Source organism: Mytilus trossulus, chromosome 8 (genome assembly GCF_036588685.1).
Source record: "Mytilus trossulus isolate FHL-02 chromosome 8, PNRI_Mtr1.1.1.hap1, whole genome shotgun sequence".
Taxonomy (NCBI): domain Eukaryota; kingdom Metazoa; phylum Mollusca; class Bivalvia; order Mytilida; family Mytilidae; genus Mytilus; species Mytilus trossulus.
The window spans coordinates 24,304,721-24,369,117 of record NC_086380.1 but is presented as its reverse complement, the minus strand read 5'-3'; the positions used below and the strand labels follow the sequence as shown (position 1 = coordinate 24,369,117).

At 31.5% G+C, this 64,397-nt stretch overlaps 1 protein-coding gene across 4 annotated transcripts; it reads right to left on the bottom strand.

The window, feature by feature from the left end:
• Positions 1 to 26,782: 26,782 nt before the first annotated feature.
• Positions 26,783 to 61,838, bottom strand: LOC134680731 (vacuole membrane protein 1-like). 4 transcript variants are annotated; one of them, XR_010100488.1, is made up of 13 exons: positions 61,621 to 61,817; positions 58,563 to 58,819; positions 57,831 to 57,921; positions 56,879 to 56,989; positions 56,291 to 56,370; positions 55,512 to 55,599; positions 55,177 to 55,317; positions 53,492 to 53,572; positions 52,652 to 52,768; positions 52,166 to 52,227; positions 51,607 to 51,709; positions 45,528 to 50,328; positions 26,783 to 26,925 (listed from the first exon to the last, which is right to left on the bottom strand). XR_010100488.1 is itself a non-coding variant. In XM_063539939.1 (13 exons), the coding sequence occupies exons 2-13, from the start codon at positions 61,028 to 61,030 to the stop codon at positions 50,188 to 50,190; spliced, it is 1,302 nt and encodes a 433-aa protein (XP_063396009.1). In that variant the 5' UTR covers positions 61,031 to 61,053; positions 61,742 to 61,838; the 3' UTR covers positions 45,784 to 50,187. The 4 variants fall into 4 exon arrangements, 3 of the variants coding, with proteins under 3 accessions (XP_063396009.1, XP_063396010.1, XP_063396008.1); XM_063539939.1 differs by lacking the exon at positions 26,783 to 26,925 and adding an exon at positions 61,001 to 61,053 and having other exon boundaries at positions 45,784 to 50,328; positions 61,742 to 61,838; XM_063539940.1 differs by lacking the exon at positions 26,783 to 26,925 and having other exon boundaries at positions 45,784 to 50,328; positions 61,742 to 61,838.
• Between the last annotated feature and the right edge of the window lie 2,559 nt (positions 61,839 to 64,397).

Below are 64,397 nucleotides of genomic sequence, written 5' to 3'. Positions count from 1 at the left end.
AGAATGAACATCTCTACATGCTTTTTTTTGTTTAGAAGAAGTGTCTGTTAGTAAAGCAGAATTCCATGAAGATTTAACAAAACTTTTAAAATGTTGATGATACTAGAGCAAAGCAGTGGCGGATTCAACCATTTTAAAAAGGGGAAGTTCCAAACCCAGAGTAAAGGGGGGGGGGGGGGGGTCCAACTATATGCTCCTATTCAAATGCATTGATCGGCCAAAAAAAGGGGGGGTTCCAACCCCCAGCCCCCCCCTGGATTCACCACTGCAAAGGATTGCTATATATAAAGGTATGTCTAGCTCTGGCAGATCTAGTTGCAGGCTAGACAAATAGTTAATTAAACGGGATATGTATTAAGAATGTCAGGTTTTTTTAATCAACCTTTTAAATTTTCAAAACTCATGGCTGATAATTTTAAACGTCATTTTTAGATTACGCAATTGGTGAAGAATAATTGCATTCAATATCTTTTAAGTTTCATTCCAGCTTTTGAAAATGGGATAATTCTTTTAAAAAACATCAGTCATTTCTTATTTCTATCCATTTTACTTATAATCTTATATTTAGTGATATTTGTTCATATAAATAAAACACTATAACCACAAATACTAAACTATTTCCTTGTATCAAGACTATTAATTAAAAAAGTCTAAAGGCAGAGATTACCACTGATTCTGTTAACAATCTATTTATTTATATTTAACAGTATTTTGCAATCTATAGTAGAGTCATAGCCCACAGCTGGTCATTTCTGGTCAGTCTTCTACAATATTGTGGTAATTAGACAATTTCCTGCTGTGAAGACAAACAAGTGTGTTTGAATAAATGATGTATCAATTATCTGTTAATTGGTAAATGTTCTGGCTTTTTAGCTGAAGTGACCTAAAATCTTGTACTAGTTAGTCAATAATGTAATACATGTAGCACAATGACAAACCCTAAATTTCATCATAAATTTTCGATATCAATTTAAATTGCACAATTTATTGGTGTTAATTAAATTCCGCATATTTAAAAGGGTGAAAAATACAGATTTTGATATATAACTTGGTTGAAATTATAAATTCTCCTTGATTACATCAGAAGTGTCTGAAGCTACATTCAATAATATGTCAAGATTTTCTTTTTTTGCTAACAAAGGTCATTAAGGCTTCAACTATAAATTTATCAAACAATTGAAGTATGTATTCAATATAATACTTCCATAATCAGACCAAATTTTCTCTTTTTCTCTTTTCTGTATGAGTGACATTTGCACCTGATTAAAATTCAACAGTTTTACATACATGAAACAAGTCAAGATACAAATTATACTATTTATATACATATATTTATTCCCAAAAGAGGCAGGCATAGTCTGTAAAAAAGTTGTATTTACAAAGTGCAACATATTAAATGAATAAAACAATATGTTGAATGCTCTTTCTCTTTAAAAACTACATGTATACTACATTTTGTACATGTACAGTACTATCACTGTATACATTTTTGTACGCTCCCCCATCATTTTGAAGTCTTTGACGAAATGTACATACATAGGGAATTGATCAGAACTCTTTGTGTTTTATACCTGGAAATAATAGATTGCAAAGTATTTCTCTTCTGGAAATTCTTAACGACTACCAGTAAATAATATATGGAAATTACTCTACCCTTTGCAAAATTCATGGAATTTCTTGTGCACCAATAGACAAGAAGTTTGGAAATTTTTTGTAAAGTTTGGAAATTTGTCTGGAATTTTAGAAAAAATCGAGGAAAAAAAATCTGGAATTCCAATGTCTTCCATAGGGGGGGGATGGATTATTTCTGGAATAGCCCATTCAACAAAAGTAATTTCCATGATTTCCGTGCAAATGTTTACACACATATTTATATCAGTTTCACAGATTCAGTGTGTATAAATGAAATTTGTATATCCAATCAAACAATTTATATTACAAGAGAACATTATGAATATCTTTGTTGGAGAAATATAGAATACAATTACACCAAAAGTGTTCAGAATAGTAATCCATGGATATCAAATGAAAACAGCATGTATCATGTGTATGTACAGTTAAGAAAAAATAAGTATGCAATCCCGCACTGTGATATTTATAATTATCGTTATTTATTTACAATATGTGTGTATACCAAATTAATATAATATGTGTATGGAGAAAATACAAGATTTATTCAATGTTGTGGATAGAACTGTAAACTTTTTAATATGTTATTTGATAACACAGTTAAATTGTGCAGCCTTAATGTAAATGGCATGCACTCAAGAGAGAAACGTAACAGGGTTTTGACATGGTTAAAATCTCAAAAAATATCAATAGCTTTAATACAAGAAACTCATATAGACTTAGATATTGAAAATGAAATAAAAAATCAAACTAACTTTGATGTTTTTTGCAGTAATGGTACATCAGCAAGCAGGGGGGTCTCGATATTTATAAACAATTTATTGAAGTATGAGATTATAAATCAATTTACAGATAAAGATGGAAGGATTGTTTTATTAAATATCCAAATTAATGACACAATTTTTTCAATAGTTTGTTTATATGGACCAAACAACACAACTGCAAGAAAGTCATTTTTTAAAAAGGTAGATCTCTTTGTGAAAGAAAATGGTATTGGAATCCCAATAATTGGGGGAGACTTTAATGAAACATTAAAAAATATTGATAGAATAAGTGCAAGTAACAATCATAAAAACAATAAACCAGTATCAAGCTTGAAATCGTTGTTAAAAGATAACAATCTTATTGATATTTGGCGAGTTATGAATGAAAATATACAACAGTTTACTTGGAGGAGAAAAGATAAATCTCAGGCGAGTAGAATAGATCTAATACTGATTGATAGCAATTTAAGACCTCAGATAGATACATGTAAAATTAAACCGGCAACAATTCAGTATACTGATCATCTGAGCGTTTGTTTAACATTTAAAACGGGGGCGTCAGAAAAAGGACGTGGGTTCTGGAAACTAAATAACTCTGTCTTAGAAAATAAAGATTATCAAAGCTTAATTAACAATTTGATATCTAACTGTTTTAATCAATACCAAAATAGCGATACAGACTGTCGTATTTTTTGGGATATATTAAAACTTGAAATTAAAGAAGCTACTGTAAAATATTGTAAATCAAAAGCTAAAGCCAAAAGAGAAGTCACACACACGTTAGAAAAAGAATTACAGGAAAAGATGGTTGAGAGAGACCAATTAGATTTATTAAACTCTAATTTGGATGATCGTATTAAAAATTTGGAATCAGAACTGAATAAGATTTATGATGAGAAAGCCATTGGTGCACAAATCAGAGCCAGAGAAAAATGGATTGAATTAGGAGAAAAAAATAATGCATATTTTTTGGGACTTGAAAAACAAAGGCAAATTAAAAAATCGATAAATAAGTTATTAGATGAAAAAAACAATGTCTTAAAAGATCAAAGTAAGATTTTACTTGAGATTAAAAACTACTATGAAAAATTATTTTCATCACAAAATCCTAATGATACATTATCCCAAGAATACATTAAAAATACAAAATTAGAATATAAATTAAATGATGAAGAAAAACTATTGTGTGATGGTTCAGTAACGCTTGAGGAATGTTCTGAAGCGATAAACAATATGAAATTAAACAAGTCTCCTGGACTTGACGGTCTAACCGTAGAATTTTACAAAACGTTTTGGGAGAAGCTTAAATATCTACTTGTTAAAGTTTATAATAAGGGTCATGAAGATAATTTATTGACTTACTCTCAGCGTTCTAGTGTTTTGTCGTTAATATTCAAAAAGGGGGACCCATTAAAATTAGAAAATTATAGACCAATTTCATTATTAAACGTCGATCTTAAAATATTGTCCCATGTTCTAGCTCAACGACTAAAAAAAGTTTTACCAAAACTCATAAACACTGATCAGTCTGGATACATAAAAAATAGATTTATTGGGTTTAATTTAAGGCAAATACAGGACATTATAGATTATGCAGATATATATAATATAGAAGGGGCTATTGTTTTTGTCGATTTTAAAAAAGCATTTGACACGCTTGAATGGAAATTTATGTTAGACACTTTAGATCACTTTGGATTCAATGAATCATTCAAAAATTGGGTTAAAACTTTGTATACTGATATTCAAACATGTATAATTAATAATGGGTGGATTTCAGAGATGTTTAAGAATTCAAGAGGGATTAGACAGGGGTGTCCTTTATCTGCTTTACTTTTTGTCATATCCGTTGAAATATTGGCACTAAGACTTCGAAATAACGAAGATATAAAAGGATTTCAGATAAAATTTGATAGAAAAACACATTGTATTAAAATAAGCCAATTAGCTGATGACACAACTTTATTTTTTAATGATAAAAATGATATCGAACTAGCATTGAATGAAATTGAAATCTTCGGATCTTATTCCGGATTAATTATAAATAAAAATAAAACAGAAGGGATATGGATAGGAAAACTCAAAAATAGTAAAGACAAAATAGCAAATATTAACTGGACAGATAAACCTGTAAAAGCTTTAGGGATTTATTTTGGACATAATAATGAAGAATGTGAGAAATTAAATTTTGAAACTAAAATAGATAAAATGGATGAACTATTTATTCTTTGGAAAAAGAGAAATCTGACTATTTTAGGTAAAATCTTAATAATTAAATCATTAATTATTCCACTCTTTACCTTTTTAGCTAGCTCATGCGTATGTCCAGAAAAATATAAAAAAGAAATAGAAAGAAAATGTTTCAAATTTATCTGGAATGACAAACCAGATAAAGTTAAAAGAAATACGATGATAGGTAGTTATGAAATCGGGGGTTTAAATATGATTGACATTGAAAGTCACTTTGAATCACTAAAAGCATCATGGATAGGAAGAATCTTACATACAGATATGGCCAGATGGCAACTTATACCTTTAAATTATTTACAATGCTCAGGAAAAAATTGCCTAGCAGTTTATTTGAATATGGATTATAATAAAGTTGATCAATATCTACCTAATATTCCAATATTTTATAAAAATGTGTTAAAAAGCTGGCTGAAATTAGGAGGAGGACAGACAGATATACCAAAAACCTTTTACGAAATCAGAAAACAAATTATTTGGGGGAATAAATACATTAAATTTAATAACAAATGTCTTTTTTTCAAAAATTGGATAAAAGGTAATTTAATTTATATAAATGATATTTTAAATGAAGATGGCGAAATTTCACGAGATGTAATTTTGCAAAAAATTGAAAATAAATCCAACTGGATAGCTGAGTTAACATCCCTAAAAAAAGCAATTCCAAAAGATTGGCTACAATGTCTTAGATCAGAGAATTCAACAAGAAGTATAGTCAATGTAAAAAGACAATGTTTGTCAATAAATGGTAAATATACTGACATTTCTTTTTTGACAAATAAGTTATTATATAACAGATTAGTAAAGAAAAAAATTGTGAAACCTATTGGTATAAATGTATGGTTAAATGTATTACCATTACAGACAGAATTTCATTTGAAACCATTGTACAACTTTATTTTTTACTATTTAGAAGAAAATAAATTAAAGATGTATCGATGGAAACTTTTACAAAGCATTTTACCAACCAAAAAGTTATTATTTAGATGGAAGGTAACAGACAATGATTTATGTAATAAATGCTTTACTGAAGAAGATTATCAACATTACTTTATGTCATGTTCTTTTTTGCACGATTTTTGGAGAAAAATTCATAATTTATTGCAAAAAGTAAATATAGAAAAAGATGTCACATTGAAAGATATTGTTTTTGGCTATAAAATATCTGATAAATATTACTTTGGCTTTAACTTTCTTATAACTATTATTGGGTTTTCAATTTATAAATCCTACTATGGATCTGATCAGAAAATGAAAAGACTTGATGTTTTTAGTCTATTCATTAGAGAATTTACAAAACGAATGTATTATTCAAAGAAGTTAAAAGAAGATAATTTTTTAGTTAATGTTAAGAAACATTTATTAGATTGATGTTTTATTTATTAATATATAATAGAATTGAAATTTATATGTATTCTTCACAAGGTGCTTGGACTTGTTGAAGACAATGTAACAAGCAACTGATGGAAATAAAGGAATTTTAAAAATAAAAAAAATAAAAAAGCCAGTGGTTTTGACTCAATTTTAAATGAAATGTTAAAGTCCAGTCAAATATATTTAGTTTCTTGTTTTCAAAAATTGTTTAATAGTATCTTAAACTCAGGAAATTTTCCCAAAATTTGGGCAAAAGGATATATAGTTCCTTTATTTAAAAGTGGTTCAAAAGATGATCCTTCAAATTATAGAGGAACTACCGTTGGAAATTGTTGAGGCAAGTTATTTGTGAAAATTTTAAATATTCGTTTAGAGAAATTTTTGGCAAGTAGAAATATTATTAAACCGGAACAAATTGGTTTCTGTAAAGGCAAGCGCACCAGTGTTCATCATTTAGTTTTGAGAACTCTTATAGAAAAGTATACTCAACAAGGCAATAAAAAAAATCTTTACGTGCTTTTTTGACCTACGAAGAGCCTTAATTTGATACTGTTAATCATGATGGACTTTTTGATAAACTGAGAAATATTGGAGTCAGTGATTTATTTTATAACACTCTAAAAGATATGTATAATAATACTGAACTGTGCGTAAAGGTAGACAAATATTCTATAACTGAAAACTTTACATCTAACATAGGAGTCAAACAAGGGGATAATTTAAGCCCCACTTTATTTAAAATTTTTATAACTGATATTCTTGACTCTTTTGATGAGACATGTACACCTTCTATTTTAAATTCCTTACACCTTAATTGCGTATTGTATGCAGATTACTTAGTATTGATGTCAGAAACAGCTGATGGTCTACAGAGGTGTATTGATAAACTATATAATTACTGTGATAAATCGGGCTCCAAATAAATATAAAGAAAACTAAATCAGTAGTATTTAATAAAACAGGAAAACTAGACGAAAAAAAATTTAATATTAATAATATACCTATTGAAAGGGCTAGGGGCTATTAATATTTAGGAATTTATGTGAGCGCAAGTGGAAGCTTTACAGAGGCTATAGATGATTTATATAAAAGGGGACTGAAAGCTTTATTTAAATATAAAAAAAGTTTTAACTTATATAAACCTAAAATTAACACACTTTCACATATATTTGATCATACTGTGAAACCTGTGTTGTGATATGGGAGTGAAATATGGGGATCTTCAGTAATAAATATACTAAATAAAAATGAACATAATCTTTTTAAACTATGCAAGGACATGAAACAAGAAAGTATTCATATCAAATTCTGTAAATTTTCTTTGGGTTTAGGTAAAAAATCTACAAATATAGCTGTATTGGGTGAAATGGGAAGATTTCCCTTATTTCTTGAAGTAATTTTAAATATGTTAAGATATTATAAATATATATTAAAGTCTGATGATATCCTTCACTCTGAAGCCCTGAATGTCTCTAGATCACTTAATAGTTTAAACAAAAATAGTTGGTATAGTTGTATTGCTATTCTTATGAAATATCTTGATATACATCTTAAACTTATTAAAAATTCAAAGATGGATTTAAAATCACTAATTTACCGGAAATTAAAACAGAAATATTCTTGTATTTTGAAATCTGAACTTTACAATGATAGACAAAATAAACAGCATGGAAATAACCTAAGAACTTACAGATTATTTAAAGAAAATATTTATATGGAAAAATATTTATTAATTTTAAATGAGTATGAAAGGCGACTGCTCACTAAGTTTAGAGTCAGTGCACATAAATTAGAAATTGAAAGAGGCAGATATGTGGGGCTTCGAGTGGAGGATAGAATATGTAAATTATGTTACACTGAAGTTGAAGATGAAATTCATTTTCTTCTTCAGTGTCCTGTTTTAGAAAATAAAAGATCTGAATATATAGATTACTTGATTAAGGTTAACAAAAACTTTAAAAGCCTCCCAAATAAATCAAAATTAATATGGTCAATGTCATCTGAGGATAATGTTATAATTAAAAAAGTAAGTTTATTATTGTGTACTTTATTCAAAGAGAGAAAATCATTCTAGATACAGTTTAGTCACCGGTAGTTTGTCCATCTATATTATATTGTAAAACTATATATATATATTCATCTTTTTTGCAGAAAGTATTTGGGTGAAAAAGACATGACTTTGTTTAATTGTTAAATAATCAATGTAATCAATATGTAATCACTTGTATGAAATTGAACTTAATTGTACTGCTCAAATTATTGGGCGTCATAAGTGACAATAAAAAACTTTGTATTTGTATTTTTTGACTTCCGGTATCATGGCGACCCCCATGTCCCAAATGTGGCAGAAGACTTCCGGTATCATGGCGACCCCCATGTCCCACATGTGGCAGAAGACTAAAAAGGCTTAAAAACGAGAAATATGGCTGAAAACACACAAAAAGTAAATTTTATGAACCAACCCAAAACACGTGTTTTATATTTTATATACATATTCAACCCTAGGAGGGTGTGACGTCACAATGGCATCAAATTCACCTGAAGCTCCGAGGTCCAGCAAAAGCCCCATACATCAAATTGTAAGGGGGAAATCACAAGCAACTTTTAAGCTTAACAAGGACACTTTACTACTCTGGCGACAAGCACTGCTTATCCGATACTTTAAAATATTGGGTGACAATCCAAATTACGATGTAAAATGGAAAGATTTTGACATTAAATCAAAATCAATTAACATTAACGATGAACAAAAGCCCTTCCAATGGAAATCATCAACAGATTTGCTGTACAAATCAGCTGTTGAAATATCATTCAATAATAAAAAGTTGTTAGTAGTTACTCTCTTTTACACCACGACAAATGCAATGATTCAGGGTAAAACTATTGACACATGGTTAGAAAATGAGTACAAAGAGATATGGTTGGTAATTGACAATTTGGTTAGCCAACGGACAAAGGGAGATAATCCGAATGTGGATGAGCTTTTAGCAAAGGTAACACTTTATGAACCTTTCAAGGACGAAGAACAAAATAATTCCTCAAACAAGGTGACAGTAAATGTTGATCTTAGCATGCAATTTAATGAACAACACGAAGAAACTAGTTATTCAAAAAGTAAACAGTGTCTGAAAACCTAGAAAAAGACAAAAAAAACTTCAGAAACAATGTCAGATAAAGAACAAATAAATATCCAAGCTCGAGATGAATCTAAAGAAAAAGAGATAAGTGATATAAAACAAGTTTTGCACTCGATCGCACGTAAATTAATTGAGAACGATTCTTAAACAAATGAGGTCCTTAAAGTATGTAATGAAATGAATGAAAAATTCTCAGAAATTACAAAACTTAAATCTGACGTAGAAAAGTTAGAAAAAGTTGTTCAGAATTTAAATACCAACATAAATAGTGAAACTATGTCAACAGTAGCCAGGCAGTTAGCATGGTTAGGAGAAAATATTAAGATGGATTTAGACAGATGTGAAAATTCACAGAAAATATATCAAGATTCATTGGTTGTTCTCAACAGAATAGAAGTAACGCACAAACTCTTAGCACAGACTGCAAATGCCGTGAACATGAACCGGGTTGTTGAAGAGTTAAGAGTAAATCAGGCAGAAACAAGAGAAACTAACAAAAATATAGACAAAATTGATTCAGATTTAAGGAAAAACCAAATGTTGAAGTCACATGACACACCAGTATCTCACAAAGATCAATCGCAAGATTTTAGAAATGATGAAAGTGAAATTGATCATAACAAGCTTGAAAATTCTCAAGAAAAAAGAAAAAGTGTTAGAAGTACACAAAATTCAACAAATGAAAATACTCCCAAAGCTAATCTTTGGATAATAGGTTCATCAATAGTTAAAGACTTGAATGGCAGAAGGATATATAGAAATAAAAATACACGAATTAATACACTGAGAGACAAAACAGTATTTGGCGCTACACAATTTATCAAATTAGAAAAAATCTTGTGTTCAATGTTGATTTTAAAACGCAGCTGAGAAATAAACACATGGCTTTATGACTGATTAAGATGTAGTTTTTTTATGAATAATCTTTTGTTTAATAGAAGTATACCATAAAAAGAATGTGGTGCTTGATAGATTATTATAAGCTAGAATTTATTTTTGCAATACTGTAAAACAGTTAAATCTTGATATAGTCTGACATTATAACAAGATATAGTGATATGTTATGACAGTAAAACAAAGAACGAGAAATAATGCTTTATTGTTTTTTATATAAATTTTGTTTCTTAAAGATTCATGGTTCTCTATATATATACATTTTACTTTAATAATAATAAGAATATACATGTATATTAAATACTATAGTAGAACTTTATTGTCAAGAAACTTTCTTTATATTTATCTTAAAGTTTTCCCCCATTTAACATGTAAAGTGGTACTAAATTTGTATTATATTAGTTATATTCTTCATCATTGTATATTATATTCATGCATCCATAAATTCTTTTTCTAAAATGCAATAACAACCAGTAAAGATAATGCTTTATACACAATTAGAAATAGAGATTTTTATTTTTATTTCTGAAATACAATAAAAAACCTGAAGGAAAAGAAATACAAAGGGTTATTCTGTAACACAGTATAATCTCTCTCAAAGATCTGGAATAAAGAAAATTTAGATAGAGTTATCCCTCTTTTTATGGTACTTAGCTTAAATAAGTTGAATGCTTTTTTTTATTTTTAATGCATACTTTCAAACAGATGTATGATACTACTATGTGTTTTTAAATGTAGACTTACACATGATTATAATAATGTTTTAGATATATCACTATGCTTTAAAGCTGGTTTTCAGCCATATATTTCAATTTTGGATTTATAATGAATCAGAACTCATTAATTAAGCAACTAACTATATCTGCATGGAATATACATAGTCTTGGTGACAAATCAAATGATGATTTTTTTCTTAACAGTATAAAAAGTGACATAAATATCTTATTAGAAACCTGGAAAGGAGAATGTAAAGAATATAATATCCCGGGCTTTAATACCTTTTCTTAAATAAGAACAAAGAAGAAGAAAGCAAAAAGACATAGTGGTGGGATACTAGTATACTATAAAAAAAAATATATACTCCAAAGGGATTTCCCATATTCAAGAAGGTACAAATTCACAACACAGGCTATGGCTTAAATTAGACAAAAATTTCTTTGGCCTTTCACATGACTTATACTTGTGTGCTGTTTGTATCCCCCCTGTAAATTCCACTCATTATGAAAATGACTATACCCAGTTAGAAAAAGAAATAAGTACATATTCAAACAAAGGACAAACTGCCTTAATAGGAGATTTTAACTCCCGCACTAGCAGTCATCCAGATATTATAGAAAATGATGACCCAGATCTATTTAATATACATTCTCAAAATATATAACCTCAAAATTATGATGTGGATCAATTTTTAAAAAGAAATAACCAAGATAAAATACTAAATGCACAGGGTAACAATCTTTTAGAATTATGCTTGTCATCAAGACTACGTATACTTAACGGCAGATACATGGTGATTCTTTGGGATATTTTACATGGTTCGTGCCCAATGGCTTGAGTACAGTAGATTATGCTATTGTAAGTAAGAGTCTCCTGACCTCAGTAATATACTTTAAAACTAATGAAATCAACTACCTTTCAGATCATGCACAAATTGAAATATTTCTTAAATGTAACATAAGTGAAAAACAGTATCTGTTTCCTGGAACAAATGGAAAACAATGAAATCTTATAAGTGGAAAGATAACTCCAAAAATATATTAATTCAAACTATATCTTCTGAAAATTTCATAAATGAAATTATAAACTTTGAAACAAAGAAATATAGTGAAAATCAAAATGGGATAGATCAGGCAGCTAGTGAGCTTGATATAATTTTATGCAACTTAACAGAAAAATCTTGCACATTAAGACATGTAAGAGGTATACCAAACTCTAAAAGAAACAAAAAAAGACACAAAAATGGTCAGATAATAAAGTATATGAATATAAAAAGTCAATAAATGCAGTCGAAAAAGAATTAATACAAAATCCCTTTAACTGTTCACTGAAACATAAATATTTTTGTTTACTCAAATCATTTAGAAAGTTAGAAAGAATATAAAAAGAAAATCTTTGATAAACTTTCAGATTCGATGAATAAAAATCCTCAGGAATACTGGAAAATACTAAAATCACTAGAAAACAAAAATATAGATGGAGATGATGATTTAAAAGAAATGTTAAAGGACAGTGAAAGCACAATTAAACATTTACAAAATCAAGGAAAGTTTTCAAACCAAAATTGAGCAAAAGCTGAAAAAATTTGAAGATACTATTTCTTATAACCCTGAAACAGACAGGCCTATCACTTGCTCTGAAATAAATTGTATTTTAAAAAACTTAAAAAATGGAAAAGCAAGTGGTCCAGATAGTGTGTTAAACGAGGTAATTAAATTTAGTAGTCCAGTAACTACCAAAGCATATGCTAAATTATTTAATCTTATGTAAAAAACAGGACACTATCCAACTTCATGGAATACTGCATACATAACATTAGTACATAAATCTGGTGACAAATGTGACCCAAGCAACTACAGAGGAATTTCTTTAATCAACTGTATATCCAAATTATTTAGTAGTATCTTAAATCAAAGAATGATTAAAACTATGGAAAAAAAATTAACTAATGCCCAATTTGAATTTAGAGTTAATCATAGAACTGCAGACAGTGTATTTATCCTTAAAACTTTGATTAATAAATATATTCATAAAAATAAAAGAAAACTTTTTCTCTGTTTTGTAGATCTTAAAAAGGCTTTTGATTCCCTTTGGAGAATTGGAATGCTTTATAAATTAGCTACAATGGGTTTAGGGAAACATATGTTTGAAATAATAAAACAACAGTTTATTCATACTGAAGCATCTTTTAATGATAAACATTCTAGATTCTTTCCCATTGACCGAGGAGTAAAACAAGGGGAGAGTATTAGTCCCACACTCTTCAATTTATTTATTAATGATATAGTTGAAAATATTGACCATAAAGGTTCAACACCCTTGAGAATGTTAAATTCTAATATAGGAAGTCTTTTGTTTGCCGATGACCTTATAATTTTATCGTAAAGTAAAGAAGGTTTTCAAAATAGCTTAAATAACTTATCAAATTACTGTGAAAAATGGCAATTATGTCTAAATAATAAAAAAAACAAAAAAACAATGATCATTGAACAAAGAACTACAAAACTGGAACCATACATTGTAATGTTCAATAATGAAAAAAATGATAACGTTACTGCATATAAATTTCTGGGCACTCTGATAAAAAATAATGGAAATTTAAATGCAAGTTTAACAGATTTAGCCAAAAAAGCTAGGAAAGCTCTGTTTTCATTAAAAACACATGCAGCCTTTTGGGGAAATTTCCCTGTTAATGTATCCTGTAATCTTTTTGATTCTCTTATAAAACCAATTTTAACATATAATGCTGAAATATCATACATGGATACATATCAATCTTATTATAGAGCAAAAGGCAGATTAAAATCTCAAAACAAAGATATAGATAATTTCCAATATTTGGATAAGACTCCCTTCGAAAAGGTTCATGTTAATTTCTGTAAATATATTCTAGGTACTAAAAAAACATCTGCTAATTTAGGTGTTAAAGCTGAACTTGGTAGACAACCAATAGAAAAATATATAAAAACACAAGCAATTCTTTATTGGGCTAGATTAAATACTGAAAACATAAACCCGTTACTAAAAGAAAGTTATACATTAAGTAAACACCTTGATTCACAAGGAGTTTATACTTGGTCCACTTTTATAAAAGATTCAACACAAGAAATGAATATTGATATACAAAAAGTAATGTCCTGTCAAAACATGGAACAAGTTAACAAATTAAAGACTTGGATTAAGAATATTACAAGTAAATTTTATTCAGAACTACTGGAAAATAAAATAAATAGTTTGAACGAAAATAACAATCTTTTTCTTTACAAAAATATTAAAGTCAAACAAGACCAAGAATTTTATCTTAAATATCACAATTTTGAAACTAGACGTTTATTTACAAAAATTAGAATTAGTGACCATAATTTGCTCATTGAAAAGGGCAGATATCTAAAAAAATACCTCGAGACAATAGAACATGTCCAACTTGTAAAACCTTAGAAGATGAAAATCACTTTCTCCTCCACGTTTAAAATGTGACATACAGTCTGTCCAATTTAAAGATCTGAGCAGTGATTGCGAAACTGGTTGCAACGAAGAGCAAATACTTCATGCTGCTGCTACTATTTTACGGAAGCAGATTAGTGAATTTGTTATCCAATGTGATGAGTATCCGTTATCTAAAGAAACTTCACTGGATCATTCAATTGCAATTATGCCGCCTGCATTAAAAACATTTATGTATTGTCTTTTGGATGATGGCGCAGACGCGGCAGTTAATATAGAGTACGAAATACCTATTGACAAGGTTCGTAAATGTATGGCTTTAGCAGAATGTATAGTATCTATAAACAGACATTCTTTTACTCCTTTTCATTTAGGTTTAGCATTACAAATGCATCATATCTATGGATCAAAAACTCTTGTAGATACATTAAACAGTCATGGGTTTGCGCATCATACAACGAAGTAAGACGATATTTAATAAGTTTGGCAGACCATGAGATGAGAAAAATTGAAGATGGGACACGTTCCGCATGGTATTGTATCTTCTTCTGGGGGGGGGTCAAACTTTATCCAAGAAGGTGCAAACAATGTCGACCTGAACACAGAAACAATAGATGGGAAAGATACATTCCATTCAATGGCTAGGGCTGTGTTTCAAGTAGTGACATTACCCACAGATCCCCCAGTTGCGGATATAAGGATAGCACGTGGCCCCGGACTTTCACTGCCTGTTACGGAGGAAATAGCTTCCCTTATTCGTTGTCTTCCTTTCAGTAAACCAAAAGATTGGGTAGAACATACTCGGCGTGAAAATGCGTATAAGCAAATTACTTCCTGCAATGTTTTAAACGCAGAAATATCCAACCTTTCGTGGGTATTTCTAAGACTTTTATCTAGAAACCCTTTTGAGTTCCCAAAAGTATTCCCTAATTCCACCGATCAACAAACTATACCATTTTGGACCGGATATCACAAAGCAATTTCAAAACACTGTCCATTTGTCAGTACTGTAGCATACGCACCTATAGTTGAAGCAAAACCAAGTGACATGGCAACTGTCTATACTACGATGAAAAGATGTGTTGACATGTGTAAAAAAGCCGATCAAAAGTTCTCTGTCCAAACCTTTGACCAACAGCTATATGCCATCTCTCAGCAAATAAAGTGGGCAAACCCTTTGAAATTTCCTGATCATATTATACGCCTAGGTGGCTTCCATGCTTTATCTTGCTTTATAGCATCTGTTGGAAAACTCTGGGGTGACGGAGGTCCCACAGATCTGTTTGATGATTCTGGTGTGTATGCAGCAGGTACGGTTGATCAAATGTTATCTGGGAAACAGTTTAATAGGTCGGTTCGAGGTCTCACTTTAGTGTATGAGGCTACTATGTCTCTTTGTCTCTCATCTTTTTTTGATTGGTGTGGATCTAATGGCCATCTAAGGAACATACCAGATGAGTTTTGGAATAGCCTCTAAACATGCTATAGTAGCTTTTCAGATGACCAGCCTTCGTTTAATCTGAATATCACCAAATTTGGATCTATTTGAGACATATCTGTCACCTCTACTTGAAGATTTTAAAAACTGGGGTTGTTCCGTTTCTGCAACATTCCAATACTCGGATATGTTTCTTCAAGCTATGGCAATCATGCTATAAAATATTCGAGCGAAAAGAGATGGCTTGTGGTCACTCCATTTAAGTTCAGCTCGTTCAATGCTTCCTTTTCTTTTTGTGACTAACAGAAACAACTATTCTCGATGGCTGCAAGTATATATACTTGATCTCCCTCTAGTCCTATAATATAAGACTCTGGAGGTTCATATCATTTACATTCAACGTTTTTTATCGGATATTTTTTTTTTACTATCAATGTTGAACCCCAGAGTCTTATAACAAGTATCCATTTTCTCGTAGTGGATTCCCAACGAATTTTTGTGGGAACTTTGAACGACAATTTGACAATGTTTACGAAAGTTTTAAGTTTACTGATGTCATTATCCTTTCAAGTGAACATCTCAAATAATAAATAAAATGTCTTACCTTATCATATGTTGGATTTATATCCTTTTTTTTAGCCACTTTTCAAACTGTCCCCCCTTATTTCAAATTGTCAAGCGGATCAAGTACGAGAAGTTCCGCAGGTCTTTCCGAATGTTAATCAGTTGTACATATTTCAGAATATTCATTGGAAAACGAATTTTGTTATGACTTTAAGATGATTATAAATGTTGAAATGATTAAATTCATTTTGATTTCGTCATCAATAGAAAAGGAAGCTTACCATCAAATCTTTCTAAACCCTTAAGAGGCGACCATTTAGTATTCATAAAAAGGTAAAAGGATGGTTGTATAAATGAATGCTATGTCCCGATGATAACATGAATTACACGGTGATAATTTCTACAAAGACTTATGAGGGAGGGTAGGAGGGGTCCCAATCCCGAAATCCCGAGCTTAAAAACACGAAATCCCGAAATCCCGGCCTTAAAAACAACATAATCCCGAGGTCCCGAAATTCGAATAAAGAATTCCCGGATCCCGAAAGGGTCAATCCCGAAATCCCGAGCTTAAAAACACCTGGAGTCCCGATCAAGATCCTATCCCCCCTCAGTTATTGAAAGAAAGAAAAACTGTGTGAAAATAATGGTCAAAGCTGGAAATGGTGACTATTATTACATACACGAATAAGGTAGTTGGCTTTCTCGATTTACTTTCTTTAGAGATTTTTTTTCATGTTGGAGATTTGCCATTACAGCGGTTTTTTTCCTCTCGCGGAACTCACGGGCCATGTGGTATAAACTGCTTACATCAACTTCATTTAAACTCTTGTTAATGTAACATTATTTTGTCTCATCGGCTTCAATACCACATCACCTTGCAATTTTGATTAGGGCTAATTGCATAATGCTTGTAGAGTAAAGCTTTGGTCGACTTGCTACCTAAGCTTTGTAAAAAAGATTCACATATCAATACAATATATATGTATACCTAGTTATACATTTAATACATAGCTCACTGGTAATAAGCAGTCTGGGGTCAAATGTAAATAAATAAACTGTAAAATGTGATTCTATAAGTATTTTGTAACATGTTAAAAAGTGATTCAAATAATATGAATATTACACAAATTACGCAAACCAATAATTTTATTAATTTGAATTTATGCATTACAATATCTTTCATGTTTCTTGTGCTGTTCATCTGAAGGCCACTTTTCAATTTCTTTTTCTTATTTATGATTTTAAACGACTTCATGTACTATTTCAAAAAAACTTATTTTCTTCTTGTCATATTCAAACAATAATAATACTTCAATGAGACATCACACAAAAAAAAAACGTAAAATTGCGGGATCAAAATACATGGATAAAAAGTTTAAATATCAAATGTCCAAAATCAGTGTTGTCCTATTACCGTATATTGGCAATAAGCTGACAGATGCGCTAGGGATGGATTTAGTTTGATTTTATCATGATAACTTTACTTTGTCGCTTAAAGCCACCGGCAATATATAAGCGATATCATAAACTGCACCAGCACTTGTATCAGATGTTAAATTGTAAATGCATTGACCGTAGACAACTTCATAGAAGATAAATCAGATACAAAGAAAGACGAACGATGCGATTTTCAGCACTGTCGGTGTCCTTCTTGTAAATGTTGTGCAAAGTGTTTAAAAAAATGTACTTGTCGAGAAAGGAGCAAATTTAGTGGACGAGTTTCTAAAAACACCCAGAGATTTAAATTGCATTCTTTCAAGAACTTCCTTCTCTAACAACTTGCTATTATTCTTTGTAACAACTCGATTTTTGCCTCGCCAGCTATTATTAATTTCTATTTATACATACAAGAAAACGTTTGATGAATGAGAATTGGCTCGCTCACCCCCGTTGTTGGAACTCGTATTTTGAAAGATATTTATCTACTCATCCGCCCTCACAACTAGAAATTAACTTCTACTGATGCTTTATAACAACTTGGACAAGAGAACTTTTGGTGAATGAGAATTGGCTCGCTCACTGTTGTATGAACTCGTATTTCAAAGGATCATCGCCTCGCCCGCTCTCACGACTCGCAATTGATTTATGTTCATTCTTAACAGCTTGGACAAGATAACTGGCTTGCTCACTCCGTTGTATAAACTCATATTTTGAAGGACATGTATGGCCCGCTCTCATAACTTAAAATTAATATCTTGTGATGCTTAACAACTTACTAAAGAACATTTGGTGAATGTGAATAGCTCACCTCTGTTTTATGAAGCTGTACTTGGAAAATCATGTATTGCACGCTCTCACACTGGTGCACTCTCACGGAACATTTCAACTTTATACCGTTAGCAGCTAGCAGATTTCATGAACATTTGAACTCGTATTTCGAAAGAAATAGCATCGCCCGTTCTATTGAATAGAGAACATTTCTTTTGTGAATTTGGCTCGCACGCCTCCGTTACATGAACTCATATTTTCAAAGACATTTATAACCTCGCCCGCTCTCACAACTCGCCCATGATTTCTGTTGATGCTCAATTAACAACTTGGAGTAGAGAACTTTTTTGTGAAAGACGAAAATACTTATACCGTTTTTTTCGGGGGGGGGGGGGGGGGGTTAAAATAGAACCGTGCCAATTTTTTTTATTCTTTATGTTGTTCTCTATTCTGTTAACCCCATTCGTAATCTCTCAGCACTTTTTATGGTTATCTCAATAATTGCATGACACCATTACAATTGGACGGGTTTTCGTTCGTTGTTCTATACTGGTTAAAAATATTATCGTCAAATTCGTTTCGTTCACGAAATCCTTAAAATAAAGAATCGGCACATATATTTGAAATAAAATGGCGTGAAAAAAATTGTTTGTCAACTCAGGATAAAAGTGATGGATTAGGAACATTATTTTTAACAATTAATACGGTAAGAAGTTACTTTCATTCATATTTAGGTTGTTCCTAATAATTTTATTTGTTTTGGCAGTGGATTATTAATTTTAATTTTTGCTACGAGAAAAAATGACAAATTTTATAAGACTCTGGGGTTCAACATTGATAGTAAAAAAAAAATATCCGATAAAAAACGTTGAATGTAAATGATATGAACCTCCAGAGTCTTATATTATAGGACTAGATCTCCCTCCAGAAATTGAAAATAGTTTTCGTGTTGGTCTGTTTGCTATTCATCAGAAAACTGGAACTTTTAATGGGGTGTGGAGTGACATGGCAACAGAAAAAACAGTAATAAAAGACAGCAAAGGAAATGGAGGCATTGTTGGTATAACAAGAAAAAAGTCTGCACTCATCAGGTGGAATCTAACAAAGCATATTGTAGGACATTTCACCGCAGAGATGAAAGCAAGATCCGGACTACCTCATGAAGATGATGTCAAACACGACGAAAGTAGACCATCTTCCATGAAAAGAGATGAACAGCAAGTGCAGGATTTAATTGGCCATCTGAAGGATAAAATGATTAACCCTTTTGACATTAAAGATCATCCTCGGGAACTAATCAATATGTCAACTGGCTTGCGTGCAACAAAAGAAGTTCAAGACTGTTTACTTAAAGCAGTTACCAATGGTACTTCAATGCTTAAAAAATTTGTTGATAAAGCTTTGTCTGCTAATGAAAAAGGGAGTTTCTATGATCCAATTCAACGATCAAACATGAAGACTTTTACTGACATGAAGAAAAAGACAAAACTAAAGTGCCGATCAGGTGATATTATTAAGGGAAACATCAACCCAGAACTTATTTTTAGACGTGCTCTAGCCTTAACAAAGTGCAGAGATGATGTAACCGTCGAAAAACTTTTGTCTTTCCCTATTGGACCAATTCCTACTTCTCTGTTCCATGATGACGGTACCATGAGAAAATGTGAGGCTGATCTCACTCATGAACTTGAAAATGAGATATGTTCATCTTTTGCTCTTCCTCCTTATGACATTTCCCTCACAGCCTTAATTAGAGATGGTATTGGTGTGGTTCAATCAATGGACGCTAAGAAAGTCTTCGATAGATATGATGTAGAAGATTCTATTAAATCTGCTGAAAGAGAACGAAGGTCTTTAACATCTGCAAGCCATCGAATTTATCAGGTGAACGAGGGAAGCAGTATCCCTGACTGGGAAAAGTTTCTTTCAAACAGCAAAAACAAACAAGCCCTCATCACTTTCCTTGGAGAATTTACAACACAATTTTACAGCGAAAAAAATGCCCTAGCTGATGGACGTATTTTATATCTGGCCGGAGCATTCCATAATCCTGAGACAGTTAAAAAGATCCGCAACGACACAATACGTGATTGTTTGTGTTTGTTCAGCACACAAGAAGAAGCAGATACCCGTATCATAGTACATGCCCTACATGCTGACAAGCAGTTCGGTAATTCTAATGTAAGGGGTAGAATAGTTATACGTTGTTCAGATACGGACGTTTTAATTCTTTGTGTGCATTATTTTCATCATCTGCAACACATGGATCAGCTATGGCTTCTTAAGGGAACAGTAACAAGCGGAAAGGATGGTAGGCGGTATATTCCAGTGCATGATTTATGCAGTTCCCTGTCGAATATCACTTGTAAAATTTGCCATCAGCTCATGCTTTAACTGGTTGTGATACAACATCTTCTATTTTTGGGATAGGGAAAAAATCTGTGTATAAGCTCTTGAAAACATCGTCAGATGATCTATCAGATTTGATGCAGCTTGCTCAATCTGATCTTGATATTTCAAAAAACGCCTCAAGAAAACTTGTTACAAGATTATATGATCCTAAGGAAAAGTATAAATCTTGTCAAAATGATTTAAATAAATTGCGTGTCAGACTGGCGACCACCAAAGACTCTGCTCTTGTTCGCCTTCCACCAAGCGAAGCGTCTTTCAAGCAACATGTATTGAGAGCGTGCATTCAGGCAAAAGTATGGATGACATCACACGAAGCAAAACCCCACATAGGTTCTCCGTATGACTTTGGTTGGCAAAAAGGCAGCAACGGTCCTATGTCAATTTTATTTACTGGTATGATATCATCCGACTTTCTACAAGATTTAGTCTGTTCCTACAAAGGTAAATCAATATGTAGTAGATCTTGTGTCTGCTTTGAGCAAAACCTCTGCTGCACTGAGTTATGCCCTTGCCAAGGAAGTGATCTTTGTAAGAACATGTTGACAAATGAACCAAGTCTGGACGATGAGAATGATGACATTACAAATTAAAATACAGCTATGATATCCCGACATCCCAATATTTCTACACCTAAATAGCCTAACATCTAAATAATCAGACATCCTATTGGTCTAACACCCCATTAGTCCCTCATCCCAAAAGTCCTAACTCTCTATTATTTATAGGATAACGGAATACTTTTAAAAAGTATATATTTTAACATAAGAAATCCAAATGAAAGGTATATTAGAATGACCTTGTTCTGGTTTGAACCGGCGATGCAAGTTATGAAAATAAGTTGGTATATTAGTGCCAAAGTAGCCGAATGTCAAGTGTTGTTTAATCAATTCGATATTTCAAGATACACGGCGGCCGACCTCGGAAAAATCAAACACAGTTTGACCTTAATGAGTGCTCGTATTTCTTTTGATGTTTTATATCAAAATAATCTATTTGTTGCAGATTTTATAAAATGTGTGTTAGTACTATCATAATATATGATTAAGTGATGTAAATGAAATTGCAGTATGTCAACAAATTGCACAATAATAAGTTTAAAAAAAACAAAAAAAAAACGTGCCATATGGTTCTCCGACCTTGACGCGGTTGGTAGGCTTTCAAACTAACAGGAGACCACACGTTTCATCCATTGTAATTTATAGTTCATCTTAGGACTTTCTATGAAAATGAAAATACGTCATAGTAATATTTCCCCCTTGCTTTAACTATTTTGTCTCGAATTGTTTATATCAAATTTGCAGTAAATATGTTTGTAAATATGTGCAATCAGTTGATATGGAAATTTTATAAGATTTGAATAATGCAAGGGCGACTACCGATGAATTGGTGCAATTAGTAGTTGACTTTTTTTGACTCCGAGAGAAAACGTGACGTAACATACGTTACCGGTAAAATCGACCAAAGTTAATTAAGCCTATGATAGAAATATCTTTTCCCAGCATTAATACTGTATTCTTATAGTAATTTTTCGTTTTGGCAGTTGTTTTAACTCGATTTTTCTACTGCAAGTATCCAAATAATTGAAATTGTACCTATGACCTTTGACCCCGATTTAAAAAAAAAATGCACCATAATTTCTTTTGACGACCAGGATATTTGGAAAGTACACATTCTTAGCTTCCCCTTGCTATATAATTTAGCCGTGTGTTAGATAGGTACATTAGAAATGTATATTTGGCTCTCATACAACGTCAGCTATGTCCAGAATGTGTGTCAAATATCGGTCACAAAATATCTCCCAATCCAAATCACAATGTATAATAAGTTAGCAAATATAGGTCAAATAAAATTGAGAATGGAAATGGTGAATGTGTCAAAGAGACAACAACCCGACCATAGAGGAGACAGCAGCAGAAAGTCAACAACAAGTCTTTAATGCAGCGAGAAATTTCCGCACCCGGAGGCGTCCTTCAGCTGGTCCCTAAACAAATACATATACTAGTACAGTGATAATGAACTCAAAATTGTACACAAGAAACTAAAGTTAAAAATTATTCAAGACTTACAAAGGCCAGAGGCTCCTGACTAGGGACAAGCGCAAAATTGCGGCGGGGTTAAACATGTTTATGAGATCTCAACCCTCCTCCCATACCTCTAGCCAAAGCAGAAAAGTAAACGCATAACGATTCGCACATCAAAATTCAGTTCAAGAGAAGTCCGAGTCTAAAGTCAGAAGATGTAACCAAAGAAAATAAACAAAATGACAGTAAAACATAAATAGCATCAGACTACTAGAAATTAACTGACATGGCAGCTCCAGACTTCAATTAAACTGATTGAAAAATTATGTCTTCATCTTAAGAATATCAGCCACAATCCTTCCCGTGAGGAGATTAGTATCATATCATCATAACATATATTGGAAGAACATAACCCGTGTCAGGCCAACAGTTATCAAAGGTACCAGGATTATAATTTAGTACGCCAGACGCGCGTTTCGTCTACATCAGTGACGTTCATATCAAAATATTTATAAAGCCAAACAAGTACAAAGTTGATTTTCAAAGTTGAAGAGCATTGAGGATCCAAAATTCCAAAAAGTTGTGCCAAATACGGCTAAGGTAATCTATGCCTGGGATAAGAAATTCCAACTGGTTTTTTTTAAATAATGTGTTTAGTTCCGAAACAAAGACCCTATAAGTTAATCAATATTGATGCCAAATATACAATCTTTAATGACCTGACAACAGTATCGTAACTATATCCCTTCTTAATAAGTCTATTTAAAGGTTTTGTTAGCTTCTGAGGTGAATACTGACATTTTTGTGCTTTATAAAGAATATTTCCATAAAATAGTGGATGTGAAATACCTGAATGTATAAGAAGTCTGCATGTTGAACTATATTTACGAATGATGTCCATATACTGATGATAAAATTTAGTAAATGTTTTGATATCGAAAACCCTGGTGTAATAATTTGTCAGTAATACATAAATTTCTCTCGTTAAAATCTAAAACATTGTTAGATACACGAGCGAATCGTACACGTTGATATATATAAACACCGTAAGATGGTGACAAGGGAACGTCACCATCTAAAAATAGAGTCTGGCCTTCAGCACAAAGACTTAGCTAACACCGAAGAGAGAGGGAGTGGATCGTAACCCTTGGCTAGCGAAGATGCACCAAAACAAGACAGAACTCTGTTCTGAATGTTTTCCAAGAGCATCATGAAAATGGAGATGTACATAGTGATGTAGACTAATCACCTTAAAAGATCATCCTCGATCCCTGACCTTCAAAATTGTGATCTAACAGCCCTCATCCCAAAAATTCTACAACTAACTCTTTTGATTCATGCTTTACTGACTATACTTTTGAAAACTAAGTGTGTCTGGCTTACAGTGAACTTTGCTTGGCTTTTGAACTCTTTTAATTCAAGCCTTACTGATGAGTCTTTTACAGTGACTGTCTAAACACATGTCTGTCATACACAATCTTGGTATCTTTCATGAGTTTTGTAATGACTAAAAAAACTAAGGGGGGGCTATGGTTTTTTTATCTGGACAATTTTTTTTTTCGCCTGCGGCGGAAAACAATCTATTTTTTTCACAAGTCGAAAACAATTTTTCTTTCAATTTTAGCATAACATATAGTGGCAGCTGAATGTGAAATAAACATTTTTTTTCCTCAGAATCAAAATTTTTTTTTTCTCTCCAAAAACTGGAAACAAACTTTTTTGGCAAAACAAACCATAGCTCCCCCCCCCCCCCCCCCCCCCGAAATTCAAATGGTTGCTGCCTAAGGTGACTTCTTAAAACCCAAAAACAAAATCCTTTGTATTGTAGTTCTCATGACAGATGTGAATCGGACAGAAGGACCAACGGATGGATGGATGGATTGGTGGATTGATAAACAGAGTTATAACAGTATTCCCCAACTTTGTTAAAGCAGGGGTATAATAAAAACAGCAATAGGAATGTAAAGTTTTATTTAGGTTATTGATAAAAACAACAGAAAATGAACAACAAGGTATACTGTTTACAATGTTGTACCATAATCAAAATAACTGCCTATATTTTTTGTGGTGTTTAACACCAACCAATCCATCCATATAAGTATTTGTTAATCATATAATACTGTAAAATTGTGAAATTATTGGTATGATTATATTTATGCAAATAATGCAACCAGATGAGTATCGCAATAAAGAGAACCTCTATTCTTATATCCAATATGTGTATGTATGTAAGCAAATTAAAGCACTTATTAATCTCACATATTTAGTCCTTTCTTTAAAAAATGTCAATAAATAGGTGCACACAATAAGTTATGTACTCACAGTATTGGATTCTGAAATATTAACAAACTTACAGCTATTTGTGATAGAAATTTGATTAAATTGAAAAACATAAATAGATAATGTCGTTTAACAAGGCATACATAAGACCATGGCTTTTTTCGAACTGTTATTCTTTTGAATACATCTATATACTGTAAATTCAGAAATTATTGCATACATTTATTAATAATTTAATTTTGGTTTTTGACGCGTCTTCTGATTGGCTGACGTTATTTTGTTATGAGCCCATAGACATAATTTAGTCATGTGACCGTGACGTCAGAAAACGTTTTTCATGGTTTTCTACGATTTAAAATGGAATTTAGAATTAAATTATAAGAAATGACTGTAATATTTTTTCTGTCTATTCGAAATAATATAAACAAATGTGGTGCACACTATTAATTAACCCGCTACGCGAGTTATACAGTGTGCAAAAAATATTACAGTCATTCCTTAATTGCAATTTTGTCATTTCAGATTTATGAGTTTGACTGTACCTTTGGTATCTTTCGTCCCTCTTTTTTTTAACTTAAATGAGATTTTTATTTTTTACGATTTTGAGAAAAATCCTGTTAATGTGGTACCTAACACTACAGGGAGATAACTCTGTAAAATCAGCTCAACATTTTAATTACGTTGTGTTGTTAAGGGAATAGAAAGCTTCTCAATGATCAAAATTAGTGTTTGCCAAATTGCTATATAACCAGTGTAATATTTCTGACAAAATGGTTGTTTCAAATTTGATTTTTTTTTATTTTTGTCAAAGGGTCAAAGTACATACTTTGTCAAAACTTTAAGAAAATTAAACAAGCCAAACTGATTTTAGTGAAAGTGTTGGGTACCACCTTAAATTCATACAAAAATTTCAAAATGCGAATTTTAATTATTGTCTAAAGCTCTCTCGCAATTTGTTTTCGCAATTCAAAAATCCTCACAATGATTTCTGAATTTACAGTAAGCAAGATGTTGGCAAACTTTATCATGGATCATCTGTATATAATGCAGTATCTATTCGTTAAAATAAAAAGTATCACTTATCAGTGTACTAAGGTCTCTCACCTCTTTAATGCAGAAGTGTTAAACAAATTATAATCTGATTAATCCTGATTAAAAGGTGTCATTTATAACCTAAGTTTCACAACAGAGTGAGTTATTCGAAGATGTGAATGAGTCCATAATGTTAAAATCTTGAACTATTCATGAAAAGTTAGAATATATGTGGGTTATAAGAGACAGCACCTCAAAAATGAATTACCCCAGTATAAAAACAAAATGAAGTATTTCCTCTTGCTCACAGCACATCGAAACATGAATTTGTAGATTTACAAAAGATCTTGGTTATAACCATCAAGTAATGCAAATTTAATCTGTTGGCAAATTTTACAGACTTGTTTCACTGAAATAAATCAAGAGATAATTTACGTTATGTCTATTTTCTTTCTTTGAACAACAAAATGGACTTGAGATATTGTAAACAGATGAAGTTTTCATTACCCTTGGACATTTACTAGACTTTCAGTAGATCTACTTGTCACATGTATGTATCTCTTACATGAAGTTTGTTTACATCAAAACGCCTTTAGTATGCAGATAAAGGAAGCATGTTAGGTTAGCTTGCTTGCTAGCTGAACTGTGAATTCCTCATCAAGTTAGGTACAAAACCCACCTTTAAGAGTAGACTAATCCGACAGATAACCAATCAATCTGTCTGTAGGACTAGACTACTTTGAAAGGAGGGTAGTATACCTAACCTAATAATTAGTTTACGGCAAGTTAAACAAAGATATCACCTTTACCTACACACTCAATGCATTTTGCTGTAACAAATAGCCAGATTAGTATCTTGGAACAGAATCAAAATGCATACCCTTTTAGTATTTTACCTTGTCACTTCTGAAACAAAATTGTTAAACTAACATCTTGGACAGATATTTTGTTTTTTGAAAATTGCACAATATCAAATCAAGCACTGAGACTAGAAATAAATACATCAATATTTACAATAATAAAATATTTAAACAAAACTATACATTTATTAATTGAATATGATCTATGACCAACACTTTTTTACGTGTGCTTATATCAAAGCATTGAAAAAGACAAAATAATGAAGAAATATCATTAGAAATTGTTGCAGCAAGCAATATTTTTTTTTTCTTTTCTCATAACTGGCATTGAAAAAGACCAAAAAATTGTGTATTTGTTCAACAAAAATAACATTCAATTAAATTTGTTACAGCGCATACTAAAAATTCAGAAATTATTGTAAGCATTTATTGTTAGGGAGATTTTAGAAGAATGGACAAACAAAACGCAAGATCAATTATTGCCATTTCAGGAAAATCTACATACAGATAATTATATATATATGTATTAGATATCAGAATGCAAGTTCATATCATTGTGATAATTATCAAGTCACATTATTCGTATAAATAAAAACCTTGCAATAATTTCTGAATATACAATACTACGAAGTTTCCTTTTCTTATTATCAGCTTAGTCTAAAATCAAATTATATCAGGAAGTTTATTCCTAAATATATTGTTTTAATCCAAACTGAAAGCTTAAAATAAGTTTTACCTTTATATAGTACCATCATCTACCCCCCTTGGTCCAAAATTTATATAATGACATGATGCTAAAGCTCAAGTTAATCAGACTGGAGGGTAATTCAGGAGTTGTTTATTTGAAAATGATTTGCTATTAACATTGAAGTTCTTTTTTTATGTAATTCTTTAAAGAATCACCATTTTTTCTACTTGCTTCTTGTGTTTCAGAATAATTACATTAGATGTATGTTTCATTATGATACGTTATTCTGATTACCGAATACTCATCATGTGTTATTCATTAAGCAGTTGCATTACACAATAAAAATTATCAGTCATGATAACACGAGGTCGCACAATAAAGTCTACAGGTAAATTAAATAAAAACTTGTTGTAAATCGCGTTTTCATGATCCTAGCTAAAAATGTAATTATAAGTATTGAATGCTTCTTTTAGTAACTTCATAGGGTTGTAAAAGCGTAGACTGTGCGTACATTTTTAGAATGAAGCGCTCCGACGCTTTATACAAAATGTACTTCGGTCAACGCTTTTACACCCCAATAAAGTTACAAAAAGAAGCATTTAATTCTTAAATTTAAATACACTTGTATTTGTATCAGTTTCATGTGTATATAATATGCTCGCAGAGATCAGTTCTTCGTTAGCGGGTTTTTTTTTAAGTTTACCAAGTATATACAGTAGTCATACAAAAGATAATTGGTTTTTTTTTAATTAATATTTTGGTTTAGTTTCAGAATGAAAATGCATATTATTTAACATATTTTTTTCATGTGTAATGGTCATACAAAAGATAATTTTCATTTTAGGAATGACTGTAATATTGTTTATGTCTATGAAAAATAACATAAAAAATTTGGTGCACACTGAATAACGCGCGTATCGGGTTATTTAACAGTGTGCACCACATTTTTTATGTTATTTCGAATAGACAGAAAAAAACAATTACAGTCATTTCTTATAATTTGATTCTAAATTCCATTTAAAACCATAGAAAACCAAGAAAAAACGTTGATGACGTCACGGTCACACGACTAAATAACGTCAGCCAATCAGAAAACGCGTTACATCCAAATTTAAATTATTTATAATTAATTATCAAAGGTACCAGGATTATAATTTAGTACGCCAGACGCGCGTTTCGTCTACACAAGACTCATCAGTGACGCTCAAATCAAAAATATTTATAAACCCAAACAAGTACAAAGTTGAAGAGCATTGAGGATCCAAAATTCCAAAAAGTTGTGCCAAATACGGCCAAGGAAATCTATGCCTGGGATAAGAAAATCCTTTGTTTTTCAAAAAGTTCAAAGTTTTGATTACAGGAAATTTATAAAAATGACCACATTATTAATATTCATGTCAACACCGAAGTGTCGACTACTGGGCTGGTGATACCCTCGTGGACGAAACGTCCACCAGCAGTGGCATCGACCCAGTGGTGTAAATAGTTATCAAAGGTACCAGGATTATAATTTAGTAAACTCTGAGTTTCAGATGTAGGGAATGTTTATGTGACTAATAGAAGATCATAGAAAACCACCCAGTGGCATTTCCAGAACTTATTATTAGGTGAGGGCACAGTAACTGTCCTAAGGGCAAATCCGCTCCATTCATGCTCCAATTTTTCCCAGTAAAATCAACAATTTTTCCCATTAAAGGGGGAGCCTGGCCACTAGAGATTTGTCGTATTTGTATTTGAGTGTCATGTGTTCATTGTAGGCTTAGTATACAGAGATCAGTTCTACATTACAATTTATATATTTTTATATTTTCCAAGTAAAGACAAGTAATTCAACAAAAATGATCCAGAATAAATGAAGGTTCTTTCGCTACAATTAGCTCCATATCGTTCAACAAAAGTATCATTTTGGGGAGATGCATAGTTGTATTATAATATAGCAAATTCCAACAAGTAATTTGTTAAGATGGATATTCAGGTTATGGTATACATCATTTGACAATCATATATTAATTTTAATCTTAATAACTTCGAATAAGTAAAATATAACTTTATCTCTTTTCGCTTTTACAGCTAATTTTCTACTGCTTGTAGGGTAAAACTTTGGTAGGCTTGCTTGCTCTGTTTGTACAAACCTTAATACTAGCTATAGCTTTGTAATTTTGCAATATATATACGCATATTTCAACCTGTACATATCATATACCAAAAATGAATTGGACTATATCTAAAATACAAACAATTGTACATTATACAAATATCTTGATAGAGGGTTACTGCTCACAAGGAAGCTATTAAACCAAGAATTCCAAATGGTGAAGTTGAAATCATCCCTTCATAAATTTTACGGACGCCATCACGAGTTGGTTGACCGTTTCACAAATGATATCGGATATGTTCCTTACGTCGTAACTACAATCCCCTTCCCTTTAATGAATTTGACCTACCGAATTACGACTTTTTACCGGATTTGTAATCACATGAGCAACACGACGGGTGCCGAATGTGGAGCAGGATCTGCTTACCCTTCCGGAGCACCTGAGATCACCCCTAGTTTTTGGTGGGGTTCGTGTTGTTTATTCTTTAGTTTTCTATGTTGTGTCATGTGTTCTATTGTTTGTCTGTTTGTCTTTTTCATTTGGTTAACCGTTTCACAAATGATATCGGATATGTTCCTTACGTCGTAACTACAATCCCCTTCCCTTTCATGAATTTGACCTACCGAATTACGACTTTTTACCGGATTTGTAATCACATGAGCAACACGACGGGTGCCGAATGTGGAGCAGGATCTGCTTACCCTTCCGGAGTACCTGAGATCACCCCTAGTTTTGGGTGGGGTTCGTGTTGTTTATTCTTTAGTTTTCTATGTTGTGTCATGTGTTCTATTGTTTTTCTGTTTGTCTTTTTCATTTGGTTAACCGTTTCACAAATGATATCGGATATGTTCCTTACGTCGTAACTACAATTCCCTTCCCTTTCATGAATTTGACCTACCGAATTACGACTTTTTACCGGATTTGTAATCACATGAGCAACACGACGGGTGCCGCATGTGGAGCAGGATCTGCTTACCCTTCCGGAGCACCTGAGATCACCCCTAGTTTTTGGTGGGGTTCGTGTTGTTTATTCTTTAGTTTTCTATGTTGTGTCATGTGTTCTATTGTTTGGTATCTTTCGTCCTCCTTTTTTTTATACAAACAAAGCAAGTAAGCTAACCAAAGTCTTGTTTACATGCATAAGAAATTAGCTGTAATGAGTTCGTCAATACCACTGAAATAAGTATTTCTAAGTCATTTCAGCGGTAGCCACATGATGAACATCTCTGAAACTTTCCTCTTTTTGAATATCAAGTTGGCTCATAGCATCAGTTATATACTGGTTTCCAGAATCCATACAATGCACGTTGATTTCCATTGGCTCATTAAAATATCGTAGGTCCACATGTCGTAAATGCTGTAGAAGGTGCTTTACAAATGTTTCGTTTAAAGTTCCGTATACGTCAAGTACAAATACATGTCCTTTGTTACATTGGAAGCTTGTCCCTGCTGTCCCTAACAGGGAGTCATCAGTAAATGATCCTAGAACTTTCGTTCCTTGAGAGTATATCAGTGGTATGTTGGAATCTTTTAGTTTATATGGAACATAGAAACATAGCATTCTACCTTCTGGGAAAAGTTCGCTACTCGTTTTCTCTGATTTGAAGACTTCCTTCAGATGGACAGGAAATATAGTACTGTTGTCGTTATTTGTTCCAGTTGTGTTGTTTTTTAGTATTTCTCTGTGAGACTTTACATGCTACGCTATTACATCCTAAAATGTATAAAGGTATACAAGTTTAGTAATATAACATAGGGATATTGTTGAGTTGACCAAGATATACATATCTCTTCCACTTCACGACTCATAACACCCGGTTTCTACATGCAAATCGTACCATTAACGCCATCCCCTACATTTTTCATTGGGGTCATTATTCCTCCTTATGTTTTCTATCAATTCCTTTTCAAATTACAATTAATTACAAATTAATTTAAAATAAATTATCCTTCATATTAACTATGCTTCGTGTTTCTCGATTTACTTAATTTAAGTTAGAATGATCAATAATTACTGAGGTACATATTGTAGCTCCCCTTATTAGTCAATTTCTGGTGCATTTCAACCAAATTATATCTGATTTACCAGAACCTGAAAAAGAAAAAAATGTTATACGCATTCTAAATTTTGAACTCAATGTAAATTTGAGAGGGGTTATACCACTGTATGATTCTTAGGCATATTGACACTTATTAATAATTGTTAAGGAATTGTATAGTTGCTTACTCTTGACATAACTGTTTCCATTTTTCTAGCAGAAAGATGTTTCATCAAAGTTTGGTTGTGTGCGTCAAATGAGAAGGTCATTTGTCTACCCAATGCATTATAGTTTTGTTGTGTAAATGAAGCAAGCGCGTTGTATATTCCTGTTCCTTCATATTCCTTATCCACTCGTCCAGCTTGTTTCAAGATCGTGCGACCATCATCCAAAAGATTTACTAGTTGGAAAGCAACCTTAAATAGAAATACATTTTTTTAAAGCATTAACCCAATTAACTCAGTATAAAAACAAAATACTAGTATGAGAGTATGGGTAGGATTTCTTCAATAGAGAATAATAAGCAAAAAAAATAGAATAGAAAAAATGGGAAAAAATATTACGAATAGAGAATAATCGGGTGCTAAAACAAACGGAACAGAGAATCATGGGGTGGTAAAAAAAAATAAACGTATTTCGTATTATTTTTAAAGATAAAGAATAATGACCTAAAATATTAAAGAAACGAAGGACCCACATACCTCTTACATAGATCGGCCACTCGTCGGCTGATTCGCAACAAACATGTAAATAGTTAAACAACTGACGTGACTTAAGACAAAGAAACCACGGTAAACTATTTATATGCAAGTAAGTCACATCCGGGGTCCGCCAAAACAGATTCTACACGAATCAATGCTTCTTTCAAATTCGTCACTGAAATAATGTATTCGAGTTATAAAATTGAATTGCTAATATTCAATTTGTGTACTTGATTTCATAAAAATTAAATTTGCTAGTTAACTTATGCCTGTTTACAATTTTAATTTGTTTTACAACAATCTAATGACTTTTGTATTTGTATTTGTTTTACAACAATCCCATGACTTTTGTATTTGTATTTGTTTTACAACAATCTAATGACTTTTGTATATATTTTTTGTCATGACTGGTCATGGGGTTCGATGTCCCTCGGTTCATGAACAAATCCTTAAAAAAATCTCGAATAAATACCATTCGGATGATATTCAAATGACGGTTTTCCATAGATCAATATAATACGGTACAATATGTGAACAAGACTTGCGCCTTTTGATATCGTAAAAACGTTTGAATAGTTTGTAAGTAGGTGGACGTGGACGCGTGGTAAGGATGAGTTTAAGAGTTAACTTTGAAAGTAACACGTGTAAGCAAAGTACGAATCTCTGTTTCAGCTTTTACGTGTTTCTTCTTTTGTGTGTGGGAAATTAGTTCGCTTATGCTTTTTTTTTTTATAATAGACAAATGTCTTAATCATATTCATAATACTGGGAGTTCAAACTACTTTGTATGAATTTGTATCTACTATTAAAATCACAACTATGCTATTTAGAACCTGTTAAAATTGAAATTGAATAAAGTATGGAAAAGTCAGACCTTATTTTAGCTTTCGTATAATAAGGTCGAAAGAGCGTGTGACTGAGAAGTATGAGACACGATGGATTAACATTAATACGTACAGAGTATACAAGATTTCTGTGGGAACTTATTATAAGCTAATATGATCTAATATCTAATATCCATTGGATCTCAAACGCATATTTGATAAGCCGTCATGTTAAATCATGCATGTTACATACTTGAGTGGGTGGTTCTTGTAAAGTACTTCTAAATCTTGCCAAATCAGATAAACTTCAAAATTATTTTGTTTTCAAATTCAGCAGAGCATTGTCAAATTAAATATTTATCTTTTAAACCGACAGTCGTCTACTGATTGTATACCATAAAATTGTAAATATCTAAACAAGCACTTTATAATAAGTTTTATAAGGTATACTAGTATGCGCAATATGTGCTGTATATACTAGTATAAGAAAAACGGGGCACACTATAATAGTAATATATGAAACATTTATAAAATTTCAGTCTTTGGTTAAAGAGATCTTAAACCAATCCTTTGTTTTCATTATTATTATATCAGCCGATGATATTTCAGCTACAAATTTTTGAAGGTGTGTATTAATCCGACAAACCTCAAGGATCTCGAAAGGTTTTTAAATAGAAAGCACTGCCACAACGGTGCGTTATTGGATCCTTGTAGGCAAAACTTGGACATATGCAAATGATCTGTATTTTAATGATTGATGAAACTTGTCATATGTATCACGAGTTCTTACCTGACAAACTTCTTAGTGCTAACCTGCGTTTGCTGTATTACAAAGAGACAAATTAAAGCATAGCAATCAACATAACCATTCAATGCAGTTTGAAACAGAAATGCGAGTTTGGTCAGGGTCCTTGTTCTTTTTTAGTTTGTGCCATTAAAAAATGTGTTTTTCAAGGTTTTGCATTTCGATAAAAAAAAAAAAAAAAAAAAAAAGACAAGTGGATAAATCATAAACGTCTAACTTACAATGAAACCATAAGCATTAACTTGTTTTTTGTGCCTACCCTTTTTAACATCTACGGAACTTACCATTTTGTTGTCGATAGAGGCTGCATAGCCTTCAATTGAGGAGCTACTAATCAGTTTATGGAAGCGTTCTGGTAAGTAATCGTAACCCTCATAGACATCATCAGGTGATCTTATAGACAACACTTTGTTATAGTCATCAACTTTTACTCTGTTGAAAGTTATCCTTTTGTTGTCTACAGCATCGTATTGCTTTATTTTACTCGCAATATGCAGGGTCCGACTAATCATGTGAAATGTCCTCCTCAGGTTCATAATTTAAAAAAAATGTATCACTCGTTAGGTAAGCTGTATCTAGATAATTTATTTTGTACTGTTATTGTATAGCGATTGAAAATGAACGCGCGGTTTCTAATTCCTTAAGATTTCAAGATTCAAAGTTTTATAAACATAATCAATTCCTTACGGAAGCCGATAAGGGCCATTAAAAAAAAAAATTTTATGTCGTTATTACGACATAGCATGTCGTAATTTCGACATAACATGTCGTTATTACGACATCGCTATGTCGTAATTTCGACATAACATGTCGTTTTAACGACATAGCTATGTCGTAATAACGAGCTATATTTGAAAGAATATGTATTATGATTGGCAAGAGACTAAATGACAAAGAAATTAACAATTATACGTCATCATAATGTCCCCGATAATTATAAAAGCCCCCGCATGGTCAGCTATAAAAGAGGGAAGAAAGCTACCAGAGAGAGAGTCCCCGAAATGCTACATGTGGCAGACAGTGTTATTATTCAATTATTAGCTCCCTTGGTAAAACTCCAAATTTCATATTTAATGTATTATATTGTTAAATAATTTACATGAAGCTTAATAAGTATATATTTGTTAATTGCATAGCTTTTGCTATTTGAATTCATTGGTTGAAGATATTTATTTATATTGACACAAGTTTAATATTTGCATCGTCGCAAAATCTTTGGTTACCTTCTTTTGATACCTTCAGTGAGAAACTTATATATATTATAGATACCATTTTCGATTATCTTGGCCCCTTGTGCTAGGGTTGTACAGCCAAACAAATTCGGTTAGATTAACAAGTTACCGGTCGTAGATTAGCTATGCTGTCACACATGTTGGAAGAATGAAATGTGGAATTATTAGAGGACTGAAATTGTACAACCAAGTCAAGCCAAGCTTTCCATCTCCCTTTAAATTAGCGCAAACTACATGGCTTCTTGGTATAAGGGTGTATTGAAGTATTGATAGCTCTATTTCTACTTTCAAACGTTGGGCACGCGCTATGTTCCTACAACCCCTAGTATTGAAATCTTCGAAATTTCATCCTCAAAACAAAATAAAAATTATAGAAAACACGAACCAATATTAAAGCAAATTCAATATATGTTTTGAATTATGTTTTGACAGCTCTTGATCATCTCCTAAGTAATATCTGGTATATTTGAGGATTAAAAAAAGAAAGCTATGTGAAAAAAAACGGATGTCCCCATCTAACGTTACATTTATGAAAAACTGTTTTAACTCTTATTTATAGTGATCCTATTTCTTATTCTCTGATCTTCTTGATTCTTGACAGGAAAAACGACATGTGTCGGTTCTTTGTGGCGTTAAAGCCGTTATTTTACCAAATTTCATTTAACTCGACTGCATATTATAGTAGAAAATGAATAAGAATAGTAAGACAATAATAATATCTAACAAAAGTACAAATATTTGCCTCATGTGAGTTCAGATATTGCTGATTCAATAAAATCTTCTGACTACAGAGTCGTTTTTCAAACGGTAGCTATTTTGTCCAAGTTGATATTTCATTTTTCAAAGCAGTTTAAGGCGTATTTTTTTTTTATAACTGATCAAAACAAAAGTTAAATATACGAAGAGTAAAAAATGCCAAGATTCTTTCCTTCTTAACTACATATTTGGGTCTTAAAGGAATAAAATGATTCCATACATTACAAAACGGAAGCCAATTTTTCCAAATGTCTGAAAACGTCTAAAATCCCAAAGACGCTAATTTCCGACGTTAAATGTGCTAAAGTTTCAATTAAATATTTATGATAATTAAAACAAATCGTGTTATGAAATTTGGAGAAAGATGTTAATGATTGCTGCCGAAAAAAAATTAGTGTATGTTGCTAAAGACTCCGCCCGGGGAAATAGGTTCGACACAGGTTAAATTTTGCAATTTTTATTAATTGTATAGCTTTTAACGATTTATTTAAAAGAATTTGGAAATGGGGGGAAAATCCCATTTTGTAAAATAAATTGAAATTTATGTTACGGAAGTACTCCGAAATAGATCATTTAAAGTCGTCACTTCAGTTAGGTGCAATCACCAATATCAAAACACGTAATACCAGTTCACATAATGTTTTACTTCGCGATTTGTCCTGCTATTTCGTGATGAAAGTAATTCCTGTACTAGCGAAGCCGGAACTTTTCGTCAATATAAACTTGTGCATGAAATGGAGGTAATTGAAAGATGAATCCCAAACTGCAACGAAAACCGTGTCATCGAATTAAAAAAAAAAACGGGATTATATTTTTGTTTGCCGTTTTCGCGGACGACCCAGGAGTAGATTACTGTATTTTAAAATGTATATATCTGAAGATGACTTGGGAAATAATTCCCAAGCCAAGGTTCAAGTAATAGAAGGGGTGTATTTCGACAACTTATGTGTCAGGGAAATTACAATTCTATTCAAATTTAACCAAGGGTAAAAATGTTCGATTTACTTGCAGAGTGTCAGATATATTTGTATTGGGGATGAATTAAGATATAGAAATTTTACAATGACAGATGATATGCAACTTGAAAGTTAAACATCCTATGATAAAAAAAATATGAGAAACGTATACATGTACTTCCGTCCCATCTTTCCTTCCTACATTACTTGCGACAGTACTGCATTTTAAGTTGAAATAACTTAAAGGGTAAACATTATTATATCGATTTCCACAACTCGAGGAAATTTTTTGATAAAATGACATCACAAAACGAACAGAACCAGAATCAACCAACAATATAAAAAACCGAATAAAACTTGCAAAAATTAATCGAAAGCAAAGACCCTCTTCAACGTCGCATTTTAAGTGAAACATCGTGCCCAATGTTTAAAAGTAGCATTAGAAGCCATGTAGTTTGCACTTAATTTGAGGGAGATGGGATGCTTAGCAGTCTAGTTAGGCTCGCATATTCACATAGTAGTATCTACCTAATCTGTCTGTATAGCCATTTGACAACAGTTCATTTATTCACCTCAATTAGTTTTTAATAAAATATATAAGTTTCTCACTGAAGGTATTCAAAGAAGGTATCCAAAGATTTTGCGACGATGCAAATATTAAACTTAACAATATAAATAAATATCTTTAACCAATGAATTCAAATAGCAAAAGCTATGCAATTAACAAATATTTACTTATTAAGCTTCATGTAAATTATCTAACAATAAAATGCATTCAATATGAAATTTAGAGTTTTACCAAGGGAGCTAATAATTGAATTATAACACTGTCTGCAACACAGCATTTCGGGGACTCTCCCTCTGGTATCTTTCCTCCCTCTTTTATAGCTGACTATGCCGCGGGGCTTTTCTAATTATTGGGGGCATTATGATGACGTATAGTTGTTAATATCTGTGTCATTTAGTCTCTTGGCAATCATAATACATATTCTTTTATATATAGCGATGTCGTTATTACGACATAGCGATGTCGTTATAACGACATAGTGATGTCGTTATTACGACATGATATGTCGAAATTACGACATAGCGATGTCGTTATAACGACATGTTATGTCGAAATTACGACATAGCGATGTCGTAATAACGACATCTTATGTCGAAATTACGACATGCTATGTCGTAATTACGACATAAAATATTTTTTTTGAATGGCCCTTATCGGCTTCCGTAATTCCTGAATGGTTTTGATGTAAACAAAAATTATATCCGTTTTGAAATAAATGACAAAAATAGTATATTTTACAATGAGGATTAAGTTGTTTCGAACCGGATACAAAGAAGAGAAATTAGTTAATTCAATTAGTGAGTTAATAATTGCTTTCCTCTACCTTGATACAGCAGGGCATTTGGTAGTGTCGGTTTTGATAGATTTTGTCCTAACCGATTCCTCGTTATTACCTTAGACGTATTTTGACAAGACGTTTGTGGGGCATCCGGGTGACCCTTTCCCATTTAAAACACAGATATTAAAAAAGGACATTTGATACATAGAAAAAAAAACACTTTTTATACTTTGAGGACGGAGCGAATCGGGTGAGTGATGTTTTATTTTGTTATATTTTATTATGTTAAGGGACGGTTAACTTTCTGGTAATAAGACCCGTCACGGCCTGGCTGAGGAATTAGGTAAGCAAATGCTCACATTAATCTGTACCGATACAGGCTCCAAATGCTTCCTTTATACGGTCGTGATCCTTATAAAGGATGTTTTACGGAGAGAAGAAGAAGAAGAAGTTAATATAAAATAACTCACTAATTGAGTTATCAGAATTATCAGAAATTAGTTAAAATGCGAGACAAATTTGAAGAAAAGGTCAAAGTAAGATTAGTCCTATAATATAAGACTCTGGAGGTTCATATCATTTACATTCAACGTTTTTTATCGGATATTTTTTTTTTACTATCAATGTTGAACCCCAGAGTCTTATAAAATTTGTCATTTTTTCTCGTAGCAAAAATTAAAATTAATAATCCACTGCCAAAACAAATAAAATTATTAGGAACAACCTAAATATGAATGAAAGTAACTTCTTACCGTATTAATTGTTAAAAATAATGTTCCTAATCCATCACTTTTATCCTGAGTTGACAAACAATTTTTTTCACGCCATTTTATTTCAAATATATGTGCCGATTCTTTATTTTAAGGATTTCGTGAACGAAACGAATTTGACGATAATATTTTTAACCAGTATAGAACAACGAACGAAAACCCGTCCAATTGTAATGGTGTCATGCAATTATTGAGATAACCATAAAAAGTGCTGAGAGATTACGAATGGGGTTAACAGAATAGAGAACAACATAAAGAATAAAAAAAATTGGCACGGTTCTATTTTAACCCCCCCCCCCCCCCCCCGAAAAAAACGGTATAAGTATTTTCGTCTTTCACAAAAAAGTTCTCTACTCCAAGTTGTTAATTGAGCATCAACAGAAATCATGGGCGAGTTGTGAGAGCGGGCGAGGTTATAAATGTCTTTGAAAATATGAGTTCATGTAACGGAGGCGTGCGAGCCAAATTCACAAAAGAAATGTTCTCTATTCAATAGAACGGGCGATGCTATTTCTTTCGAAATACGAGTTCAAATGTTCATGAAATCTGCTAGCTGCTAACGGTATAAAGTTGAAATGTTCCGTGAGAGTGCACCAGTGTGAGAGCGTGCAATACATGATTTTCCAAGTACAGCTTCATAAAACAGAGGTGAGCTATTCACATTCACCAAATGTTCTTTAGTAAGTTGTTAAGCATCACAAGATATTAATTTTAAGTTATGAGAGCGGGCCATACATGTCCTTCAAAATATGAGTTTATACAACGGAGTGAGCAAGCCAGTTATCTTGTCCAAGCTGTTAAGAATGAACATAAATCAATTGCGAGTCGTGAGAGCGGGCGAGGCGATGATCCTTTGAAATACGAGTTCATACAACAGTGAGCGAGCCAATTCTCATTCACCAAAAGTTCTCTTGTCCAAGTTGTTATAAAGCATCAGTAGAAGTTAATTTCTAGTTGTGAGGGCGGATGAGTAGATAAATATCTTTCAAAATACGAGTTCCAACAACGGGGGTGAGCGAGCCAATTCTCATTCATCAAACGTTTTCTTGTATGTATAAATAGAAATTAATAATAGCTGGCGAGGCAAAAATCGAGTTGTTACAAAGAATAATAGCAAGTTGTTAGAGAAGGAAGTTCTTGAAAGAATGCAATTTAAATCTCTGGGTGTTTTTAGAAACTCGTCCACTAAATTTGCTCCTTTCTCGACAAGTACATTTTTTTAAACACTTTGCACAACATTTACAAGAAGGACACCGACAGTGCTGAAAATCGCATCGTTCGTCTTTCTTTGTATCTGATTTATCTTCTATGAAGTTGTCTACGGTCAATGCATTTACAATTTAACATCTGATACAAGTGCTGGTGCAGTTTATGATATCGCTTATATATTGCCGGTGGCTTTAAGCGACAAAGTAAAGTTATCATGATAAAATCAAACTAAATCCATCCCTAGCGCATCTGTCAGCTTATTGCCAATATACGGTAATAGGACAACACTGATTTTGGACATTTGATATTTAAACTTTTTATCCATGTATTTTGATCCCGCAATTTTACGTTTTTTTTTTTGTGTGATGTCTCATTGAAGTATTATTATTGTTTGAATATGACAAGAAGAAAATAAGTTTTTTTGAAATAGTACATGAAGTCGTTTAAAATCATAAATAAGAAAAAGAAATTGAAAAGTGGCCTTCAGATGAACAGCACAAGAAACATGAAAGATATTGTAATGCATAAATTCAAATTAATAAAATTATTGGTTTGCGTAATTTGTGTAATATTCATATTATTTGAATCACTTTTTAACATGTTACAAAATACTTATAGAATCACATTTTACAGTTTATTTATTTACATTTGACCCCAGACTGCTTATTACCAGTGAGCTATGTATTAAATGTATAACTAGGTATACATATATATTGTATTGATATGTGAATCTTTTTTACAAAGCTTAGGTAGCAAGTCGACCAAAGCTTTACTCTACAAGCATTATGCAATTAGCCCTAATCAAAATTGCAAGGTGATGTGGTATTGAAGCCGATGAGACAAAATAATGTTACATTAACAAGAGTTTAAATGAAGTTGATGTAAGCAGTTTATACCACATGGCCCGTGAGTTCCGCGAGAGGAAAAAAACCGCTGTAATGGCAAATCTCCAACATGAAAAAAAATCTCTAAAGAAAGTAAATCGAGAAAGCCAACTACCTTATTCGTGTATGTAATAATAGTCACCATTTCCAGCTTTGACCATTATTTTCACACAGTTTTTCTTTCTTTCAATAACTGAGGGGGGATAGGATCTTGATCGGGACTCCAGGTGTTTTTAAGCTCGGGATTTCGGGATTGACCCTTTCGGGATCCGGGAATTCTTTATTCGAATTTCGGGACCTCGGGATTATGTTGTTTTTAAGGCCGGGATTTCGGGATTTCGTGTTTTTAAGCTCGGGATTTCGGGATTGGGACCCCTCCTACCCTCCCTCATAAGTCTTTGTAGAAATTATCACCGTGTAATTCATGTTATCATCGGGACATAGCATTCATTTATACAACCATCCTTTTACCTTTTTATGAATACTAAATGGTCGCCTCTTAAGGGTTTAGAAAGATTTGATGGTAAGCTTCCTTTTCTATTGATGACGAAATCAAAATGAATTTAATCATTTCAACATTTATAATCATCTTAAAGTCATAACAAAATTCGTTTTCCAATGAATATTCTGAAATATGTACAACTGATTAACATTCGGAAAGACCTGCGGAACTTCTCGTACTTGATCCGCTTGACAATTTGAAATAAGGGGGGACAGTTTGAAAAGTGGCTAAAAAAAAGGATATAAATCCAACATATGATAAGGTAAGACATTTTATTTATTATTTGAGATGTTCACTTGAAAGGATAATGACATCAGTAAACTTAAAACTTTCGTAAACATTGTCAAATTGTCGTTCAAAGTTCCCACAAAAATTCGTTGGGAATCCACTACGAGAAAATGGATACTTGTTATAAGACTCTGGGGTTCAACATTGATAGTAAAAAAAAAATATCCGATAAAAAACGTTGAATGTAAATGATATGAACCTCCAGAGTCTTATATTATAGGACTAAAAGTAAGATGTCCCTCATTGGAACAACATATTTATGTTCACCAAGTACAATCCTTCTGCACATCAAAGTTGACCCATACTTTATATCATCTGACCTCATTTTTATAGTTCTGTGATTGCTGGAGTAATAGGATAACTATATTTGGTATATTGTTCCTTACAACGTCTACATGTAAGTATCCTTCACTGTGTGAGGGTTTACTGACCTTGACCTCTTGTTATGGATCTTTGATTAAGTTTAAAGTGACTCCGGCCATCGGGTGATCGTATAAAAAAGAAGATGTGGTATGATTGCCAATGAGACAACTATCCACAAAAGACCAAAATGACACAAACATTAACAATTATAGGTTACCGTACGGCCTTCAACAATGAACAAAGCCCATACCGCATATAGTCAGCTATAAAAGGTCCCCATAAGACAATGTAAAACAATTCAACGTGCACTGACACACCGCGTCCTTGTGGGAAAATTATTAATTATACGCAAAATATGTTTTTGTATTTGATTTATGCAATGACTGTAGGTAATACATGTCTGTCTGGCGGGTTTCATATACACTTGGTCTTATTTTTATGAGTCATTGGTCAATGTTTCTCATGTACTGTAAGCAACAGGACCACTTTCCTTGCAAGGTATATAATCTGTCAGACAGGGTTCACCTGACCTCGAACTCAGTCAAGGTTTAAGTTACATGATAAGGTTCGTTTCTCAGATATTGTAAGGTCACCCAGTTTGATGTACATGTCAGTCCGACATGTTTCATTTGTCCTTGACCTAATTTTCATATTTTCTGGTGAGTATGTCAGTATGACCCCATCCCTACTAAAAAATGTCATTTTCGGTCTATTTTTCGATTCTTATATGACCTTGAGAGGTGAACACTAACCAAACTGTGTTTCTTTGCCTCTTTGTTCCAGCAGTCCATCCATACTGCATGGAAGTAAATGTAACTGGAGTGTTTTCCTGTAGAATTACTATTGGCAAGCCAGGTATGCCTATTTAATGTCCTTTCTTTTTACAGATTTCTGACATAATGGAGACCTTGATTTTACAGCCCAGATTTATTTTGGCTATATTATACCTCCTTGTCTTCCTTTGAATGTATTTATGATAAAAGATAAGTCCCTACAACCAATACCAGCCAGTGATGTTCTGGCCATCAAAAGACTTGCACCCCAAGACTGGGAAGTTCTAAAAAAAAGTATGGATCATCAAAAAATGGTGGTTGCCATCTTGACTAAAGAGGGCCCTCATGGGTTTTTTGATTATGTGATTACTTGGCCGTTTTTTTAATGATTATTTGATTATTAAGCCAAATATTTCATGATTATTTGATTACCTAGGACTGTATTTTTAGTTTATGATTATTTGATTACTAAAGATAAGCAAATATTTAATGATTATGTGATTATATTGGCAAAAAAATGGTGATTATGTGATTACTAGGACCCCCCCCCCCCCCCCCCCCCCCCCCCATGAGGGGCCTCACTAAAGGCTGGATTGGAGACAAAGGTGTTTATTAATTAGGAGTTTCAGCTTTCCTCTCAATGGTTTGTTGGTTCTCTCTGGTAATTCTAAGGTTTCTTCCACTCAATAAAATTGATTGTCTCAAAATAGCACCGTAGTGCAGAAAGTAGTGTTAAAAACCAACCTATCAATCAAACTAAGAATAGTTTGTACTTTATTAGGCCTTTTGATTCAAACATTACTAATGAGTCTTTTGTAGTCTATAAACAGGTGTCTTGTGTACAAAATTATAATGTTCACACAAGAATTTAACTAAATACAAATAAAAAGAGCAGTAGGAATGTAAAGTTTTATTTAGGTTATGGATAAAAACGACAGAAGTTGAACAACAAGGTATACTGTTTACACTATGGTACCATAATCAAAATAATAATATCTGTTGTGGTTTTAAACACCAACTGATAAATCAATATAAGTATTTGTTAATTGTATAATACTGTAAAATTGTGAAATTATTGGTATGATTATTTTAATGCAAATAATGCAACTTGATGATCCAATATATGTATATATGTAAGCAAATTAAAGCAATATTTAATAATTCATCTTTTTTCTTTTCTTAAAATGTCTTTAAGTTCTGTATTCTCAGTATTGAATTCTGAAAAATTAACAAACTTACATTATTTGTACCATTAAACTTGATAAAGTTGAAAAATCATGATTGATAAGTGTTTTTAAACATGTACATAAGACCATGCCTATTGTGAACTGTTAATTCTTTTGAATGTAACTATATAAGCAAGATGTAGGCAAACTGTATCATGAATCAACTGTATATAATGCAGTATCTTTTTCTTTTAAAGAAAAATAGTCTCTTCTCAGTGTACAAAATTAATAACTGTCTGCAGAATCAAAAAGAAAAGTTTAAATTTCAGGATGTATTAATATGGAGTAGAAATTACAGACATTTCTTTCATATTACTTTTTAAATTAAAACAGTTTCAACTAAGGTCTATTCCCTCTTAAAAACAAAAGTATAAAACAAATAATAATCTGATGAATCTTGATTAAAAGGTGTCCTTTATAACCTTTAAAGTATCACAACAGAGTGAGTTACTTGAAGATGTGAATGAGTCCATAATATTTAAATCTTGAACTATTCATGAACAGTTAAAATAAGTGGGTTATAAGAGACAGCACCTCAGACATGAATTACCCCAGTATAAAAATAAAATGAAGTATATCCCTGCTCCCCACAACACATTGAAACATGAATTTGTAGATTTATAAGAGATCTTGGTTATAACCAACCATCAAGTACCGGTAATGCAAATTTAATCTGTTGGCAAATTTCAAACTTGTTAAACTGAAATAAATCTAGAGATCATATGTCTATTTAGTTTCTTTGATCAATTAAATGGACTTGAGATATTGTTAACAGAAACTGCTTTTCCTTAGCCTTGGACATTTACTAGACTTTCAGTAGATCTACTTGTCACGGGTATGTATCTCTAAAATGAAATTTGTTTACATCAAAATGCCTTGAGTGTGTAGATAAATGTAATTTTTTTGGTTAGCTTGCTTGCTAGCTGAACTGTGAATTCCTCATCAAGTTAGGTATACAACCCACCTTTAAGAGTAGACTAGTCAGACAGATAACAATCTATCTGTCTGTAGGACTATGCTACTTTGAAAGGAGGGTTGTATACCTAACTTATAATTAGTTTACGGCAAGCTAACCAAAGATATCACCTTTACCTACACACTCAAGACATTTTGCTGTAACAGATAGCCAGATTAGTAACTGGGAACAGTATCAAAATGCATACCCTTTTAGTATTTTATCTTGTCACTTCTGAAACAAAAATGTTAAACTAATATCTTGGACAGATATTTTGTTTTTTGAAAATTGCACAATATCAAATCAAGCACTGAGACTAGAAATAAATACATCAATATTTACAAATATAAAATATTTATACAAAACTATACATTTATAAATTGAATATGGTCTATGACCAACACTTTTTTACATGTGCTTATACAAATGCATTGAAAAAGACAAAATAATGAAGAAATATCATCTGAAATAGTTGCAGCAGGCAATATATTTTTTTCGTTTCTCATAATTGGCATTGAAAAAGACCAAAAATTGTGTATTTGTTAAACAATGATAACATTCAATTAAATTTGTTACAGCAAGTACTGACAATTCAGAAATTATTGCATGCATTTATTATTAGGGAGATTTTAGAAGAATGGACAAAAACGCAAGATCAATTATTGCCAATTCAGGGAAATCTACATCCATATATATATATCCATATATGTATATATATGTATTAGATATCAGAATGCAAGTTCTTATTATTGTGATAATAACCAAGTCACATTATTCGTATGTACAAAAAGTTTTTAATAATTTCTGAATATACAATACTTAGAAGTGTCCTTTTAGTATTATCAGCTTAGTCTAAAATCAAATTATATCAGGAAGTTTATACCTAAATATATTGTATTAATCCAAACTGAAAGCTTAAAAAAGTTTGACCTTTATATAGTACCATCATCTACCGACCTTGGTCAAAACTTATATAATGACATGTTGCTAAAGCTTGAGTTAATCAGGCTGAGGGTTAATTCTGGAGTTGATTTTTGGAAAATGATTTGCCAACAACTTTTGTTATGCAATAATTTGAAGGATTACCATTTTTTCTACTTGATTGTTGTGTTTCAGAATAAAAATACACTACAGAAAACTCCTGGTATTTGTTTTAGTGTTGTGTGTACATTGTATGCTCACTGAGATCAGTTTTTTATTAGCAGTTTGTATGCTCACTGAGATCAGTTTTTTTAACAAGTTTACCAAGTATATGGTCATACAAAAGATAATTTTTATTTTTTTTAATCAATCTATTGGTCTCATAATAAAAATGCATATTATTTAACATAATTTTTCAAGTGTAATGGTCATACAAAAGATCATTTTCATTTATAATTAACCTCTAGGTTTCAGATGTGGGGAATGTTTATGTGACTTATAGAAAACCACACAGTGGCATTTCCAGAACTTATTATTAGGGGAGGGCCCACTGACTGTCCTAGGGGAGGATCTACTCCAGTCATGCTCCAATATTTCCCTATATAATCAACAAATTTTTCCCACTAAAAGGGGGGGCCTGGCCACTAGAGATTTGTCGAATTTGTATTTGAGTGTCATGTGTTCATTGTATGCTTACAAAGATCCGTTCTTCATTACAAGTTATATATTTTTATAAATTTTAACATGTAAATGGTCTTAAATTTTTTTATTTTTTTTTGCAGATTTTGGACATCAAATGATGAGGGGAATGTTTATGTGACTAATAGGAATACATTTGCCAACATTATAGTGAGGATAGAATAAGAGAGGGATCGGTTACTGAACATTTGGAACATGCTTTGCCAACATTAAATATTTTTTTTATATAATTCTTCAATGGATCACCATTTTGTACTTGCTTGTTGTGTTTCAGAATAAAAATGCACAAGAGAAGTTCCTTGTACTTGTATAAGTGTCATGTGTACATTTGTTCATAGACTAGTTATACATTAAAATTTTAAATGAATATGATCATACAATTTTTTATTTTTTTTACAGATATGTGACATCAGATGATGAGGGGAATGTGTATGTGACTGATTTGAGTACCAACAGTGTAGTAGTAGTATCAGATGATGGTTAACATCACAAAGAAATTCCTACTGAATCAGATGGACTAACTTAAAAGTTATACAAATTTGTGTACATTTTGTTTTGAGTATATATATAGACATACAAAGATCACCAGAGGATTTTAAGAATATATTGTGCTATTTCGTGGCAGCAAGTTTTTTATTGGTAGAGGAAGCCAGAGTGCCAAGAGAAAACAACCAACCTTCGAAAGGAAAACTTACAATTTCTGTCAATTAAGATTGGAGTCAAGTGCCTCTTCTCCGTGCGGGTCTCACAACCTCAGTGTTGACAGGCTATAAATATAGTAGTTTGAGTACTTCGACCCCTCAGCCACTGAGGCTCCTTCTTTTTATTGAAACCCTCTCCAGTTAAATATGTTGTAATAAATATATAAGTGCCTGCTTAAAACTAGCCAACAAAACCATGCCAAGGCCAAGGGTAAATTGGATATTGTACATGTTAAACAAAAGTAGTTGGGTCGATAGATTTTAGTTTTGTTAAATATTCATTTCATGTTTGAAAAATCAATACATTTAGAGTTTATATTTTTTATATGCTCAATAATGCCCTATGTCCAGACTCACAAGATGGTATCACTACTAGGTTATAAAATATGAAACAATAATTAAATCTACCAGTCATGTTGATAATAAACATTGGTATCATAAGAACATTAACTAGACTAATTATTACATTTACTAATGTATACCTTATGAAAAAAACATTTCAAACCAGGTATAAAGGAATGTAGGGATAATGTACAACAATTACTCTTGTTATCAGTGGGACAAATAGATACTTTAAATTCTTAAATTATTGCAAGGTATTTATTAATTGGAATAATGCCACTGGATGAGTATCACAAAAATAAGAACATGCATTCTCAAAAATAAATATAGATTTTTAAGACTTTTTTTTAAATCAAAATAATTAAACTCTATTTTTTGTCTATTTCGTGAAAAGTTGCAATCATAAATGCATGCAATAATGTCCGAATTAACAATACACAATTACATTACATAAATGTTTCATCAAAATTTGTAATTCTGATAGACATACATAGTCCTCACAATAAACCACTAGTCGATGTCACGGACTATTCAATTATATTTGGACTAGTAAGTATCTGCAAATATTTGTTTACATGAATAAGAAAATTGTCAGAATATCAGTCTTTGAACTAGTATTTGGAAAACGTTTTGGTGCAAAATTGCACACACACAATGGCAAGGCATTGCAAAATGATATTTGTATTTCATATCTAAATCTAATGTTGATGATTTCAAGTGCTACCTATGACAAAGATGCAAAGAGAAACAAATGCAAGCTTTATTTTACTTGTAATTTCATGGTTAAAGTATAAAATCATAATTATAAGTATTGAAAGCTTCATTTTGAAATTCTATAGGGTCATTAAAGTGTTGGTTTTGTGCGCATTTTTAGCACATCACCGTCATCAAAATATGCATTGGTCAATGCTTTTATGCCATACAATTATATTCTAAAGTACTGTTAATTCAGAAATTATTGTGACGGTTTAATTAATGTGAATAATGCGACAAGGTTTGTATTACAATAATAAGAACTCCCTTACTGATATCCACTTCATATAACTGTATGGGCCTGAATTCGCAATAATAAATTCAACATTTTTGTCCATTCTTAAAAAATCTCAATAATAAATACACACAATAAACTCTGAATTTACAGTATTAGTCCCAGATAATCAATGAAGTGTGAGAGGAAACATTTAAATGACAAAATGTACTATAGCTTATAAATTGCTCAACTGCACAAGCATTGAAATTACTTTGTAAGGTAACAAAAATTCTGACAGGGTTATTATGTAAGGATGTGGTTATACAACTGTTAAATATGTACTTAACTCACCTCAAAGGGGAAGAGAATATATATACTGTTTAAATAATATGGTCTTAAATCAAAAAAATATGATCATAGGTGAGTTAAATTGCATATATATATATATATATGTATATATAAACAGATGTGGTTTGATTGCTTATGAAACACCTTTCTACAAGAGATCAAATGTCACAGAAATTAACAATTAGAGGTCAATGGATGGCCTTCAACAATGAGTAAAACACATACCCACCTTATTTGAAATCCAGCATCAATCTAACCACATCTCTTTATTCTTATTTTCATTGAAAAATGAACTTCAAAAATAGTTTTTTTGCTATGTATGTTGTGCTGAAAACAATGGGATTGTCTGATATAATTTTCACAGTATGAAGCATTCCATTAATATAGTCAACTATATACATTTAAAATAAGTTATTCAGAATTTGTATTACAAACATTCAAATACAATAAATATGCCATGATAAATTAATTCTTTTATCAACTTTTTTAAAAATAGTGAAGTTTCAAAATATTTCAAAATCAAACAAATAAAATTAACAAAAATATAATTGAAAATCATAAGAAAATAGAATTTCCATCCTTTAATACATAACTATAGTAAATGAAAAGTTCAATTAAAAAAAACTACACAACTGAAATGATATGTGCTACATTGTATAAAAGAATTAACCTAATACGGTTTGAACTCACAAATACACACACACACGAACAGTAGTACAGTTTTACAAACAATATTTGCACTGTTTTTTTTTTATACACAATATATCTCTAATCATGATTGAGATTTCTTGTGTTTTTCTTTACACAGTCTTTTGTGGTAGCTCTGGGCTGTGGAGTTGATGATTGACAGGACAAAATATACAACCATTACAATAATAAGTTTCTCAAATATCCATCCCAACAGGTTGGAATCCTGAAATTATAAAGAAAAGTTTCTATATTAAATATGTCAAAAGTCCTCATTTAAATGACCTTTTAGAGTTATGTCCTTCACCTTAAAAGTTGTCAACTATAAGTGTCTTTATGATGTCATTTTTTTTTGTCATAAATAGGGGTTCGCCTGGACTATTAATGTTCATCAAGCATATTCGTGGTCCTCATTGTGCTGGATAAACTTCATTTTTTTTATACAAATGAGGCTGTTAGTTTTCTCGTTTGAATTGTTTTATATTGCCATATCGGGGTCTTTTATATCTGACTATGCAGTATGGGCTTTGCTCATTGTTTAAGGCCGTACAGTTACCTATAGTTGTTAGTGTTTATGTCATTTTGGTCTCTTGTGGATAGTAGTCTCATTAGCAATCGTACCACATCTTCTTTTTTATATTGAAATAATGTTTGTTCCATAGGTACCTATCTTAACTTGTTTATAAAATGCTGAAGACTATCTTAACTTGTTTATAAAATGCTGAAGACTATCTTAACTTGTTTATAAAATGCTGAAGACTATCTTCACTTGTTTATAAAATGCTGAATACTATCTTAACTTGTTTATAAAATGCTGAAGACTATCTTCACTTGTTTATAAAATGCTGAATACTATCTTAACTTGTTTATAAAATGCTGAATACTATCTTAACTTGTTTATAAAATGTTGAAGACTATCTTCACTTGTTTATAAAATGCTGAATACTATCTTAACTTGTTTATAAAATGCTGAAGACTATCTTCACTTGTTTATAAAATGCTGAATACTATCTTAACTTGTTTATAAAATGCTGAATACTATCTTAACTTGTTTATAAAATGCTGAAGACTATCTTCACTTGTTTATAAAATGCTGAATACTATCTTAACTTGTTTATAAAATGCTGAATACTATCTTAACTTGTTTATAAAATGTTGAAGACTATCTTCACTTGTTTATAAAATGCTGAATACTATCTTAACTTGTTTATAAAATGCTGAAGACTATCTTCACTTGTTTATAAAATGCTGAATACTATCTTAACTTGTTTATAAAATGCTGAATACTATCTTAACTTGTTTATAAAATGCTGAAGACTATCTTAACTTGTTTATAAAATGCTGAATACTATCTTAACTTGTTTATAAAATGCTGAATACTATCTTCACTTGTTTATAAAATGCTGAAGACTATCTTCACTTGTTTATGAAATGCAGAAGTCAGACTTTTGAGGAAGCCCATACTTCTCTTTATCACATATTACCCTGTTTCGATAGTACTTACAGATTTGACATGAGTCCCTGGTTTATGATGAAGCTTTTTCTTCTGCACTTCTAAATATTCTTTAAATGGAGTCTGTAAAGATATACCTATGGCGGGAATTTTTCTGAAATAAAAAAAAAATTACAATGGATTACGAAATTCACTACACACAATTTGTCATCTTGTAAAAATTTACATCTTTCAAGATCTTGGCTCAAAAACGTAGTGAAAAAATATGTGTAAAATGTGTAAAATTTAAATGAGTTACTTTGGCAATATTCTTTTTCAAAGTATTGAAACTCTCATCCAAAATCTAATCAGATACTATAAATTCAGAAATTACTGCGAGGTTTCTATCAATACAAATAATGATACTTGATTGGTATCTCAATAACAGCTCACATTCTGATAATTTTTTAAATACTTACAGCTCTCGTAATTTTGTACATTCCTCAAAACATTGCAAAAATAAATGCACACAGTAATTACTGAATTAACAATATCTGTATGGTACATGTGGTATGTTTGTGATACTCCTTTGCTTAGAATAGAATTAACACTTTTTCTATATTTCACTTACCCTATTAACTTGACTATAGTTTCCACATGATGTGCACTAAACATGAATATAATAAATAATTTCTGAAAATAAAATAAAAAGAATTACAATAGCATATATATAAATATAATTGAATACTGCCTCAAGTGATAGCAGTAAAGTTATTTCATGAATCACATTTTATCTTGATTGTTTTCTTTTTGGTAAACTAAAAACTAAAACCAATGAATTAAATTCTTGCTGAACTAGTACACATTTTATTTAAGGGCTGCTTCAAGTCCGCCTCCAGGTGTATGATTTTCTCTCTGTCTTTAGTTGTGTTGATGTCTCTTGGACACATTCTCAATTTCTGTTCTCTATTTCAATTTAATTCCCAAAAACATGCAACTTAAGCCCAAACCACAAAATTTGGTAATTTTTTCTACAATACAGTGCAAATCTGTATGAATAAAAATAAATGTGTAATCAATATGAGATAGCTACCCAACAACATAACATAGAACTTACCTGTATATGCATTTTAATAACAGCTTTTCCTATTAATGTTGCACCAAAAAATGTCCAAAATGGAATGAGAAAATGACCACATGTGATTCCTGCCAAATCAAACAAAGGGTTTGGTATCTGTGAAAAAACATGAGACTCATAATCAAGAGACAAGACAATCAAAATTATTTTTTTACAAATTCCAGTCTCCCAAACTTGGACTGTCCAACAAATGGTTATTCAGTCACAGAAATGTTTGAGTTTACCACAGACTGAAATTCAGAGTCAATGGTGTTATAAAATGAAGCCAAATTTGAATAAAATCTATTAGTGTATGATTTTTCAATGATTAAAAGATAAGAATAACAATTTTCAAAATAAGCCTAGATTTATTTGTTCCAATATCTGAGCATCTGCTTTCAGACATATATTTAGCTGACAGACTTCTTATATAGATTTAAAGATAAGATTTAAGAGTAAAGAGGCATAGATGAAAATGATCCATGTTTTGTTGTCTGATAATAGACAACTTGACCATTTCTATGGATAAAACAACAGTTTTTTCCCGAAGAGATGTTTTTAAGATTAATATGTTTCTCAAGCAGAACTTCAGACAAAATCAAAAGTAATGTTGATTATTTATTTTTGTGGGTACTAAGTTTTGCGAATTAATGAAAACTTACATGTTCATGGATATTTAATTTGTGGTTTTAGCAAATGGGAAAATTGACATCTATTAAAAATCAAATTTCGTGGTTAACCTATACCCACTAAATTGGTATCCAATGAATAAGAATGAGTCCACAGTACCATTGATAGACACATAGACACCATAATATGTTTATAACAGCCAGTACTTACAGATGCACAGGCTAAGATACCAAAGAACCCAACTTTCTGTACAAGGTTATGTACAGCTAATTTAGATTTTTCCATAAATCCCTGAAATAATAAAACATAAGACAGTAGACTATAATATATTAAACGTTCATTTCTAATAAACATGCTTGAGATAGCATAGAAAACTCAAAAGTTTTATTCTTTTCTTATCTTTTCTTTGAAAAGTGCACTAATTTTAAATATAAAAAAATGTGTTGCTTATTTGCTTAAAGCTATACTTTTTAATAGTCCTATCAGTTCAAATGCTCTTAATTTTATTATTAAGTTTTGGATTTCCAAATATTTTTACCTCAAGCATTCCTGATGAGACATTTCTTGTCGAAATGAGCATCTGGTGTTGAAAAACTGGTACTTTTAATGTTATTAATTACAATTATAACTAACCAAAACCTTAAACAAAGCTAAAAAAAGTCATACCCTCTAAACACTGTAAAAAGTGTAACAAATCTAGCCAACAAGAAGCAAATGTTTTGTTAGCCTTGGAGCATACTGATATTAAGAAAGTGCCCAGAATCATTATGCAAGAAACATTCTATATTTTTTTTAAATGAAATCCATTTCAACAATGGTTGAGATACAAGATGCCTAAAAACTTCATAAAATATAGCAAAGTCCAAATGAGAGACATGTGAATGAACAGACAAGCAGACAAACAGACAAACAAGTTAAACATACCATCACTATATACTGCTTGCTTAAAAAAGGAGGTATGATACCTGGACTATTATATACCCCTAACCACAATTTCAACATGAACAGAGTAAAAAACTTTTTGTCACTGGTTCAAAAAGTGAACTCTCAGGCTATCAAGTCATTTGTGGTCGTTAAAATGTTAAAAGTTCAAAATTTTTAACAGGATTCAAGAACTGTACAAATACTTAATTTACATGTTAAGACAAAATGAAATAAAATAATTGGAAAGTTGCTTAAATCGCAAACAATTTCATTGAGAGTGTGTAAAAATCTTATCCATAAAAGATATTGAAAATAAATACAACTTGAAATTAAAAAGTGAAATTTTAGTAAATTGCTATTAAATTTATTCATGGCATGAATGTGTGAAGATCATTAGCTAAAACAATCTGCCAGCAGCAGCCTGAAACACCAATAAATAACCTCTTACGTAAAAACGTAGCTTTAACATCGTTATGCTATGCTATGAATAAAATGAAAATATTTTAATGAAGCATTATTTTTTGGTATTTATAATTAGATATTTGATTTTGAAAATAAAATTCGATAATAATTTGGATTAGATAAATAATTAGGATGGTCTCTACTCCTTCAGAAGATTTCGAAAAGTAAATAAACATAAAAAAGTGTTATTAAAATTCTTGCATAAAGTACTTGATAATCTGCACTGTTGCCTGGCAATTTAAATTTTGGAGTAAGAATATGGATTTTGCATGCCTGGATACGGTACCACCAGAAGCTAAAATGACACTTAGATTTTAAACCTAGTCAATGGTTTCACAGAAGTTGTAGAGGACACAAAACACACACAGACAAAAGAAAAAGAAAAAATAGACAGAACAATCTAGTGATTACTAGAAGGCACCCACAGAAAAAAAGAGATTAAAAATCACAGTAACATGTTACTTCAAGCATCAAAGATCTCACTGTGAACATAATTTGCCTAGACTTACTAATTCTTCAGGATGCTCTTTTTTCTCATGAATGAGTTCTTCTATTTCTTCAAACTCATCATCATCAAGATCTGCCCCCGAAAGCCTAGCTGCCCTCGCCATAAAATAGGGCGGTAACTCTCCAAGTGCAGTACCAGCACCCTGAAACATAAAGATATATTTTTTAATCAACTCTCTCATTCTATACAGCATAAATTATCCAATTAACAATAGATCTTGTATGACGTGGTATTATATATATTCTATTATTTTGCTATGATACTTTTGGAGTAAATATAACTTTTATGAGGGATTTTCCATTAGGAAAACCTATGAAAGTTGAATATATGACGTACCCACATAATAGCTTCAAGTCTGACTTTATTCATTATAGTCCATAATGATACTGCACTGCCATCCGTTACACCTTCCGGACAAACTATTCTGAAAATACAAAATTACTTAATTAAATCTGGTGTATGAAATAAAGGATCTATATACATTTATACCTATATGACATTATTCATGTTGTTGGTTAAAACTGTTTAGAAATTAAATCTGTTCATAAACAAAACAGTACTGTCTAAGCACACAAAAAGGTATTCTGCTGACCTTCTGCTGTTGTTTTTTCTATGGTTGGGTTGTTGTCTATTTGACACATTCCCCATTTCTATTCTCAATTTTATTAAATGAAAAATAACTTTCAATTCTTAAAAGATATATTGGAGGGTTAAATTTTAAGGGAGATTGACACAATCATAATAGTCTATGAATTTCAAGAGTAAGCAAGTCTTTTAGAAACTTTAAATTAAAATTTTAAAAAGCATTCCCTGAATCCATTGATATCTCGCTAAATTCAGAAATATGGGAAGTATTTTCCAACAAATTTTAAACACAATATTTATAAATAAGGGCTATTCCATTGAAATGTATGTCAAATGTATGTGGGAGGGTAGGAAGGAAAGTTTAATCATTGAATGTGGATTATGGGTCTATTTTCAATATGCGTCAAATGTGTCTATTACAATTATGCAAAATTATCAAATAATGGTTCTTGTTAGAAGGGACATTTTGAAAGTCCCTTCCTACCCTCCCACAAACATATTAATGGAATAGCCCTAAACATTATACATACTCTGTGGGATATGGTGGTTCTGGAAAGTCTGTAGATTTACATTCATAAGCTGCTAATGTTACTGCTGCAATATGTGGTCCCTGAAATGATACAAATAATATTTAACATGGGATATTGTGTTGAAGAGGTAGGAGAAATGTCATCCTAAATTCCTGTAAAAATAAGACTAAATCCAGAATTCCTGGAAAATCAAAGTGAAAACAAAGTAATCCTTTTCACAGACTTACCAGTGATAAGACAACAATATGTACTTACATAACACATCAGAACTGCATGTTATCCTGTTTACAAATTCAATACTGATGATATACCAAGTCCAATGTATCAGATCCTCAAAACAATTGTGTACTCATATTACATGACAAACTTATCAGCTAATGTTACTGAACTAATATGTACTCATGTTTAATGACAGACTAATGATAATACACCAAGATAAATTACTCACCAGATATAATAGAAATGTATGTAATCCTGTCCCCAGACCTACAGATGACAATACATCAAGATATACTCACCAGATATAATAGAAATGTATGTAATCCTGGCCCCAGACCTACAGATGACAATACATCAAGATATACTCACCAGATATAATAGAAATGTATGTAATCCTGTCCCCAGACCTACAGATGATAGTACACCAAGACCTAACCAATATGCACACCATAATACATATTTCTCTATTTTTGCAACATACTGAAAAATAAAGACATAATATCATTGAATAAACATACTTATGATTCCTTCTTTATAAACTTAATATTTCTTTAACATACCATATCATTTATAAAAGTAAAAATATAATTCAAATCATCAGTCAAATTTTAAAGCAATTTTTTATTCAAAAATGATAGCATGAATCAAATTAAACATTGCACCAATATAATAAAATGTAGTATCTAGGCCTAGTAAATTTTCTTTATAGGTATATGTAAGACTTCCTTTCTTATTGTTGAACTTCAGTAACTTTCATTGATATATACATGATAAATGCAATTTTTTAAAATTTTTCTTTTGATCTTTTGATCTTTTTTTCTTGTACCAGAAATTAAAAGAAATCCATATCACACTACTTGTGGATGCTACATTACATTTCAGAGCTCTTACACTCCCAAGCAATTCTGCTAAGAAAATCCTTCTTTTTTGAAGATCATTGATAATCTACTTACAATGAACCAGGTCATTTCTCTAGGTTTTCACAACTATTAACATATATTTGCATCTGTTTGCACCTTTCCTAAAGTCAGGAACCTGATGTTCAGGAGTTGTCATTTGTTGATGTGGTTCATAAATGTTTTAGCTTCTCGATTTTTATATACGGTAGATTAGACTTTTGGTTTTCCTCTTTGAATGGTTTTAAACTAGTCATTTTTGTGGTCCTTTATTCATGTTAAAGTTGCTGTTTGATGTGAGCAAGGCTCTGTGTTTTTGGTCGTATTTTGATCTTTAATATTTTAGTTTTACAAATTATGACTAGGATTGAGAGTTGTCTCATTGGCACTCATACCACATCTTCTTATTTCTATATAGAACTTACTGGCTGGTGTGTTCCCTGAGTAATGTAGACGAGATAAAACGTAAACAGCATCAACATAGACGTCACCACAGCGATCTTTCGTCTCCATAACCTATCAATGGAAACTTTGTTATAAGCAGCTATATATCATGAGTACACAATTAACATGATTAAATATGAGTCATAAAGGGATTAAATGTCACCCTTGTTGTGGCAAAAGAGTGCTATACCAATATGTAGTCTAGAATTTAATTTTTTTAAACGCACAAATGATCACATTTAAAAACATTTTGGATATCTCATTCCTCATACATCTTTGTAATATTGTCAAAAATCTATTAGTAAATTATATTTGGAAATTGACAAGAACACCTAAGCTAAGAGAAAGTGATGACAAAAGTCAATTCAATCCATAAAAACTTTGCTTTAAGCAACGATAGCATGGTTTTCTTTTTTTTTTCTTTTTTATTCATACACAACTTGAATCCGTAATTTCCATAATTTGAACTGGATGATACACTTTATTCTGACATAATATAGTTACCTGTTTTATGCAGTCATTTTGATCAACTACATGAACTATTGCCAAAAGTAAGAACCTTTTCTCTCAAATATAAACCTTGTTATGATTTAAAGGAAGACTGATTTGTCAATGTATCTGCTATTTCCAAGAATACCCCATATGTCAGTTAATATATATTATGTATATAATAAATTCATGTATGTGTGTGTCTGATTAATACTAATACCTACTTTTTTCCAGCCTGATTCAGAAGTGAGGCTGTCTCCAGACATGAGAAGTGAATAGTCTTTAACGGTTTTCTCCACAGGACGATTTTTTCGCGATCTTGTCTTTCTTGATGCATAATGTCTAGTAGATTGGACTTATCTTTAACATCACCGTTAGTGGAATGAGAATGTCTTTGTTTGAGGGTTGTGTTTTCAGAGGAAGATTTTCTGTCCCCTTTTTTGTCCATTTCACTTAAACTGGCGTCAATAAGCCTTTCTATCTACAAAATAATATTTAGATTGAAAACAAAAGTAATACAGGATACAAATTATTAATTACATTAAACGTGTTAAAAAGAATTGACAATTTTAAACAATTTATCTTCACAGCAGTTAAAGAAATAAGATATATATACTTTAATTCAAAACAACTCAAAATTAAATTTCACCCATTCAAACATGTATTTAAAATATTAAGTTAAAATGAATATTTTGCATTCCATTATCAGTGATCTACTTATACAGCTATGTAAAAATACTGTGAAAAACATTGAATATGTACTCTGGATTCATTAATTTTCATGGGAACCAATTCAAATGGATAAAGAATTCAATTAACATTTTCCATCAAGCTAGCCTACAGGAAATTTGTTTTTGGTCCAATTACTGTGTGAAATACATTTGTATTTGGTCCAATTTTTGTGTGACATACATTTGTACATATCAATAAAAAATAATATTGAATCCACAGTAATTGTTAAGCTATTACAATTAAAGCAAGAATTATACAATTAAATTTTAACTGATCAGGTTTTACCTACATTTTTGGGTAAAAAAAATAAAATGCATTTTTTGTTTAGTATGATAATACACATTCACCATTAGCATTATTAACTAATGTGTCATTTTAAACTGTTAAAATTTTTCAATTCACGCCATGCTTGGTCAGATGATCAGATGAAATGTATTATATATGTTAATATACAATGTAGAACCTACATGTAAACTATATATTGTAATTGTAATTTAAACCAATTGTGATAAAATAAACACACAAAAAGTATACAAGCAAAGACAAGCATCATACAAGTGTTACGAATGCTAAATCATGTAAATACTTATCCCTATCCTCATCATAAAATAAAATATTTAAAATATTTACAAGTGATTTTTTGCATGCATCTAATTTGCCTATGCAATTTTCAAAGAATTTCTCTAAAGATAGATATACATATACACATCTCTTTTTGGGAATTTAATTTATATCTCTCTCTTTGTCTCTCTGTTCTCTTTTTTACTTCAAAATGAGACATTTGCTATATCTTGTATAGAAAACATTGTACCATGTTACTGACAAGAAGTCTAAACAGACATAATAGGTGTATGATGACTTATAAGAGTTATAACAATACTATACCAAATTCATTACAACACACCATGCACACACATGAATGATTAAATAAAGCATTATGTGAATTTGATGAAATCTCCAATTAGTTTACAACATCAATGCAACAGATGGAGACAAATAAGTAAAGAAAATACTGTGTAATAGGGGGATTATAAGAACTACTCAAACATAATGATTTCTATCCATCTACAAAATGTAAGGTCAGTAGCACACATGGAGGAGTATCTTTCATTAGCATATTAGGAAGCATGGAGTATAAAATTAGGTTATTTAAGACCTTGATTGCAGTACAGACATTTGCTGAAAAATCATAAATCAGAATGCAATATAAACCAACATGATTTTTTCTACTAAAATAGAGGCATTTTCATCATTGTTTTATATTATTAAATCTACTGGATATAATCTTTATTCGAAATACAAACAAAAGTAATGGAAACCTCTAGTAGAAAACTTGCATGACTACTTTTTAATCAATTTCAAATCATATCATACATTGTGTCATAGGAAAATGTTGACAAAACGAACCAAAGCATCATTAACAGTTTTCAAGACAGCTGAATGTAATGAAGTATTTACAAATAGCTAAATATGATTCAATAACACTGTTACGGTATGCCCAATAGTTACAGCTTCCTCATCAAATTTGCAATGAGTTCACAAATTATTTTCATATTACACAATCTCTTTTGCAAACTGGTTCTGATTCTTTTTTGAATTGTGGTACTGATTGTTTTATTGTCATGATTATACTTGTAGTTAAACATTCATTTGGCCATTGTTAAAAGTTCACATGACAATATCTGTACAAATTTGGCCTACTGACTGTGTGAGCCGCCTCGGTCTACAGTTGACTGTGGGTCTGGAAGTGGCCATTAGACATATTAGAGGCAGGTTTAACTGCATATCACACATCTAACATATATTGAGGTTTGGGTTGTGTACTGTGCATCATGAAGTGTCAGCTAAAATATGTAGGATAATAAAAAGGTATACTTTGGTCAATATAGTAAGCATTTAAGAGGAGATTGATGTCCAATCAAAGCCTCACCTCAATTCTAATTGTTTGTTGGTCTGACATGAATATGGCAGTTGTCAATCATACTGTATAAAAATAAGGACCTTTGAAAATTACCATTCCAACCAGCAAATTGACAAAATTAAATAAAAAAAACATACTTGATAATACTGCTGTAATGATTAACCCTTTTTTGCATGGTTCATGTTGACATACATACAGCATAATTTGTACAGACAAGAATTTGGGAAATATACAATCATGACACTTCAGTCTTCACAATTTAGTCGGGTGTCGATCCAGGATTTTGTAATGGGGCATCAAGGTCTATATACATTAACAATCATCATAAATATAGCTCCATATTGAGACTAAAAGGGGGCCGATGTGAAAGTGTACCAAAATATGGTGGGCTAAAAATGATAGGATCCTTCCATATGAGCCCCACAACGATCTTACAGGTAGATGAGCGCGACTGTGTTGTGTGTGCACTTTTCTACCGCAAAAAAAAGATTAAAATAAAAAAAAATAAAAAAACAATGACGGTAAACGTGCATGACTGATGTTCAAACAACAAAGTTTTTAGTGCTTGAAAACACAGCTATTTATAAAAGAAAGCACAACAGTCAACAACAAGTTGGATTCCATCTTACCAAATCCCGTTTGTGGCCTTTCGTTCTCTGGCTTTTTGCTTTTAGTTTTTGTTTAAGCTGTTTAATAGACAGTTTCTCATAACTGTGGCGCAGGCTTTTACGGTCATAATTCATTGTTTACCTTTTCATTCAGTTAAATAACAGTGTTTACCGGCACACAACGTGTCTTTTTTCGTAGAATTTCTTGATCGGATGATCTTTCCAAATGTCACTTCCGGTTGGAACAGGGGAGGTAAAATTTCCCGCAATAAATAATTTTGAACCATGTTTTTTTGTAGAAATCCTTTCTGATAGTATCAAATTTCAATTAAATTAAATACTAATTTTAACAAAAAAGATCTTGATAACTCCTAGCTTATGAAATGGGAAATGTGATTTAATCCATGCAAATCAAATGCAGTGGGGTTACAAGACCCTCACAGAAATGATCTATATTTACCAATTTCTATTTGAGGGAAATGTATATAAACATTCTTCTTTGAATAAGCAAGTATAAGAAGCACATGCATAACCCTTCTCCAGTGTAGGGTCAAGAAACACGAATAGAGATTCAAATGAAGTTGAATTAATGACTTGCAAGCCAATAATACACCAGTATTATTTTGAGTATGATCTTTGATTTACCCTTAGGTCATTCAACTGATTGGAGAGGTTTGAGATCTAAGAACTATACTTAAGTATCCCTTGCTAATGTTAATGTACCATTCCCAGGTTAAGAACTGTACAAGTGAATTTTTTGTTGTTGTAAGATGTGATATTGATGGCAGATAGTAACGTTAATAGTTAACTTCTGATTAATTGCAACACATGCATTTAAATGTTATAAAATATTTAGATAAGAAGATGTGGCATGATTGACAATAAGACAACTCTCAACCAGAGACCCGCCAAATGACCTAGAAGTGAACACCTATAGGTCACCATAAACTAAAAAAAAAAATACTCCACAGCACACTGCATGGATATGTCTTGTGTTAAAAAACTGTAAGTTTACTGGTTATTATGATTATAGAATTTGTCAATATATACAGGTTTATTAATTTCTTCTGCAGTTTCAAATAATGATTTGCAATGACAACAAAATGTTCATCTTTTTACATAAATGTAAGGGTTTTTTTTCCTATCTCTAGCATAAAGTTCAGTCAATATATTATATATACAAACTTTGTAATATTTTTAATTCATTTTTTGCCATGTAGGAAATTTGGACTTATTCTTCACTTGAAAGGGTTAAAAAAAACTTAAAATGTTGTAAAGAAAACTTTCTCACTTTGAACAATAGATGTATACATTGTTGTGTGTGTGTCATTGAATTTGGTGGTTGCTGTCTGTGTACTATACCCAACATCTCCTTTTCTTCATACATACACATTATGCAAAGCTTAAAATTTGTTTTCAAGTATTTGAATTTGCAAAGAAAATTCCTCACATACTGCAAATTAACATCCCAGGACCTGCTTAGGTATATAAGCAACATACAAATCCATCATTGATTTTAACAACAAATACCATTGCCAACAAATTTTGCCACTCTCGCTGTGACCTTTCTAGTAGGACAAGTCATAAAGGTCAAATATATGAAGATGCTGTCACTCTTTGGTCATAAATGTACAGAGTATATATCTATGCAGACAGTTACTAGAGTGTTGAGAACAAATATCACATAAAACTCCTGCTTACAAAAAGAACACAAACACTTTAAAAATGCCAAGTGTCTAAACATCTTTTCAGGATTCAACTTCAACAGGAACACTCAAAGCCAAATACTTGAAAGCCATGAATGTAGTCAAAAAACTTAACAGTTTAAGATACATTAGATTAAAAAGCATCTAAAAATAAAAGCAAATTCCATCTGAGGTCAACTTTGCCTTAGTGAGTTGAAACCTTCTTTTATTTATTAGACAATCCAATTCTAAAGTTAGAATGAAAGTCAATTGTTAGTTTAAAAGTCAAAATGTACTGGAAGACTGGCAATTCTAGGTAATTAAGATAAGACTTGAACACACCTTATCACAAATTGGACTTTGGGTTATACTGACAAGAGCAACATGAGAGGTGCCACATGTGGTGCAAGATCTACTTACCCTTCAAGAGAAAATGATATCACCCTCATTGTTGGTGGGGTTCGTACTGCTTAGTGTTAAGTTTTCCTTTTTGTGTTTGTATACTGTTGTTTGTCTGTTTGTCTTTTTTATTTTTGGCCATGGTGTTGTTAGTTTATTTTGGAATTATGAGTTTGAAAGACTTTTTGTTAACTTTTGCCCCTTTTATATCACAATCTGGGTTTGCAGATACAATCTTATTGTTGACAGACTAGTGATCACAATACATGAACTATGACCACTAATACACAGAAATTCTTCTTTAAATAAAACATATTTTGATTACAATGCAGATTTTTTTGATTACAATGCAGATTTTTTATTTCTATATGTTACAACAGGTTATCTCATTTTAATGATAAAAGACCGATGATGACACAGTAAAAATAAATATTTACATCATGATTGTACAAAAATAATATGCATTAATGTCAGAATGTTAAAAGTAAAGGTAAACATGATAAAATTGAGAACAGAAATGGGGAATCTGTCAAAGAGACATCAACCCAACAAAAGAGCAGAAAACAGCCTCATGTATAGGTACTTTTTAATAAATAAAATACCGTTAAAATATGTTTATTTTTTAAGTTGTTCTACAGAGTGAATACCTAAGAATAACTAAACATTATTTCACAAAATACTAATTTTAAATACTTTTGAATAATTTACAGATTT

What these genes read in the sequence shown, in the direction of transcription:
- LOC134680731 (XM_063539938.1), bottom strand. Translation starts at nt 61,734, where the DNA reads ATGAATTATGACCGTAAAAGCCTGCGCCACAGTTATGAGAAACTGTCT. An exon ending in CTCAGGGAACACACCAGCCA is followed by an intron (nt 56,990 to 57,830) that starts GTAAGTTCTATA and finishes TTTATTTTTCAG; the next exon opens with TATGTTGCAAAAATAGAGAA. An exon ending in AAGAGCATCCTGAAGAATTA is followed by an intron (nt 53,573 to 55,176) that starts GTAAGTCTAGGC and finishes TTATTATTTCAG; the next exon opens with GGATTTATGGAAAAATCTAA.